Source organism: Nicotiana tabacum, chromosome 18 (assembly GCF_000715075.1).
Source record: "Nicotiana tabacum cultivar K326 chromosome 18, ASM71507v2, whole genome shotgun sequence".
Classification (NCBI taxonomy): domain Eukaryota; kingdom Viridiplantae; phylum Streptophyta; class Magnoliopsida; order Solanales; family Solanaceae; genus Nicotiana; species Nicotiana tabacum.
The window spans coordinates 105291626-105363714 of record NC_134097.1 but is presented as its reverse complement, the minus strand read 5'-3'; the positions used below and the strand labels follow the sequence as shown (position 1 = coordinate 105363714).

The 72089-nt window shown below is 37.3% G+C and overlaps 2 protein-coding genes across 7 annotated transcripts; one reads left to right on the top strand and one right to left on the bottom strand.

The window, feature by feature from the left end:
- Nucleotides 1-16867: 16867 nt before the first annotated feature.
- Nucleotides 16868-17895, bottom strand: LOC107788390 (ethylene-responsive transcription factor ERF025-like). Its single transcript, XM_016610070.2, has one exon. It carries the CDS (start codon nt 17770-17772, stop codon nt 17215-17217), a length of 558 nt encoding a protein of 185 aa, XP_016465556.1. The 5' UTR covers nt 17773-17895; the 3' UTR covers nt 16868-17214.
- A 17875-nt stretch (nt 17896-35770) lies between these two features.
- Nucleotides 35771-59295, top strand: LOC107788391 (uncharacterized). Of its 6 annotated transcripts, none has more exons than XR_001648607.2 (11): nt 35771-36055; nt 37160-37279; nt 39847-39941; nt 52430-52557; nt 54164-54316; nt 54430-54843; nt 54945-55021; nt 56812-57747; nt 58115-58206; nt 58804-58884; nt 58981-59295. XR_001648607.2 is itself a non-coding variant. In XM_016610071.2 (11 exons), the coding sequence occupies exons 3-11, from the start codon at nt 39847-39849 to the stop codon at nt 59059-59061; spliced, it is 2013 nt and encodes a 670-aa protein (XP_016465557.1). In that variant the 5' UTR covers nt 35772-36055; nt 37160-37279; the 3' UTR covers nt 59062-59295. The 6 variants fall into 6 exon arrangements, 5 of the variants coding, with proteins under 5 accessions (XP_016465557.1, XP_016465558.1, XP_016465560.1 ...); XM_016610071.2 differs by having other exon boundaries at nt 35772-36055; nt 58159-58206; XM_016610072.2 differs by having other exon boundaries at nt 35772-36745; nt 58159-58206.
- Nucleotides 59296-72089: the final 12794 nt, after the last annotated feature.

The following is a 72089-nucleotide window of genomic DNA, read 5'->3' as shown; positions in this document are numbered from 1 at the left end:
AACTAGCTTGAAGATAGTGCATGGTGCGACTCTGCTTACGACCGGGGCGAGGATGGAGAGGATAGTGGAAACCAGAGTGGTGATGTTCATTAGATATTTTGTCTTTGCTTTTGTTTAAATTTTTGTACTTTTCTCTACTTTTTGTTGGCGTCCTCATGCGCCTTTGTAAAGACTCTTTGTCTAAATATCAAAGTTGTCTTTTGTTTTACACACTCCTTTTTTATATTTGCATGCTTTGTTTATGTACTTCCTTCATTCGTTGTTATCCTCTGGTTTGCAATCGTTGTGGAGTCAAGTGGTCGTGGGTTGTGTATCTTTAGTTTGAATTAGTTGAATGTCCGTCTTTTAGTTGAGATATGGCTAAGGTCCAATAAGTATTGTTCGAGTTGGTCGAACATACCTTTTAGTTATATCGTGACTGAGGGTCGATAGGTGTTGTTCGAGCTGGTCGAATATACCTTTTAGTTGAGTCATGGCCAAGGGCCAATAGGTATTGTTCGAGCTGGGCGAACTTACCTTTTTGTTGAATAGTGAATAGTGGCGGACCCAGACTTTTGTGCAAGCGGGTTCAGACAAACATTAAAATTTATTTGACAGTAGAAGTAATATTACTAGACAAAAAATAAGTTTTACCCCCATTTGCTCTTTATGTTTTTTCATAACAAACCTGAACAAGTATTTTCCCGCTACTCTTTATTTTCTGTTGATATCATGCTCTAAAAATCTATATTTGTACCTTTTAAAATATAACCATTTATTAAACTTCAATTTTTAAAACTATTTTACTTCACTAAAATCAATTCAATCTATAACCAAAATACTAAATAATCTACTTATTTATGAAATTTAACAAATTAACATGCACTAAAATATTTATTGTAATAATCTAATCCATGATAACAATTAATAGAACTAAAAACTAACATAAAATTAAAGATTTTAATAGTATAAGAATTTAACAAATAATTAAACAAGAAATTGTGAGTAAGCAACAATTAGGAATAGATAAGGAAAACAGTACAAAATTTTTTTGAAACATTCAAATTAAAAGGTGTAAATTTAAGACAGAAGAATATTTGAAGAAACAATAAAAGATAATAACTATTGATAAATTGTACAATACCTTCAATTGGGAACTTTTAAAATAGTACTCCAGAAGATTGAACACAATAGTAGTAGTAAATCTAACCACTTTAAAATAACGTTAGACATGCAACTTAAGATGACCCCACTTGAGACATCATGCCAAGGCTTTGTATGCGTCGAGCGGGTTCAACTTGTTTATCTTATACCTAATTTATTTCTCAGCAATATAATTTTCACATAAAAATAATGATATTTTTTGACGAAGCGGGACTGAACCCGCTTGAACCAGCGTGGGTCTGCCCCTGGTCGTGACCAAGGGCCAATAGATATTGTTCAAGCTGGTCGAACGTACCTTTTTATTGAGTCGTGTCCAAGGGCCAATAGGTGTTGTTCGAGCTGGTCGAACATACATTTTAGTTAAGTCGTGGCCGAGGGCCAATAGGTATTTTTCGAGTTGGTCAAACATATCTTTTAGTTGGGGCGTGGCCAAGGGTCAATAAGTGTTGTTCGAGCTGGTTGAACTTACCTTTTTATTGATTTGTGTCCAAGGGCCAATAGGTGTTATTCGAGGTGGTCGAACATACCTTTTTCTTGAATCATGACCAATGGCCAATAGGTGTTGTTCGAGCTGGTCGAGCATACCTGTTAGTTGGGAGACTTAGGAGAACAGTTTCAATACCGGTATTTATTTCAACATCATTGTATCGATTACACCATTTTTCCCTGAGGTGTTTTTGGAGAAAATTACAAAGTTTTGGGTGTTGCCAGGCATTCCAATCCTAGTCCCAGTATATCTAGTCCCTTCATTGTTCGAGTTGGAGGTTTTTTTGGAGTCGGGTAATGAAATGTGTTTGTTCTCGTGTACTCCAACTTGAAGTGTCTCGTCCGTCACCTTGTTAAAAACCTCTTTAATAAAACCCTATTGGGAAAAAACTCTAGTGACAGAAAAAGAGTACGACTTACGGGGCAGTTCTTATTTTTTAGAAGTTGAAGTATTTGAGGTGGCTGATGTTTTAATTGTTTGGTAAGAGCTTCCCTTCTAACATTTCTAGTTGGAACATTTCTGAAGCGGTCCCACGATGTTCATTCCCCCACTTAATGAATGGCCATGGAGAGGTGACAGAATGGAGGTGTTTACCTGCTTGGTGGATTATTGGGGCATACTTCTGGAATTGTTCGCATTTTTTTACGAACTCCAAGGGATCTTTCTTCATGGTGGGTCAATAATACCCCGCCCGTATGAGGCACCTGACTAGTGCTCAATCACTGGAGCGATTTTCAAAGTGGCCTTTGTGGACTTCCTCGAGGACGCGTTGAGTTTGATTCGGGCCCAAGAATTTTGCTAAGGGGTCGTTGTATGTTCTCTTTCACACTTGTATTCTCAGCTTCCTGGATTCCATTTTATCATTTGGAAGGGTACCATCCTGCAAATAGTTTATATTACAATTGCGCCAGCCTGAGATTAGGTTTACAGATTTTACCTCGATATGGTCTAGTGCTGATCTAAGGAGATGCACCACGCTTCTGACCCAGGGGTTATGCTTTTTATTGCGGCGACCAATTTTGCGAGGTCGTCTGATTCAACGTTCTGAGTTCGTGGACTTTGGTCGAGCTGGCATTCATCAAATTTGGTCAATCATTTTCATATCTCAGTCTGGTACTTCTGCAGCCTTTGTTCTTTGATCTAGAAAGTCCCGATAACTTGGTTGACGACGAGCTGAGAGTCATAGCGTGGCCTTAGACATCTCGCCTCATATTCGAGTGCTAGTCTTAATCTTTCAATTACAACCTCATAATCGGCCTTATTATTAGTCATATCTAGATATCTTATAGATTGGCAAATGACTTTACCAGTGGGGACTTCAAGCACGAGTCCTAGTCTGGACCTGCCTGCGTTGGATGCGCCGTCAGTGTGCAAGATCCAGAGGTCGCGCCTCAGGTGAGAGCTTGAATGGATTCCTTTTCAGCCTAGGGCATCACCTTGGCACTGAAATCTGTGTCAAAGTCTACGAGCACTTGTGATTTTATTGATGTGCGAGGCTGGTAAGTGATGACGTGCTCACTTAACTCGATGGCCTACTTAGCAAGCCTCCCTAACTACTCGGTTTTGTGTAGTGCGCTCCTTAAAGGAAACATAGTGACGATCGAGATTGGATGGAACTAGAAGTATGGTCTGAGCTTCCTTGCAACTACGACAAGGGCCAAGGCTAGTTTCTCGAGGTGACGATACCTCGTCTCGGCGTCGATAAGTGTTTTACTGATATAAATTAGAGATTGCACACCTTTGTCTTCTTGAACCAGGACTGCACTTACTGTCGAGCCCCCTTTTTCCCCCTCTTATGCATCGGAAGATCGGGTTTATGACATTTTAAGACAACTCATTCCTTTTGGGAACTGGGTTTTGCATTTGAAGAGTCGCCACCTAATGATTTAAGGTGCATTAGGACACCTATAAGGGTTCACTTCTAAGTTCGTTTGATAACTAGAGATAGGGTAAGGGCTTGAAATTATCCTAAGGGGAAGGTGTTAGGCACCCCTCAGGATCCACTAGTGTGGTTCCCGGCCAGACAGTTTCTTGTGAATTTGTGCAATTTAGCAAATAGACAAGTATAGGCTCAAATAATAGGGGATTTAAATTTAAATACATAAGAGTTTGAAAGAAAAAGATGAATTTTGAAAAGGAGTTACAGTTCTACATATATCTGAGGATATATAAAAGAAGGGGGTCCTAGGTTTAAATATAATATAGATCACATCAATGCGATACCGGGTATGACACTCCTCAAAAAAGGGGATACACGTGGTATTAGTGCATCGGTCATCATGTCCATATCTACCCTCCTCACCCCATTAAGGTATTAAAGCGCGGATTGGTCTCGACCACTATTGCATGCTATTACCCGTCCCATTCCTATCAGTCTCGGAGGAACTTAGGACTACTATTCCTAAAGGGGAGGGATATTAGGCTAACTTTTGGGTTTCAAAAGGTGAAAAAGCTAAGGCGACATACAAAACACATAGGACTGCATATTAGGGGAAACATGTAAACAACCAAAAGGCTCATGTATGCCTCCTCAACAAAGCACATAAATAGCATGACGTAAACACAGTTAAGGTCTTTAAAATACTAAGGCAAGGAAAATTTTAATTGTTGAGGCAGACCAGTTTATTACATAACTCAGACAAGAAGTCCGAATCAGGTCTACCTACTGGTTGTAGCAGTAACTGTCTAACAAAAGTGGGTTCTGATTTTATTTATTATCACCTAAGGCTTGCCTAAGGGTTTGGGTGAGATCCTATGAACATGGTATCTACTACTGATCCAGAGCATGGAAAAGCAATAACAGTTTTAAACGAACGATTTGGATCCTATAGGCATGCTTTCTAACCACATTAAAGTAAAGAGTAAGGTTTGTTAAAACTGATTCAGGGTCAAACTGATTTTAATTGGTTTCAGATCCTATAGGCAGGATATCTAGTATTGCTCATTTTAATTCCTATAGACATGACATCTAGCTTGATTGAAAAAATGAAACAGGCAGTATTTACTTCTTATAGGCATGATTTCTACAAAAAAGGGGACTGATTCTTAACCTTATGGACATAATGTCTGATTTTAGCAGTTTAGATCCTAAGAACATGGTGTCTAAGCATGGCCATAACATGCAGAATTTTGAAACAAGTCCTATGGGCATGTTATCTAAATGCCGAATTAGACGTGCAAAATTTAACAAATCCTATAGAGAAGTTCTCTAGATGTAGAGTTAAACATGCAAAAAACAAGTCTTATAGGCATGGCATCTAAGAGTGGTAATAAACATGCAAAAATTTAAACAAGTCCTATAGGCATGTCTTCTACCCTTCTACAGCTAAACATGCATAATTACTCATCCCTTTTCACTAGTCAACCCCAATGCTCATTACAACTTATTACAGACCAAATAATGGATTGCGTCAGAAAAAGTGTAAAGAAGAAATTACAACCAGAGGAAGTCTGATTCTTGACTTCCTCTTTGAGTTATGGAATAAATCACCTCAAATACTATTGTTTCAAAGCCTTTCTCAGACTTGAGTGTGTCAAATCTCCCTAAGGGTCTCAAGGGGACCCCGAGCAGTGCTCACACCCAAGTTTGCATAACCAGATAGAGATGAGTGCAGTGTGGAAGGGTCAGCCCTTATGTGTCCAAGTTTAGAGGGAACTCATGGGTCCCAAGGTAAGGCTCACATAAGAGGGGCAGAACCTAAGTCTAAGAGTATAGTGGAAGTGCAGAAACAGAGATTTGTTTAAAACTGGGTTGAGAATAACAAGGGGTAAGGGTAATTTGGGAAACAGTAGTAGTATAGCTAAAATTATACAGCATCAGTAATTGCTCAAAGGGGGTAGGGGTTTGAGAATACATTGCAGGTAGCATATGACCCTAGGAGGGGTCAAATCTGGACATGCACAGCAATAAGTGATGCTGGCATGCCCATAAACTAGCCAGAGGACACAACACATAGAGAGGATACGAAGCATATGATCCAGAGAGGGTCAGGTTTGGGTCATGCACAGCAATGTCTAATGCTGACATGCCCTCAAACCAACCAAGGAATATAAACACATAGGGGATATGGGGGTTTGGGATTCATAAGTCATCATAGGTGACTGACAGAGTTCAAACATTAGAAAAATGTTAATTCAGAAGAGGAAGGGGCATATCACAGCATGTTTAATAATGGAACTCGATTAAATACAAGTAGGAAACAGGTAAGAGTGCAAGAAATAGTAAAGAAACATGTTGTTGTTGAGGCTGAAGATTAATTAGAACATACCAGTAAAGAAGCAAATGCAGAAGGAAAGTAAGAAAATTTCCCACAGCCTAGCCTTGGCTTTCAGCCGACTAGGTAAGGCAGCAACACAAGTAGTAACAGAGAAAAGAGAGAGAGTTTTGAGTGAGTGTGTGTTCTGAACTCAAGTGTTCGTTTTTTTTTTTGAAAGAAGAGAGGTGAAAGGTATTTATAGTTTTTGAAAACGAGTGAAGGAAAAGATACAAACATGGAAACAATCATAGGTCAGAATCAATTACACAAGTGATTCCCTTTAATTAAGGAATCACTGTTTAACGGTAGTGACAGATTCAAAATAAGGGAAGAAAAATAGTATGTAAGCAGACTGATTGTTGCCATAAAACAACAACAACAATAACCTAGTATAATCCCACTTAGTGGGGTCTGGGGAGGGTAGTGTGTATGCATACCTTACCCCTACCCTAGGGTAGAGAAGCTGTTTCCAAATAGACCCCCGACATCCTTACCTCCAAGAACTTCCCACCTTGCTCTTGGGGAGAGGAATAGTAAAACTATTAAGTAAGCAATCAAGTCTCAGTACAGAGATATGCTTATTTTGGGAAAGAAATCAGCAAGGTAAATATTATAGTAAAGGAAAAGAATCAATCAGCTTTGAACAAGCGAGTGAAATTAGGGTTCATAAAGGAAAAGGTTTAGAAATCAATCATAAGATGAAGATCAATCAAGGAAGAAACTCCAGCATATAAATAGAGTGAGCAAGACATAAGACATGTGAGGCCAAACCTATTGGCAAAAGAAATAACATACAATAGCAGCAGGAATAAGCATATGGTTTAGTAGATAGTCAGGGCTCACACATATAGCCAAAGAAAAGAAGAGCGTCAAAAGCGAGTAAAGGTCTCACAGTAACAAGTGAGGAAACCTTTTGAAAAAGTTAGGGTTTCAACAACAATTGAGTTTAAAGGATAGTAAAACTCAGAATCAAATAACCTCATAAATAAAAGATCCAAAAATAAAGAACTTTAATCGCATCACGTGCATGCTCAAACAAACAGTTCCAGGCCAAAAAGACCTAGGGTTTTCAGCAATAACCTAGTTTAAAAGATGGTAAACAGACAAGTCAAGCAAGAGTTTAAACAAACAAGCACACATTTAACAAACATCTTCAGGACTCGATTGAGACCTAAAAGAAATTAGGGTTTTCAACATGCTAACTCAGATAGAAGAACAACACGAGCAAAACATAGCAGAATCACAAATATGTTAAAATCAAAGAAGAGATTTTGAAATAACTTAAAAGAAAAACCCTAATCGAAAAAGATGAAGAGTCGTTTTGAAAGCAAAGTTAAAGAAACTTCAAGAAAATGTTTAAAAGTTCAAGGTAATCACATATCTAAAGCATATTAGAAATAAAGTTAAAAGATCTTAAAGATTAGGGTTTCGAAAAACCCAGAAAAGGTGAGAAAGGCCCTGAAAGTTATCGATCTAACCAGGAGAGTCAAGGTTCTGACTCGAACGACCATGGTTGGCCGGAGAAGAGACATGAACTGAAATCGACCAAGGACTGGACCAGGATCCTTCAAGGTCTGGCCGTGAAACCACAAGAACAAACACATAGAAGCCATGGAAGGCTGGTACAAGTCTCAAATGACCATGGAAGGCCATGGATTAGGCAGATATCAGGGTGGGGTGAGAGGGCGGCGGCTAGGGTTCATGAGAGTATCAGAGAGAGTTGAGAGAGGAGGGGATTCAAGGGCGGCGGTAGGTGAGAAATGAATTAGGTTTAGGGGTTGGTTTGGGTTAAAATGGTAAGGAGTAATGGGAGCTGTTGATCTAAACGATCAACTGCTGGGATTAAAGTGGTTAGGTGGGAAACCCGAGTTGGGTCATTTAAATGGGTAAAGGTTCGGTTTAATTTGAAATTGGGTCGGGGTAAATTGGGTTACAATTGGGGTTCAAATTAGGCTGAAATTGAAATGAAATCTGGTTAGATTTTAATTAACCATTTTCCCCATTTATTTTATAAATATAGCAAATTAAATTTTGGAATTAAATTGAAAGTACTAGAATGTTTTATAACATATAATTATCAATTTAAAAATACTAGACTTAATCTTTATAAATGTAAACGCAATTAAATCTTAAAAGAGGCTAATATTGTAATTATATGCAATTTGGCTTTAAAATATTAAATAAATTTGTAAAAATATGAAAAAATTATATTATCTATATTTTGGCATAAATATGAGAATCCAATAAATGAATCATCAAACTCTAATTTTGGGAAATATTATTGGATTTTTTATGAATAAAAATAGGGAAATAAATTAGTTTAAAAATCTTTAAAAATTAAGGAAAAATAATAAAGCGTTTAGACATACTTATATATGCACACATATGATATTTTGAAAGTATTTGCATATTTAAAAATATATAGGGAAAAATTGGGTATCAATACTTACTGCTACTTTCGAATAGCAAGGTAGACGATGAGATGTTCCTCGAGATCAAACTTTTAGAGTAAGGGTGGCGATGAAGGGTATTCTTTGAGTTCCTTTAGCACTTGTGTACATTCAGGCGTCCATTCAAGGTTATTGTTCATTCTGGATAGGAGGGCGATTTTACCAGTCTGTTTTTGGACTTATTTTTTGGTGGTTAAGTGTTATGATATCACGTCAATTGCCTTAATGTGATCTGGGTTGACCTCAATTCCGCGTTGTGATACTAGGAAACCCAAAAACTTACCCAAAGTTATGCCAAAAGTGCATTTCTTGGGTTAAGTTTCTTCCCATATTTCCTCAATATCTCAAATGCTACCTTCATATGGTTGATGTGGTCTTTGGCGCTCAAGGATTTAACCAATATGTCGTCGATGTATACTTCCATGATTTTGTCGAGCTAGTGTTTGAACATCTTCGTGACCAGCCTTTGATAGGTAGCCCCCATATTTTTAACCCAAATGGAATGACCTTGTAGCGGTACGTTCCCATGTGAGTGATGAATGCATTCTTCTCCTAGTCTTCCTCCTCCATAAGTATCTGGTTGTAACCCGAATAAGCGTCCAAGAAGCTTAGCAACTCGTGTCTTGATGTGGTGTATATAAGTTGATCGTTGCGTGGCAATGGGAACGAATTTTTTGGACAAGGTTTGTTTAGGTCAATGAATTCCACGCATATTCTCTACTGCTAGTTCTTCTTTTTTACCACTACCACGTTAGCAATCCACTTGGGTACTTCGACTCCTTAATAGAACCATTGGCCAAGAATTTTTCCACCTCCTCATGGATAGCCATTTTGATAGCAGATTTAAAATTTTGTCGAACCTTCCTTACCGAAGGGTAGTTGGGGTCGATATTTAACTTGTGCATGGCTATCTATTTGGGGATGCCTGGCATATCTGCATGGCTAAAGGCAAACAAACCCCTATTAGCTATTAAAAATTGACAAAATTTACCTGGGTAGTTGAGTTTACAGCCGATGTAGGCCTTTTTGTTGGGGTCGCTTTGATCTAGTTGGACGGGATCCAGGTCCTCTATGGTTGATCATGCCACTTTAGCCATTTCTGGATCTATAATGGCGTCCTTGGCTTCGACCTGTAGGGAACTCGACCCTACTGATTTCTATACTTCTTTTTCTTTTCTTTCTTTTTTTGGATTCTCATGCCATCTAGGGAGATCCGATAGCATTCCCGGGATGTGCGTTGTTTCCCTCGTATGTTGAATATTCCCTATGGGGTCGGGAACTTGATTACTTGGTACAGGCTAGAGAAGACCGACCTCATGGGGTGTATCTATGGTCGACCTACGATGGCATTGTACGTTGTGTCTTGATCCATGATATGGAACATGGTCTCTAACCTTACCCCATCGGCGAGGACGGGGAGTGTGATCTCGCCCGAAGTTTGTTCAACTTCATTTAAAATCGAATAGTGTAATACAGCGCGGCACTATCTTATACTTAAGTCGCATCTGTGCGAGGACTCGAGGATGGATGATGCACGCTTCACTTACGCCATCCACCATAATTCTCCTAACATCAGTATCAAGAATTCGTAAAGTAATGACATGTGCATCAATGTGAGGAAAAGTAAAACCGTCGGTATCTGACTCATCAAAGATATTACTCTCTTCGAGGCCATCATAGCATTCGTGGGTGATCAATCTCTTGAGTTTGTGAGTGGCGGTGAACTTGATGTCATTGATGGAGGCATCATCACTGCCACCAATAATCATGTTGATGGTGCAAGCAGATGAGTGCGGTTTTGGTGGGCCTGGGCATTCTCGACCATTTGCTAATGTGTTCATGTCCTTGTCGATGAGTAACTCCTTGAGGTGTCCTTGTTGCAGAAGGTTTGACATTTCTAGCCTTAGAGCGTGGTAGTCTTATGTCTACGATCTTGGTGGAACTCGCAAAAGGTATCCGACTTCCAGGTGCTTCAGTCAGACATTATCTTTGGTAGCCACTCCATATATTTTCGAGTTTCTCGAGTGCGTAGACCATTTTCGTAGATGACACACAAAGGTTATGAGCAGATAGTAAAGGAGCAATACCTCGATCGTTTATGTGTATGTCTGATCTCGTCCTAGAGGGCCCGTCTTCGTGTCGGAAATTGGGGATGGGTGCTCTGATATAAGGTTGATGTCGGTCTATGTTTGATTGCAACGTTGGGGGGGTCTCTTCTTACGTTGTCCCTACGTTCTCTCTTAGGTTCGGATTGCACTGTAGTGAGTTATTTGGTTGGCCCATTGAGGTCTTCGCCATCCGCCCTGATTTTGGCACAGTAGGCATTGTCGATCTCGTCCTAGATTGTCGGTGGGTACTTCATTAATCAGCTCCGTAGTTTTCTGGTCGCATTTGAGTCTTCTTTGTTTAGCTCGTTTTGGAAGGCTGCCATGGCCATTCCCTCAGATACATTTGGTAAGGTCATCCTTACCCGTTTGAATTGGGCTAAGAAGTCCCTCAGTCCTTCCCCTGGGAATTGTCTATTGGTAAAGATATTGTTCACCTCGTTTCGGCCTTCTTGGCCCTAGCATGCGTCGTCACGAACTTCTCTGCCATCTCTTCGAATGTTTCTATGGAATAGGTAAGTAACTGCAAGTACCATGTCAACGTCCCTCCTGTGAGGATTTGATCAAATTTTTTCAACAAGATGGAGGACATATATTCTTTAGTGAGGTCGTTTCCCTTCACGTCAGTGATATGTCGGTTACATGGTCCTCGAGATCAGTTGTTCCGTTTATGGTTGCTCCACGAACATGACGGTATCTCTTTTTGGTAACCATTTTGGGGGCACCTGGTATTTTGTCTACTCGTTCTTGTTGTTCCTTCATATGTTCCTTTAGCGCCCTATTCTCTCTCTCCATTTCCTTCATTCTTTTTAACACGGCGGTGAGGACATTGTCAGTAATTATATGGGTATTATCTAAAGTAAGAGGGTTTGGTTGGTCGTCTTATTCATTCCTGCGTTGTGTTGCCTGGATCCTTGGGGTTTCCTCGTCGTTCACGGGGCCTGCTTTACATTACGCTAACCAAAGTATCGGTTAGCCAAGCTTTGAGGAGATTTTTCATAACGGGTGGTGCTTTATCTTTCACGGACGTGGTGCATCTTTTCCATTCGGGTTGGTAGTGCTACAAAAGGGTGTCGGCGATTTCCCTAATATGGGGGATGCCATGGGAGTTACCTCTACATCTTGAGTTTCATACCCTTCATCGATGGCACTCATAAGGTTGAGCGGGACTTTGTCTGTTGCTCTTGTTCCCTTTCCTTGGTTACCTGACATGAAATCCTTATGTGCGAAGAGAAAAAGGATAGCTCTAAAGTATGCTAGGTTAACAAGTTACAGAAGATGTAGATCCGAATGAAAACTAATAGTTTGACTAAGATATCTCCACATACAGCGCCAAACTGTATAACGCAAAAATTAGATCTTGATTTTTATACAATTGGATTTATAGAAGATGAGGGTTAATCAAAATCAATATTAATATTCAATAACAGATCTAGTATTTTAATGGAGGATATTTAATGTGAGCTATTAGTCAAGAATATCGTAAGATAAGGATGTAGCAATAATGGCTTGAAAACATGGAAAATAACAATAAATGATAATAAATAGCTTTTAAGTAACAAAATGAGACAAAGTTCACCCAACAAGGGTGAAATTTTCCACTGAGCTTTCTGACAATGATAGATGATGATAAGTAGTTGAATATTCCGATTCTTCTTGGATCCGAAGAGAAAGGTAAAGGAGAAGAAGTGTAAAGCTAGGCTTTGTATGTATTTAATAAAGGGAGAATCTTTACAAAAAATTTCAATGATATTCTTTACAAAAAATGTCCCCCCCCCCTCCACGGCGTCTAGAACTACATCTTTTCCTAGGGTACATAGGCCACAAAACCCTAGATAGTTCAACAGAGAAGAATATTCACTAGAATATTCTCTAGGGAATCTAAATCTTGTTAATATAGTATAAAGTTATATGTCTTGTTAAACCCACTAATTAATCACTTGTTGTGAACCGGAGAGAGTATTGTATAAGTCAGAATAATTAATAAATTTAAAAAATTTAAAAATACTAAGAAAATTGTGATAAAAAAAATTCTTTACCTCGCGAGACAAAAATATATTAAAACAATAATATATTAGTAGTACGTATAACATAAAGTAAAACCTGTATAAAGTAGTTATATTTCATACGCTTTAAGCATTATTCAAAAAAATATGTAACTCAACACAATAACAAAATGTTTATCATACAAACAAAACGATCTAAAATAAAGGGAAATTGATGTTAGAAATAGAGAGGGGAGGATCCAATATTAGAACTCAAAAAGTTCAAAATTTGAACCCATAAGGCATTTTCTGAGTATAATAAGTGGCACGAACAGCCACTCAAACAATCGAGTCCAAACGAAATCTAATCTTAAATAGAACAAGCGACAAAATTACCTTTTGAAAATGAGGTCATCAGTTGGTGACCAATCACTGAGTTCCAGCACACAGGATTGACGGTTTAGCCAACTTCCACACTTTCAAACCCCAAAATTTCTAATATTATTATTGACAGCTGAAAGAAGCTAAGGGCCAATTTTCCTATGGTTTGCCCACGGAAACGTGTGCACCATGTGCTAGCTGCTGCTATTATTTTCAGGCCTCAGGTCCAACATCTTTTTTGGTCCCTCTGCTTCTCACTTTCCTATTTTTCTTCTAATGTCCATTTCATTGACTTATTAGCCGTACGGAATTTGGTAGAGTTCCTTTCATTATCTATAGTTTGTTGACTGGAGTATTATTTTTAAACATCATGTTATATCACTCAATAGTATATATTCATAGTACACATATAATAACGTGTTATACATATATCTTAAATCAAACACTTGAAACTCTTATAGATGAAATTTTACATAATATAGATAGTTTAAATGATCGCACTTAAAATAAGCGGATGTGTCCATAGTCCAAATTAAACTAAAATAAGTTTAAGTGAAATAAGCAAAGTTGCGAAAAAAAATGAAAATTTCTATGCTAAATACTTTAAGCTTTAAAAAGAAAAAGAACTAATTGATGCACTCATTTATAAGATGTAAACATTTTGTTAATAGTACTTGATATTTTTTTTTCAACAGGTTTTGATATATATTTTCGAGTAAATTATGGTCTTATTCATATGGGAAAGGATAGTGCCGTAAACAAGGATAAATGAAAGAAAAAGAAGCAAGTACTTTTTGAGAGTTTGAAGCGTACCAATAAAAGTTTTTAACTAGGCTACATTTCGATCGGTATATACATAGCTATGTCTCTTTCTCTTCTAGCTATGTCTTTAAGGCCGGTTTGGCCATAAAAAAGATTATTGTTTTCAAAATTAGTGTTTGGGCATGAAATTTTCCATTTTCACTTGGAGATGAATTTCAAAAAAATTTGAAAATTTGAAAAACTCCAAAAACCTATTTTTCCAAATTTTCACTTCAGATCACTCTCAAAAATTCAAAAATAGCCCAAATTAAAATTATATTCATGTCCAAACATAACTCTAATTTTCAAATACCATGTTTACTTTAATTTTTTTTTTACTTTTTCAGAAATTTTACAATTCTTATGTCCTAACGCCCACTAAGAGTTACTTCTACCAGAAGATGAAAGTAACAGAGATGAGGATGTTGAGGTGGATGTGCGGGCATACAAGGATGGATAAGATTAGGAATGAAGATATTCGAGAGAAGGTGGGTGTGGCCCCCATGGAGGACAAGATGCGGGAAGTAAGACTCAGATGGTTCGGGCACATTCAGAGGAGGAGCACTGATGCACCGGTGAGGAGGTGTGAGCGACTGGCAGTAGTGGGCACGCGGAGAGGTAGAGGAAGACCTAAGAAGTATTGGGGAGAGGTGATCAGACAGGACATGGCGCGACTTAGGATTACTGAGGACATGACCCTTGATAGGGAATTATGGAGGTCGAGCATTAAGGTTGAAGGTTAGGGGAGAGTGTGAATATTTCTACAGCACAATAGAGTGAGACTATCCAGTTAGGAGTTAGACTAGGAATGTCATTGGTCGTCTATTGATGCAGGGCTTTACCTTCTAGTTGTACTATACCAGCCATCTATTTCGTATTTCGTATTTCGTATTCTGTATTTCATATCTCTTATATATTGTTGTTATTTTTATTACGCATTTTTATGGTACTAATATATCATCTCCTATTGCTTTTTTGAGCCGATGGTCTCCTGGAAACAGTCTCTCTACCCTTCGAGGTAGAGGTAAGATCTGCGTACATATTACCCTCCCCAGACCCCACTTGTAGGATTATACTGGGTTGTTGTTGTTGTTGTAGTATTACATAAGAAATATATTACTCTCATAATATTTGTTCTGGACTATAGACATAATAACTGATAGGAAAAATAGATGTGGATTTATCAAAATTCCATTCCAAACTGTGTAAATTAAGTAGGCGTTTGGACATAAAAATTATAATTTTGGGAAAAAAGTAGTTTTTGAAGTTAAGTTGAAAAATGGTAATTGGAATTTGAAATTTTGTTTGGACAGACATTTCACTTAAAAATATTGCAGTTTGAAAAAGTGGTCTTTTGAAAAATTTATTTAAAAAAAAAAATTAAAAACTTATAAAATTTCATGGACAAACTCGTTTTTGAAAAAAAAGTTGGAAAAAAAAAATTCTATAGACAAACGGGTGGATGATTACAATTCTGTTCGATACTAAAGTGGATTCCTTGATGTATTTATCAAGACTTGTACTCTCTCGCTCTCTCAATCAATTAGCTACAAGAGTTATGCCCATATATCATAAAACTTCCAACTATCATACTTACTGTATTTAATTAAACCATTCTATACACTGTAGCAACACTCTGTAACAGCTACCAATAATATAATTGTCATGACCAAAGCTTAACTAGGCTCATCATTCAATAACTCAGTGGAGACTCAAGGTAATTAATCTAGTTGGTTGACTATTCGCTTGTTCGATAAATATAGCATAGACATTGGAGCACGTTGCGATTTCAGTTTTATAGACTTCGACCATTTGTCACTCTCCACTTGGAAGCAGTCTTGCACATAATGATAAAGCTGATAATTTGAAATCACTAATCTCGATAAATGGGACAGGCTAAGTATCTTTCTTAGATTTTGTATTAGAGGTAGGCCAAAGTATCTCTCGCCTATAACATAACTAGGAAATGGAAAGTTGATTATGTTGTCTTGTCTCAACCTATTACAGAAGAAAGAACAATGTTATGGTCCAATCCACCTCTTCATAATGATGGTTGCTTAGATACTATAACAGAATTTAATCAGAGATATGAACCACAATACTACTAGTCAAATATGTGTGTCATTTCTAATTCTAACGGATTTCTTTTTTAGTTTATAGTACAGTAATTAGTTTTCAATTGATCCAACATTTATCACGATGTGCATTGAACCCGAGACTTTGTCCCTACCAAATCGCTGCAACCATTCATCATGGGTGTACTTTAAGAAGAAATTAGCCTCGTTAAATTAGAAGCCCCGTGTCTTTCATTTGTCTTGTTTAGTACTCGCTTTGAAGCTTGATTAATCTGGATTCGTGACGGAAAGTCCTATTTAATAAGTAGTCTCACCCTATGACAGAATTTTATTTTCGAAATTTAAGTCCGAAATTTCTAATTAAGGATGACAGGGTATTACCTATTGCCCACTCTAACCTTTTTGTTAGGGTTTAATAAAATCGCAAAGAATGAAGTTGTTCAAGCTCTTAGCAAAAGGGAAAATAATCGAGTGCATCTAAAAACGAACACAAAAGAAAGAGACACACACTAAACACTATGACAACGTGCAACACATGATTGTCCTAGGAACTTTTCTGAGCAATTGGACAATTCCTAGGTATCAAATAGTAATACGTCTGATTATGTTGAAATTATTTTCCGTCTTGTCACCCAGGGATGAGGGTAGAAACCAAAGGGAGACAAAAAGCCTTTTAATTGAACCTCTAGATTTAGAACCATTATTCCTGATATATAATCTTGTTTCAGGTCTGTACTTTCTGGGTTCTATTCCTATTCCCAACTATTGTTCGTTGATTAGAATTAAAAAGTCAGTGTGATACACAACGTATGTAGGGTCCGAGGAAGGGCTGCTCTAAACCCCATGTAGACAGCTTACCCTAGTGCAAGCAGTAGTGTTGCTTCCACGGCTCGAACATGTGACCAGTAGGTCACACGGAGACAACTTTACCGTTGCTTCAAGCTCCCTTCTCCTTGATTAGAATTAAAAATGGTTAAATGGTGTACTACGAACAATAGCAATAAGTCTCAAACATGCACTTCATTATTATAGCTTAGGCACTTCATCATCATGCACTTCAAGAAGAGCCTTTACAGAGAGGTGTAAGCTTCGGCAATCTGACTGTGAATACTAATTAGTAGTAACACATAGGGCAGCCTTCATTCCTTCAACACAAGCCCTGGCCCCATATCTGGTTCTCATAATCAGGGTAAAAAAATAGGCTTGTTATAATATCCTAAATGGAAGAGAAAATATACAATAAAACCAGCTTCTGCATATGGTGAAAACAACAAGAAAAGACCAGACTCAACGGCAACTAGTTGCACTATTTCACTCCAACAGGCTCCATCCGAATAATATTAGGAATACAAGAAAATGAGAGTGAGACAAGTTCTGGTCTCACCTACAACTTGAGCCCATGACACAACCGCACCTATATAATTTTAGTGGTCACACTATTCAACTGATGTACATGGCACACCAAGAGAGTGCCTTGATTATTGATACCTTTTTTTAAGCTAATGCATGTTACATGTTTGATTATTGATAATTAAGGGTAACTCCAGAGAGTATATGATGCATCAGAATATTCAGGCAACTCATCGTAAGGAGTCGTCTTCATCCTAGGAAGGCTCACAAGCATTGCCTCCGCCATGTCAACTAACAATCTTGGCATACCAAACACTTCCTCTTCATCAAAAAACTCTTGTCCCATTGCTCCATCTCCAACTTCAGGTTGGCACTCTGCCTGATGCCGCGCTTCTTCGCGTTCCAGTTGTGGCGCTCTAACAGCAGCAGCATTTGCAGCTGCCGCGCGTATGTCTGCTGCTGTTAGCGAAGCTGGCATAGTATATGAACACATTGAGCCCGGGAAGTTCAACGGCGTATCATGACCTTTTAATGCCAAAGCTGCAACATCATATGCTGCAGCTGCCATCTCTGGTGTTGGATACGTGCCTAGCCATATTCTTGTAGTTTTCCGCGGTTCACGTATTTCTGATACCCATTTCCCGTTCCTCTTGCGAATTCCTCTATAAACAGAATGCCTCCCCTGTTCTGACCTGTTTGATATAGCAGCACTATTACTAGGACAATGATTGCTCCACATTTTGTGATGTGTTTGATGAAATTTGCACAAAGAGAAAGGGTTGGTTGTTAAGGTCAAAATTAGGACTAGCCATGCATTGAAAAATAGGTTGAGGGGGTCTTTGGGTATACTACTAGTTTGTGAATTGGGCTATAAAAAGAGGAGGAGTTCAATAGGCGAAGCGCGGGGAATTCGCGGACCCCTCCTATGGGCATACGTGGCTAGGGGCACTTATTAATGTAGTTTATTCTTGACATGTTTCTTTTGTGCCCACACGTAATTGGGGAAAGCTATAACCTAGCTGTTAAATGCTCAGTTTATAGTCCAATCAAAGTACTTGTGTGATAGCATCACTAAAGTGATAAATTTAATGTTTTTGGTTATCTTACTATTAGTATTGTTATGTCGAGGAAGAGGCAAACCTGAAAATAAAGAAAATAAAGAACACTAAATTTTAATATGGAAAACCCTTCAAATCGAAGGTAAAAATTACGGGATCACAAAGATCCAAAAAACTCCACTATAACAATAAGAGGGTTACAAAAGTTCTCCAAATTGGCTACACAACAAGTGCCAAACACGGAACAACAAGAGCAACAACAAATCAATTGAAGAAAGAGGAGAATCCATAAAAACGAAGTTGTTGTTCGAGGCTCTAAATCAGATGATGCGAGCCTACAAATCTGATCTTCACCGTTCAAATCCAAGACCAAGATGTTATGAACACTCAGTAAAAATTTCAGCCCGATCCAACGGTTAACGAATCAGAAAACGTAATTTGGATATTGGCTGGTCAGAATAAAAATCTGCAGCAAAACAAATATTTTTCTTCTCTCTTCTCTCTTGACGAAAGCTCTCTCAACAACTACTCTTATGTGTTTAAGTCTTTCAAAGACTTGTATCAATGAGCATAGAATAATTCTCCAAGGTTGTCCTATTTATAGATTATGAGTGGTGCTTTCTCTTAAAGCCAAAACCCACTCAAATTAGGAATAAACCGAATCCAATTCCAAATAGAAATGGACACCAAAAGAGAATAGGATTAGACCATTGGACCTTTGGCTGGACAACATGGATATGTGCCCAACAAACTCCCCCTCAGGCAAGGGGCCAAATGTGTCTTCAAATAGAGGAACTACGGACAGGCTTCAGGCCTGCCAATTTTCTACAAAATTCATGTTTATCTGCAACCACCGCCTTTGTCAGCATATCCGAAGGATTTTCATCAGCGTGTATCTTCTCAACTTCAAATAATTTCTCTTCCACGGCCATTCTTATCTAATGATACTTTCTATTTATATGTGTGGTCTTAGAATGAAAAGTGGAGTACTTGGCATGACAGATAACACTTTGATTATCACAAAATAAGATTTACCTTGGTTGCTCAAAGCCAAGATCATTAATAAACTCTTTCATCCATAATAGTTCTTTGGCACCTTCTATAACAACAATATATTCGGCTTCTGTGGTGGATAGAGCTATGCACTTCTGTAATCCAGATTGTCAAGAAATAGCTCCCCCTACAAAAGTGATCAAATAACTGGAAGTGGATCTTTAATTATCAAGATTGCCTCCTAAATCAGAGTCTGTGTAACAAACAAGTTCAGGCTTGCCATTGCCAAAGCACAGCTTCAAATCTACAGTACTTTTCAAATACCTTAATATCCATTTTACGGCATCCCAATCTTCTTTTCCAGGATTAGAAAGGAATCTACTAACAGTACCAACGGTATGTGCAATATCTGGTCTAGTGCATAGCATACATCAAGCTACCAACGGCAGAAGAGTAAGAAATAAGAGACATCTTCTTTTTTCTCTTCATCAGTAGATGGACTCTGACTAATACTCAATTTGAAGTGTTTAGCAAGAGGAGTACTAACCACTTTTGCATCTGTCATATTGAACCTCTTGAGTACCTTCTCAATGTATTGCTTTTGGGACAAAAATAACTTCATTCTATCTCTGTGTCGGTGGATTTGAATGCCCAAGATTTTCTTTGATGTCCCCAAGTCCTTCATCGCAAACGATTTGCTCAACTGCTTCTTAAGGACTGCAATTCTGGATTTATTCTTGCCAACAATAAGCATATCATCCACATAAAGCAATAAAATAATAAAATCATCACCAGAGAACTTCTGGAAGAATACACAGTGGTCTGAAGAAGTTTTCTTGTACCCTTGTTCTTCTATGACAGATTCAAACTTCAAATATCATTGCCTTGGAGCTTGTTTCAATCCATAGAGGCTCTTTTTCAATTTGCAGACATAATTTTCTTTTCCCTTAGTTACAAATCCCTCAGGTTGCTCCATATAAATCTCCTCATCTAAATCACCATGAAGAAAAGCAGTCTTGACATCCATCTGCTCAACCTCTAAATCTAGACTTGTGCCTAAGCCTAGAACCACACGAATAGAAGACATATTCACAACAGGGGAGAAAATTTCATCAAAGTCAACTTCTTTCTTCTGGACAAAACCTTTAACAACTAACCTCGCCTTGTATCTAGACGCAGAGGTAAGGTTATCTTGCTTTATTCTGAATATCCATTTGTTAGATAAAGCTCTCTTACCTTTCGGCAATTTCACTAACTCATATGTGTCATTCTCATAGAGAGACTTCATCTCATCTTCCATCGCTTCGATCCACTGATCTTTGTGAGTATCTTGCATGGCTTCATCATAATTCTCAGGTTCTCTCATGTCAGTCAAAAGTACATACTCTTTAGGAGCATAGCGCATGAATTTTTTCTTCTCCCTTGTAGATCTTCTAAGAGAGGTTTCAGGAGCATTCGAAGTAGTTACCTGTGTAGGAATTGGTTGTTGATCAACCACAATTTCATCAACTGGAGCATCCATTACATCTATACCATGATGATCATTTTGATCTTGATCACTATCTCCATCATTGTCTTGGGTTCCTTCATGTACAATAGGTGCATTAGCAATTGAAACTGGATCAATATCAACTAAGCTCTCATTACTTTGAGAATCTATCTTCTCAGCTTTGTCAATATCTTCAATAGTTTGGTCTTCAAAGAATATTGCATCGTGACTTCTAATAATTTTTTTGTCAATTGGATCATAAAAACGATACTCAAACTCATCTTGACCATAACCGATAAAGATGCACTACTTAGTTTTGACATCTAGTCTTGATCTCTCATCTTTAGGAACATGCACACAAGCTTTACACCCAGCAACTCTCAGGTGATCATAAGAAACATCTTTTGCAAACCAAACTTTGTCTGGGACATCACCATCCAAAGCAACTGTAGGAGACAAATTGATAACATAGGCAGCCGTGTTAAGTGCTTCCGCCCAAAATGTATTTGGAAGTTTAGCCTCTGAAAGTAAGCATCTAACTCTCTCAACTAGAGTTCTATTCATCCTCTGCCAAACCATTCAATTGAGGTGTCTTGGGCGGAGTTTTCCAATGACAAATTCCTTTTTCCTTGCAATTGTTATCAAATGGACCATAATATTCACCACCATTGTCAGTGTGAATACATTTTAATTTCTTCCCCATCTGTCTCTCAGCTAAGACCTGAAATTCCTTAAACACGCTAAGTGCTTGATCTTTAAATTTCAAAGGATACACCCAAAGCTTACGAGAATGACCATCAATGAAGGTCACAAAGTAAAGTGCACCACCTTTTGAATTTACTTTAAAAGGACCACACAAATCAGAGTGTACTTGCTCCAATAAATCGGGCTTTCTTGAGGGAGGATGACTATGAAAGGAAACTCTTTTCTGTTTGCCAGCTAAACAATGGATACACCTTTTCAGCTTTGCTTGTTTCACTCTAGAAAGCAAACTTTTCTTAGCCAAACACGCAATCCCCATCTCGCTCATATGGCTCAGTCTTCGGTGCCACAATTCTGATAAAGTATCACTTTCTACCAGATTTATGGAGTCATTAAGAATAGAGCCTTGTGTCATATATAATTTACTAGACTTGACTCCTCGAGCCACTACTAACGAGTCCTAATTAACTTGTTACTGGACCAAATGATAATTCTGCACCACAATCTAGCCATTGGGCTCCAGGATAAGCCCAACAAGGAGAAATTACATCCAGGTTTGTACCCCAGAATTGGCCAGTCGCAGACCTTGGCCCAGGTCCAAACGTGAAGGGAATTAAAACTAGACCTGGGCCCGCGTCAGAGGAGCTGAAGCTCAAACTGTCGGAAACAGGCCGTTGGGCCTTGATCTTTGTACCAAGCAAGCTTAATTCAATTAAAACGAATACTACTGAATTTGCTTCAAGCTATTCCATGTGCCCTCTATATTTTGTAACAAGTAAGAACAAGGTATACCTACTCAAATTAACAAGCACTGATCATTTTGATTCCAATTTTAAGCTTGGGTTATGCCTAACTAATGTATTACCACAATATTCCGAAGGCAATGGAGTGATTAACGACTGAGTTGAGCTATCAAGCACACTTCACCAATTTAAGTGCCTATTCCCTGATCTTAAGCTCAAATCACTGGTGTCAAAACTAAAGTGTTGCACTTACTAAATCAATTATTAGGTCCGATTTTAACATTATCATGATCTACATTCTGATTTCAAAGCCAATTTTAAGCTGTAATGAATAATTATGACATGAATTCAAGATACACTACACTAAAACTACTATGCAGAATGAACAAATTCTAATTCAAATTTAACGGTCCAATATCGTTCAAAGTCCAGGTTATTACACATCAAATCTGATTTGCCTCAAACAATATACACACTAACTAACATTTATCTAGCCATCAGTGTACGACACATAGAGAACATGAACATGCTGATCTCATTTCTATTTCAACAGCTACATCAAGGTAGTTTTGAGACGTGTACCTGGGATTTACAACAATGAAGAAGAAAGAGGAGGATCAGCAGAGCAGTAGCAAACAGCAAACAACAACAAACAGCAACACAGTGACAGAACAACCCAGTAACAGATTTAAAAGGAACCAGCAGAATTCCAGCAACACCCAATGAAACAGTAGCAAATAACCAATAACAAACTCAGAAAAACAGTTAAAATTCCTAGCAATACCAACAACAACACAAACACCCAGTAACTGACCCCAAAACAGCTTGATAGCAACCAAATATCAATCAAAACACAAGCAGAAACATCCCTGGAATTCAGTAATCAAGAAAAACTCGAAAATACAACTCCACAGTTAAAGCTGAAACTCTTTTTAGTTTCAATGGGATAGCACTAGTTGAACTAGACTAGCTCTTAAAATTCTCTTCTAGTTTTCAGAATGTTCAAACCCTTAAGATTTCCCGAATCTTTTCTCTTCTAAAGTCTGCCCAAAAGAACAGCTAGACCAGCCTCCAAAGGTCCCCCTTAATTCTGTCCAGACCCCTTTTTATACCAAAACCTCAGCCCATTTCCAGCTCTAAGGAGCACTTAGCTAATTAGGAAAGTATTTCTGCCCATGATATTCCCTGACAACCACTACTACATGTTTTTTCTCTTTTTTAATCCAAGGTTATGGGTGACTTAACTTATTTAATCAACTTCTCATGCCATTAAACCTTGTTCCCCACTATTACTAAACAATTCATTAGTTTATTGGTACTTTAATACCCTACTGTTAGAACATTCAACTTAAACCAATTTCAAACCTTTCAATCCCAAAATACCCTCCTAAAGTCCTTGAAATTACTGACATGCCTTAAACCTCTTAATCTGATGGTAGAACTCAATAAGTTATAACATTAACAACTGATTTCTAACTGATCACTAAAGTACTACCGCTATAACCAATTCACAACCAAATTCAAACAATGATTCAATCAGAATTGAAGCAGTATGAATCAAATTATTATCAGGTTATTCTAACATTCAAGCATGTAAAACGAATCGACGACACTTATCCAATCGACTACACGAATTACAACACATACAATCAGTAGCAAATCAGAATCGAACAGGCACACAGGTGATTCGAGTCGTATTGATAGAAACAGGGATTTATAATAAAACTTAACTAATCGACGAAACTCATTCAAATCGATTATATAGTTTATCACATACTTGACCATGACCAGAAAAAGTTTGACCAAATAAAAGGTCATTGAAGAAGGACAGAATTAATCGACAAAAAAGAATTGAAAAATCAATAAAACTAAACTAAACAAATAAACAGATATAAACAAATACAAAATGGAACAAACAGGAAAGGAAAAATACCTCAAGAACTCGGAAAACTGGACGACCCTGACATGGACTATGACTCGGACCTTTTTTGAGGTCGAACGAACCTTAATCGAGTGTTCTCAACTGAGAACACTTCGACTAAGGCCCACTGGACACCCAAATTCCTTTAATTCAGACAAAATCCAGCCTTTGGTTTCTAGGGTTCTTGGGGTTTGATTTGGGGTTCGAACGGTTTTAGCCTGATTCGAACCAAACCAAAGGTGGTTTGGTAACGAGGGAGGTCTGGGGGCGTCATGGTGTGAGTTTGGGGCTGGTTGGGGTAGTTTCAAGTTTTGCTCGAATCTTCGATTGAAGATTCGAGAAGCTATAGGCTGATTCGAGAAAAACGGATAAGGGATTCGTGTAGAGGGTGGTTAGGTGATCTAGGGGTGTTAGTTTCATGGCCAACGGCATCGTTGCCGCAGGCTTTCAGGCGAAGGGGTTTCAGGGCGGCTAGGGTTTTAAGGGGTCGTCTGAGAGAGACGACAGAACATGGGGGTATTTGGAAATGAAAGGGGGTAATGGGTCAGGGGTATTTTGGTATATTAGATTGAGGGGATTAATAGGATCAGTTAAATCAGTGAAGATCGACGGTCCAGATTAGGTTAGGGGTCAAACGAGGTCGTTTTGGTTAAGTACTGAGGCGGGTTTGGTTCGGGGTAGACGGGTCAGGTTCGGGAACGGGTAAGGGAGATTGAATCTCAATCGTTGGATCGATTTAATCCAACGGCCTTGATTAAGAGTGACCAAACGACGTCGTTTTAAGACGTCTCTGGCCAGGCCAACTGGACCTGGTACATGGGTGATTTGGGCCTGATTTTTGGTCCAAAAATAATGGCCTAATCCGATTTTCACTCTTTTCTTCTTTTTCTTTCATTTTCCTTTTAATTCCTAAATACCAAAATTCCTAAAATAAACTGTAAAAAAAACAAAATTAACTTAGAAAATACTAATTGACCTTTAACAATAAATATCTCACCAAAATAAAATATTAATTACAAACAAAATCGGGCACTTGGACATTAAATGCCAAAAATACAAAAAATATGTATTTTTTGTGATTTTCTTTATTTTAAAACCAAACTATGGTTAATTAATTCCTAATTGTAAAAATAAAAATCCTAAGTGCACATGCAACGTGTATTTTGGTATTTTTCAATTAATTAAAACAAGATAAACATTCACAGACAAAAATAATTATCCAAAATGTCACGCAAAATTCTCAAAATTGTACTCAAAGGCAATTTGTTTTATTTTTTGATTTCTTTTGGAGTAGTTTTCGTGAAGCAAAAATCACGTGCTCACAGCTTATTCCTAACATAAACTGTAAAAAACAAAATTAACTTAGAAAATACTAATTGACCTTTAACAATAAATATCGCACCAAAATAAAATATTAATTACAAACAAAATCGGGCACTTGGACATTAAATGCCAAAAATACAAAAAATATGTATTTTTGTGATTTTCTTTATTTTAAAATCAAACTATGGTTAATTAATTCCTAATTGTAAAAATAAAAATCCTAAGTGCACATGCAACGTGTATTTTGGTATTTTTCAATTAATTAAAACAAGATAAACATTCACAGACAAAAATAATTATCCAAAATGTCACGCAAAATTCTCAAAATTGTACCCAAAGGCAATTTGTTTTATTTTTCGATTTCTTTTGGAGTAGTTTTTGTGAAGCAAAAATCACGTGCTCACACTGATCATCAAAATTAACTCTCATTCTAGATAGCTGATCAAAAATGCCCTGAAAATCATTTATGTGATCAAGGATAGGGCTGTCTTCCTTGTATTTAAAGGTCATCAAATGCTTTAGCAGAAATAATTTGTTGTTCCCGATTTTTGAAGCATAAAGAGTCTCTAGCTTTTCCCACGATGATCTCGCATGTATCTTGTTCATAATATGGTTGCGAAAATTATCTTCAACCCATTGTCGTATATATCCACATACTTGTTGGTGCTCGAAATCCCAATCTTCATCGGATATACTCTCGAGTTTATGAGCTGAAAAAATGGGTAGATTCATCTTATTCACGAACAACAAGTCTTTCATCTTGCTTCTCCAAATATTATAATTTCTCCCATTTAAACATACCAACTTGCTCATATTCGCCTCCATTCTGTAGCAACCTGGATAAATAACCAAGGCTCGGATACCACTGTTATGTCGAGGAAGAGACAAACCCGAAAATAAAGAAGATAAAGAACACCAAATTTTAACGTGGAAACCCTTCAAATCGAAGGTAAAAACCACGGGATCACAAAGATCCAAAAAACTCCACTATAACAATAATAGGGTTACAAAAATTCTTCAAATTGGCTACACAACAAGTGTCAAACACGGAGCAACAATAGCAACAAGAGCAATAACAAATCAATTGAAGAAAGAGGAGAATCCACAAAAATGAAGATGTTATTCGAGGCTCAAAATTAGATGCTACGAGTCTTGAAATCCGATCTGCATCATTCAAATTTAAGACCAAGATGTTATGAACACTCAATAAAAATTTCAGCCCGATCCAACGATTAACGAATTCGAAAACATGATTTGAATGTTGGCTGGTCGGAATAAAAATTTGCAGCAAAACAAATATTTTTCTTCTCTCTTCTCTCTTGACGAAAGCTCTCTCAAAAACCACTCTTATGTGATTAAGTCTTTCAAAGACTTGTATCAATGAGCATAGAATAATTCTCCAAGGTTGTCTTATTTATAGATCATGAGTGGTACTTTCTCTTAAAGCCAAAACTCACTCAAAACAGGAATAAATCGAATTCAATTCTAAATAGAAATGGAAACCAAAAGAGAATAGGATTAGTCCATTGAGCCTTTGGCTGGATAACATGGGCATGTTCCCAACAACTATAGTTAGAAATTTACATAGGAAATTAACAAACACACATTTAGTAACTCTTTTTTTGATTTATGTCAGACCTTGATTTATCTGTAAACAATTGAATATTCGTCTCATTATTGAAATTGTCTTGGTTATAACAAAAAAAGTAGAGAATATTGGTAGCATTGTGTACGTGTAAAATCGGGGATAAAGTTAATTACCTCCGATTTCCCGATGAAGAAACGAGGAACAACGTGATTCAGCACTGACTCGAGTAAGGCCGAGGGTGCCTATAGATCGGAGCTCGGGGGTGGATGAATGATACGTTGGGAATCGAGCATGGCCAAAAAATGGGAAGAATCAAGCTCGAGCGAAATGAGGAATCGGGGTTAAAGGGAAGATGGTTAAAGAGGAAAAAAGAGGAACCGAAATATCCTCCATCATCTAGATATTATAGCATGAATCACGTCCGGTATTAATTGTGGATCGTATTTTCTTAAGAAAAAAGAAAGAAAAGATTTTCACCTTATTTATGTCAGACGTTGATGTATATGTAAACAATCGAATATTGGTCTCGTTATTGAAATTGTCTTGGTTTTAACAAAAAGAAAGTAGAGAAATTGTATGGGTCCAAATTTGAACAACCCCGACCGTTGATGAATACGACGAACGATGAGATCCTCGTAGCTCGACATCTTGCAGAGAACTACCTTAAGGCGAACAAGAAATTGTACGACCCTTGCAGCGGTGCAGGCCCATTAGGGGACATTAGGAATATCTTTCCGAATATTCCCTGTAACTTGTCTTTTAGAGCTTAGAAGGGTGTTTGGTCCTTATATATATATAGCGTAAAACAACCTTGTAAAGGCCAGAACACTTTTCCTAACACATAACATTTGTTGTAAACTTGCTTACAAAAGCGACTGAGAGGATTATCGTTAAAAGGGGTTTTTGGTCTTGATAAAGAATGCTCATTACTCATATTCTCCTTTTCTATCTTTTGTTCTAGAGATTATTATACTTAACTAAGATTTACCCCTTCATTTTCTATGATTGATTTATTTAAAAAGGTTCCGATATCTTTTGAGTGAAACAATTTGGCGTCGTATGTGGGGATTTCTATAGCTGAGATCTTAGTTTCGTCTAGATTCTTGAAAGAAACAATCACCTCTTCCTAGCCTCACAAAGGCCAACAATGGCATGAAAGGGAGAAGCAAGGCTAAAAGCAATAGTAGGTGTTACGAACAACCTCCTGAATTCCCTCAACGAAGCCGGTAGGAAAGACAACGAAAACGCAACACCAAGTGCTACACCTGAGGGAGAGATCTCACCCCCCACACGAGAGCTTAACTGTCTCGCGCAAGAGGGAAACCTCAACATCCGCAATAGAAGAAACACCACCGGTCATGAAAAGGCTATTAGACGAATGGTTGACAAACACTTTGAGAAATATACTCGAGAAACTCGTTCAGAGGGATATCGAAGGCACAATACCCGCAAAACCGCAGTTGTCGCCGATGAGCCAGAAACTCCACGACAGGTAACACCCATACTGTCATTGATACAGGCAAGGATGCACTTGCGACCATCTTAAAGAAAATGGAAGAGATGGAAAATGAGAACAAAACACTCCGCGACCAGATAAAAGAGCATCATGAAAGGGTTGATAAAATACCGGGCGCTCCGAAGTTGCTACCAAAACATGACGTAGGCCGATTCGTCGAACAACCAGACAGCGAAGGGGCAGCTCCCCACTCTATTCTGAAAACCTTCAAAATGCCGCCATATTTGAAAACATATGATGGCAGCACGGACTGGGAGGATCACTTAATCTATTATGTTACTGCAGTAAAAGGTAACGATCTATCAAAAGTACAGGTGTCGTCAGTGATGCTGAAAAAGTTTGGCGAAACTCTGACAGGGGGAGCGTTGACATGGTATTCCCAACTACCCGCACGATCGATATCAACGTTCGAATAAATGGTAGATAAGTTCGTTACTGCTCACGCGAGAGAGAAAAAGGCAGAGGCCAGGGTAAATGATATCTTCGCCGTCAGGCAGACGACAGGCGAGGGACTTTGAGATTTCCTAGCCCGATTCAATAGGGTAAGGATGAGCCTACCAAACGTGTCAGAAGGGATGAAAGTAGCAGCCTTCTAAAATGGATTAAACAGAAACGGGTCAAAAGCAACCAAAAAGCTGCTAAGTAGACTCATGAAGTACCACCACCACCACGTGGGAAGAGATCCATAATGCCTATTACGCCGAAGTGAGGGAAGATGAGGATGATCTGAATGGCCCGATCCAGCGACTAACATCGGTCCAAATCGAAACAAGGAGAGATCACCGCAACGATGGCCGAAGGGATCAACTACCCCGCTTCAATCAAGAAAGGCACCAACCCTATATCCGAACATCTAACCCACCTACTCCACGACATACAGATGTCGTGCCTCGACACAGCGCACCACCCCAAAATGAAAGAGGTATGCCTCCACTGTTATTTGCTCATAACTTTTGTGTTTCTCCTTCAAAAATAGTATACGCACTGGAAAAGCTTGGCATAAAGGTGCAGTGGCCGCAAAAGATGAAATCGGATCCGAGAACCAGGAGATCGAACGTTCTGTGTGAATTCCACCAGGAAAGGGGACACAAGACCGAGTACTGCATAGGTCTACAACAGGAAGTGGTAATAATGTTAAACCAGGGATACTTGAAAGAACTGCTGAGCGACCGAGGGCGAGTCAACTTCGCTTGTGGACGTGATCAACCTCAAGGACCTCCAAAACCACCATCATCAGCTCGTACCATACAAATGATCATTGGCGGCGGCGACGATACGATAATCAACCATGTGAAATTCACCACCACACATAAACTCAAACGGACAATTGCCCACGAACGGTATGACAACCTCGAAGATAGTATCATCTTCGATAAGTCGGATACCAACAGTTTGTCTTTCCCTCACTATAATGCTTTGGTTATAACTTTATGCATTGTGGATACTGACGTAAAGAGAATAATGGTGGATGACGGAACTGGCGCGTGTATTATTCACCCACGAATTCTCATGCAGATGAGGCTCGAGGATAAAATAGTACCGCATTGCATAACACTAACAGGTTTTAATAATGCAGTGGAACGAACCTCTGGAGAGGTAGTGCTACCCGTTTTGGCAGGAGGCGTCACCCTGGAAACGATGTTCCACGTCATGAACTAGGAAACAACCTACAACGCCATCATAGGGTGCTCATGGATACATGCCATGTGAACCGTCCCGTCAAGTTTCTATCAAGTAATCAAATTTCCTACCCCATGGGGGATATTTAACATCGAGGCGAGCAACGCACCGCCCAAGAATGTTACTGGATCGCCCAAGATTACACGCACACCAAATAACTAAAAGGGGCAAGTGCGGAAGCATAACAATCAGCCATATCGTGAACCAAACCCGACGTACAAATAAAGGCTATCAAAGACCCTGATGTCATAGAAACTTGCAAGGCAACTGTAAAGTCGACATGTATTTCCTATGGGATCATGATCAAACCTCAAATGTAACATCCCAATAGCCAAGGCCATCGACAAAGATATGAGTTCGACCTCATTCAAACTACGACGGGATACTACTTCGACGATAGTTCGAAGCAACATCCCAATGGACAAGGCCATCGACAAAAATATGAGTTCGACCTCGTTCGAACTACGACGAGATCCTACTTCGACGATAGTTCGAAGCAACATCCCAATAGCCAAGGCCATCGACGAAAATATGAGTTGGACCTCGTTCGAATTACGACGGGATCCTACTACGACGATAGTTAGAAGCAACATCCCAATGGCCAAGGCCATCGACGAAGATATGAGTTCGACTTCATTCAAACTACGACGGGATCCTACTTCGACGATAGTTCGACGCAACATCCCAATGGCCAAGGCCATCGATGAAAATATGAGTTCGACCTCGTTCTAACTACGATGGGATCCTACTTCGATGATAGTTCAAAGCAACATCCCAATGGCCAAAACCATTGATGAAAATATGAGCTCGACCTCATTCGAACTACAACGAGATCCTACTTCGATGATAGTTCGAAGTAACATCCCAATTTCCAAGTCCATCGACGAAGATATGAGTTTGACCTCATTTGAACTACGACGGGATACTACTTTGACGATAGTTCAAAGCAACATCCCACTGGCTAGGGCCATCGATGAGAATACGAGTTCGACTTCACTCGAACCACGATGGGGTCCCGCTTCGACGATCGTTCGAAAGTAGCACCTTAAAGGCTAAAGCCACTGCCAAAAGAAAAAGGAATCGACCTCACCCGAAAGCTAAATAGGCCTGACAGTTCAACAGGTACCCCGTATACCATAGATATTGCAAAGATCATCACTGAATCGACAAAACAAATCATACATTACATCAAAATTATACCTATCTTTACAAACGGGCTCAAGCATGCTCCTTACAAAAGTCCCAAAATAAAAAGTAAGTACAAATAAAAAGTTACACGTCATTCCCGATTGGGCACGCATCTTCGTACCAAGAGTCAGAAGCAAGATAATTCGTATTATCAGAGTTGATGTCACCCCCGTCAGGTGTAAGAGGGTCGTACCCGCATGCCTTTCGAGCTACACAAGTTTTGGCATGCACGACCTGAACTTCTGCGTCAGTTGCCCTCTCTTCGGCATGAAAAGCCTTGTACACATCAAGTTGGGCCTCAGCATGGACCCACAACTCATATAAGTGATGAGGCACGACCGGATCGGCCGAGGTGCGAGTCTTAGAAGGTTGTGAGCGTTGACTTGCATCCTCCGCTCTCAGCGAGGCCACTTGTCCATTCAACACAGATAGCTCTGCCTCTAACTCCTTAACACGCCCCTCAAGCCCCGCGACCTTAAGCTTAGAGGCCTCCTTCTCCATGGTTAGCTCCAACCTACAAACACAGAGGGTATTCTCCAAGGCCGCCGTTCTAGAAATAGTCGTCGCCAGCTTATCAACACCAACGCCCAGTTCGACCTTAAGCCCCTCAACCCCCACCGCCTTCATACCTAATTCAGCGGTCAAACTGGCTACCTTTGCTTGTAAATCAGCATTCTCGGCCATCACCCCCTGCTTAACTCAAGCTCATCCTCCTTCACCTTAAGGGAGGCCTCAAGTTCGCTATTGCGAGCGACAACCTTCATAAGCTCCTCATCTCGCTCCCTTAGCTCCTCGACCTTGCGCGCTAGTTGGTCCTCCCTCTATTTGAGTCCTTCGTAGAACAACTAAAAATCAGGGTCCTAATTATATATATCGGTCATTGCACGATGCTTAGTGCGATATTGTTGATATTTGGAATACATCTTCCCATAAATGGCTGTCCTCTCCTTTTCCCGATGCTCGTGCTCGGTCTCCATGATAAGGGCCTAACAAAAAAAGAGCAAGTTAAAGACAAAAACACAGGTCGATAATCACGACGTAAGCCCAAGGGACGAAAAGGGAAATAAAAGCACCTACCCGTAAGGCCATACCGGCCGTTCTGAGACAACTCCATGTCGCTCATCGCCCTAAGCACCTCACTCTTAGGGGAAACACATAGAGGCGCTAAAAAAATGCCACTTGATCGCAGCTCGGCAACAAGTTGTAGTCCCCCGAGATAACTATGTGATGATCAGATCCTTCCACTCTGACCTCTATGTGAGTTTGGTGACATACAAACTCGCAAACGTCCTCCGGGTCGACATCTGAACCTGAGCCTTCGTCTTTGACACGTCGGCCATAAATGTGGGAATAGGTGCCATCTGCGACGTCCTAATTCTATCAGCGTCCACGGCCACATCCTTCCCAAGTTCCATTCTCCCCCTTTTTCTAGACAACAACTCGTCCCCGTTAGAGGATTCATCCAAGAGATACGGGGTCGGTACTGAAGAAGCCTCCTCCCTCACGACCATGTCCTGAGAGGAACCTTCTACTTGAATCGGTTAAGGATGACCACCTCGAACAGACTCATACAAAGTAAACTACATTCCTCCGGCAGTGACGACCTGTCGGAATGCAGGGACTAGCGCCCTCCGCCTGGAAGCTCCTCGACCTGTCATCATTAAGAATCGTATCAATAGACGACGACATATAACCGACAAAGCAATAATGGGGGAAACATTTACCGGATGGAATGCTCGGGCCATAATGTTTTATGAAGGCGGGCCAATCTCGAGTTTTCACTGTATGGAGCAACAGACGGGCTACCCAATCCCTTATGCCAGCAATAGGGCGGGGCGGACGTCCCATAGCTGCAAACAAGAAATAAACAAACACTATAATGAATATAGATGAAGGAAGAGTAAAATGAGTGGTGACACTTACGAGTCTCGTTCCACTGCTCCGGGAACCTGGCGGAGTCAGAAATAATGTGTTCAGTTTTGACATAGAAATACTTATGCCAAAACTTGCGACTTGCTTGGTCATTGGTCCAATCACCAGTCCTTTTGTGCCACGGTGCCTCAAATGCACCATAGTACCCCTGTGGAAGCTGGGCGAGAACAGGTGCAAGAGGTGATGGATAGAAACATCGCATTCTGCCAACTCCGCATACTTGGTCAACAACAGAAGTATCTTGAGCGTATATGGTGAAAGTTGTGCCGGGCAAACTTGGTAGAACCTACAGAACTCTTCCGCTAATGGGAGCAGGGGAAAAGAATAGCCAATCACGAAAGGATACTCGTAGAAAGCGCAATACCTAGGTCTGTGGACCTCTAAGAAATCCCTTCCCGCTGGAACCATGTCAACATGAGCGGGAATGCCATACTTTGCACGAAGAGCGTCAGTGTGAACTTGTTCCGTTTCAGAAAGTACGGGGGTAGGAGTAGAAGGAGGATCTTTGAGGAAGTCGCTTCGAGACATGGGGTGTCTCGGCAGTAACTCCTCCACCGTAGGAAGACTATCCCCTTCTTCTACCACCATATCCTCACCGCCTGAGAGGGGCGCCATGGACAACGGGGTGCCCTCAGAAACCCCTTCACGAGATCGATGTGATCTTGGCATGTTTCGAAGAAAGATATGTTAACGCAGCAAAAAAGAAGAAGTTATGAACAAAGAATAAGAGGAGAAGAAGCAGAAGGCTGTTAAGACAAACTCGGAGGAATGAGGAGGGGTAATCAGAAATGAAATGGCCAAATTTTTTTTGAAAAAAACAAACCCTCCACCTATTTATAGGATTGGGTGGCGCCAGAATCGAAGCGGAAGGTCGTAGAATGGCACCGAAATCGAAGCAACAACCATCAATCCCTCTCTCGGAAACACGCATAATGATGCGTACGTGAAGATAACGTCATTTTCCGGTAAAGTGCATTACCTGGTGTCTTGCTAAGCACGCTGACCACCCACCATTGGCCAGGCCGTAACGCCTCGTACGGTCAAATTTCTCCATAAGAACGCATGATGTCCGCTCATCGAGGACGCACCAAGTTGCAACCTGGACAAGCGGAGGGACTAACTGTATGGGTCCAAATTTGAACAACCCCGACCGTTGATAAATACGACGAACGACGCGATCCTCATAGCTCCACATCTTGCAGAGGACGACCTTAAGGCGAACAAGAAATTGTACGACCCTTGCAACGGTGCAGGCCCATTAGGAATATCCTTCCGAATATTCCCTATAACTTGTCTTTTAGAGCTTAGAAGGGTTTTTGCTCCTTATATATATAACTTGTCTTTTAGAGCTTAGAAGGGTGTTTGGTCCTTATATATATATAGCGTAAAACAACCTTGTAAAGGCCAGAACACTTTTCCTAACACATAACATTTGTTGTAAACTTGCTTACAAAAGCGACTGAGAGGATTATCGTTAAAATGGGTTTTTGGTCTCGATAAAGAATGTTCATTACCCGTATTCTCCTTATCTATCTTTTGTTCTAGGGATTATTATACCTAGCTAAGATTTACCCCTTTATTTTCTTTGATTGATTTATTCAAAATGAGTCAAACTGAAATAGTGGTAGTATCTCTTAGCTTAGTACATTTATAATTTTATAAGTTTCGCCTTTTTGTAATGGGAGCCAAATCATATGACTATAAAATTGGAATGGATCTTTTTCCGTTACTATATAATAATACCAGAAAGTCCCCATGTAAAATGCGTGCTTTTGAAACAATCAATTAACCTCCAAAGACACAAACACTGCACATAAATTCTAAGTGAAAAAATCCACATTAATTACACTAAGCATATGTAACGTGACTTAATTGTATATACATTGTTATGTATTTTTAAATCAAATAGTTACCCTCCTATACTATAAAAATTCTACAAAATATTAGTTTGGATAATATCTTAATTGAATTAAGTGTTTAGGTTCGAAATATTAGATAGATCCATAACTAAGTATCACGAAATGTAATGTACAAATTAAATTACATGTAAAAAGTTTCAATTAGTTTATGAAATTTAAGAGGACAAACAATTTTTTTGAAAAGTTATTACTCACGCCTTTAATTAAAAAAGAAAATAGATACTTTCTTAAATAGGAAATGACAATGGAACAAAAGTAAAAATAAATAGGAAATGACAACATATTACTTAGTACGTGATGAGTACCATTTATTAATATAATTTTCTTGCAGTTAAACATTTAAGCTGCTTGTATTTTTTAAAATCAAAATATTTTATTATATAAACATTTCTCATTCCTTAGTTTAGTTGGCTTATTCATTGTTCTGCTTGAAATTTTCTTAAATTTAGTTAGTTAAATGAACTTCCTTTCTGGAAACTTTTCATTATATTATGGGTTTAATTTTATTTTATTTTTAAAAATTAAAGGATGACGTCATCATATTTGCATAAGATTTTCATAATATGGGACTATCAACAACAACAACAACAACAACCCAGTGTAATCCCACAAGTGGGGTTACACTGGGACTATAAGTGATTGATTTCAAAATATAAAAGGTGTATTTGCATTGTGTAGTCGTATTATGTGGGTGTTTAGTGTAAATAAAATAAAAAGACTAGCTCATTTGCTCTTCAACGTACCCGCTCCAAATCTGCTGAGGCCCAAAACGGCAAATCAGTTTAAACTTTCAAGTTTCAACAGATTTTCCACCATACGACTGAATTAGCAATACGAAAATTCAAACGCAATTGCTGGATTTGGCTTGGGCAATAATAATGGAACCTCCGTTCTCATCGAGAAGAGTTGATACAGAAGATCACCGCGAACTGAATTTTGGAATTAGAATCCCTTGGTTTGATTGTAATCAGTAAGTTATTATTGTTCATCAGCCGAGTTTCTGTTTTGACTGCTTAATTTGTGGATTTGATTCCCTTTGAAAGTGATAGGGAGGAGATATTGCTAGTAAACTTGTCTCCATATCAGTTATGTAGATGTTCTTACCGGGGTTTATAATGTCACCCATTGCAATAAGATTTTGGGTTTGATGCTCACGGTATCACATTCTTATTTTGATTAATTTCATTTTCATAACCAGTCTTCTCTTTACCTATTCTATTGTTTTGCCCCACTCTCCCAATTCTGTCCATTGTGCTACTAACTCTGCCCCACTCTTCAACCTGTTGAGTTATTTCACTCCTTTAAAAAAAAAAAAAAATCCATTCTTTACGTATTGTAATGTTTTGGGTCCCTCTCTGCATCAAGTCAGTCCACCGAGCAACTAACTCTGATTAACACACACTTCTTAGCCTGTTATGCCTACTTTCTTTACTCCAACTATATTCTTCTACCTGTTGAGTCATTTCAGTTTTTAAGAAAAAAAAAGGAGTTAAGATATGCGTGTGGAAGAAGTCATGAACTGCAATGCTGAGATTCTATCATTTATGTAAACTATAAATCTTATTTCTTGGAAACGATCACATCCGCCAGACTGCCTCTTCGTTTGGCAGCATGTTAATCATTTTGCTGGCACTATAATCAGTGGCGGAGCCACATACAGGTAAAAATAATTTTTATATATCTTTACTATGTATTGAATATCTCTTTTCGTCTCCTTGAGCCGAGGGTCTTTTGGAAAAACCCTCTCTACTCCACCGGGTAGGGGTAAGGTCTGCTTACATAGTTAAAATCCTAGCCACTTTGGCGCCCTTAGTTAAATTTTGGCGCCCTTAGTTATAATCCTAGCTCCGCTACTGCCTACCATTTTCTCTTGATGTAAAGAGATTATTGTATTGACCCCGCCGGCCATGTAATCCTAACCATTTTTTTTAGCATTTTTCATTGTTTCTTCCAGTTGCTCCTTATTATGTCTGTTTGCTTCATGTTGTCCCACTCTTTCATGTAAATCTTCCCAAAACAGATGATGATTCTAAACACGTTAACTCTGTCTAGTCTGTTGTTTCCATTGTGGCAGAGTTTAAGGCTGGCATGAGGCACACATCTCATGATGATGATCTCAAGCATCCCTTATAAAGACATGTTCTCTTTGCGGGGAATGGGTTCGTTGGTGCTGTTGATCGCAGCATAAACTTGGGTAAGTACTAACCATCTATAGGTGTGTATATATGAACAATGATAATCATGAATTCTCTTTTATATGAGATGGATAGACCTTCTCTTATATTTGAAGGAAGAAAAGTTAATTTGATGATTTTGTATTCACTGTCTACATTATAGAGCGGATGGACCTTTGGTCTGACACGTTAATCAGGAAAATTGATCCTTTATTTACTTTTTAATTTTAGCATTCTCATCCTTTTATTTTGATTGTCGTACCTTTTCTTTGTGGACTGGATTTACTTATGATTGGTCTTTGGTCGCTAGATGGTCTTGGGATTAGTTTCACAACCACCTTATCTATGTTCTTTTCTTGGTTCTTTCCTCGAGCCTTCTGTATTTTATTTTCAACCTGAACAGCACAACTGGTTTTATTTCTTTTGCGATTTTCTCTTCTTTATCTTATTGTTTGTTGATTTTGTTCGAACTCAATCTTCTTCTGTTTCAGCAAAATCTTACGTTCATCTAACTTATGTCCCTGACGAAGATAGTGTTAATCAAAGTCTGGAACTCCCCCATACTGCACCTCTTGCCAGAATCCCTCTTCTTTGGATTATCTGTCATTTCGATTCCACCCAAGTATTATTTTGTCGCCTTTGCCAAGTTGATCCCGATTCATTCCTTAGCCGCATTAGCTTGTGTCTTATATTGTGTAGCTACATTAGGGGCCAAAGAAACTCCAGTTACATAGAGTCAATAACTAAGAGTCTAAGACAGAGCATCTCATCTGTAAAGATGTCAGGGAAGATTGTATAATAATACTCATACTGGAGCCACAGAGGTCTCAACTTCCGGAACATAATCAGATAGCCACTTCAAGTTACATTTCAAAGCAAAAATGGAGCCAAAATTTCACTAAGGAGATTTATAATATAAAAAAATAAACACACGAAGAAGCCAAGGGGATTCAACATATAGTATATATACATAAAAAGATTTGTTTGCCAATCTACACTATGTTATTTTCCAACGAAGGGGTGTCAATTCGCTGCTGCATCAAAGCATTCAATCTTTGCAATCTCATGAAACACAAGGAATAATCGATGTCATTATCCAAGTATGACAAAGACATACTCGCATCAAAATAATTATCTCAATATTAACTTTAATTAGGATAAAAAGAAAAACATTAAGTAGGATCTGACTAACACCACTATTTCTAATTGCACCAAAATTAAGGTTTCCTTTGTTAGAACTTCACCATTAGAGTGAATCTACAATTCTACACCAAGTTCTCATAGTAATCTTTAGTTGTAAATTTGAATGCAAGATAGCTCATACATTTTTATTTGGTTACTGGAGAGATCTGAATTCTAAGATTTCCTGCTCCAGTTGGGTTCTTACAAGGAGCAAATGTGAAGTTTGATTAGATGTTGGGCTGTGTCAGATTGTGATTGAGTTGATTGTACGCTTGATAGTTGACCTGTGTGACCCTTAGCGATGGGCTGATAGTCCTTCCCACCCACCTTTGGCTGAGTAGTATCATTGCAGGTCAAGCAAAGCTAATCATATGATTATGTATGCCCTGAGCGTTCCCTCTTACAGGAACTAGCTGATTTCTAACGGTGTTTTCAACTGACCGAGAAGCTGTCAAGACATTGGAGATACATTGACTAGAAGTCGTTGAACAGTTAAAATTTTTAATTTTTTAATATTCAGTTTCTCAACTTAGAGGTCATTGCAATCCATCAAAGATAGTTCACGCAATTTTGTGGGAAGTAGTTTTCAAAGACAGTTCCTTCTCTTTTGGAAGGAATACTTCTGTTGAAAATTCTCAACAAACGAGGGTTTTTATAGGGCTTCCATTGGTCGAATTACTTCGATATCTCAAAGAACTGGCTGTAGAATGGCTATTTTCAGAATATAATAATTTTTACGAAGCAGGGTGATCAAAAGCTCGACTTCTAATAGAGGAAAATGCGTTTTCTGATTAGTGATTTTCGCTAGAGTTTTCGATGGATGGCCGTCGGATATTTAAAATATCACCTGATCAGTCACCATTTTCTCCATTTAGTAAAGAAAATCTAAAGACTGTTTCCCTCTTGTCCCCATAAACATTGCCACTCACCACTCGTCTCTCGTGATCGGCAACTAGCTAGTAACTCTTCATTCCTCTGACTGTTGATTCAAATCTATTTTCCATTTTCTTGTTTCTTGATTAGACATTTAAGAGAATAATGTTGATAACATGTTTGATATACTGATGCTTTGTCAATATTATGTAAATTGCTCAATATTATGATTGGAGCATTCTTGTTCTAGTTTCAGTATTCTATAAGATTCAACAAGATGAGCTTTCTTTTAATGGCCATATATATCAGATTGGCTATCAACTTTTGAGTATAGAAAAGTTTAATGTTTATCTCAGTAGAGTTGCATGGCTGAGGTGGGCTGATGAAATACAAATTCAAGGTGGACTTGCCCATGAAATTCAAAGATATAACACTGCAGTGATGTAATCTGATTCATTATAGCAGTAGAAAGATGAAAAACTATAGTGATGAAAATTAGTTAATGTCTTTATTTGTCAATATTGCTTCTCAGATGGAGGGATTACTGGCTTTAGCTTGGAAGTTTGGTTTGCAATGTCTTTTGCACATCCAGAAGTCCAGGGGGAGCTCTGGGCGGAGACGACATACGTAAGTTTACAATTCAGTCAGAAATTTCATTTTCTAATCATATATGATTTAGATGTGTTGTTCGATGTGTTGTCAGGTTGTTTGATGCGTTATATAACTCTACCGAAATTTTGCAGCGAACCTCGTTATTTTGATATGTTATTTTATAATAAGGAAAACTAATGCACATTATAGGATGAAGTTACGCCCAATTATTGGATAACCTTTGCCGAAATTCCCAAAAGATATCTTACTCGTCTTCTAAGTTCTAACTTATTCCGAATATTTCGTTAGACGATGAATCTAAATGGAGTTTGGAGCAGCTTAGGATAGGTTGCTAATGTACATTAGATAGATTGTATTCAGTAGACATATATTTGATGTTTAATACATTATTTCAGCATTCCTTAATAGCAAATTACCTATATTTTTGTGTTTCTAAGAGGCATTGAGCTTGCAGTATGTCCATTAATTTTAAAAATGCCCAATGAGGTAGTAAATTTCTCAGTTTATCAATGGTATACCATTATTTTCGAGGGGAAAACAGTAAAAAAGGGACTAAAACTGCCAAAAACCCATATTTTTGTACGGCGAAACCATTGAAACATTAATCGTGGAGAATGTCACAGTTTTTGACTGTTAAGCCGTTGAAAAGTTTCTTATTTGCAATCATCAGTATATTCCGATGGGAAACTCGCTGAAAGTTGAGCAAAAGTTTCCCGTCCACAATTGTTGGTGGCCTGTATGTTGAAAATATTACTCCCTCCATTTAATTTTATATGAACTTGTTTGACTAGACACGGAAAGACTTTTGAAATTTGTGATCTTACACATGCCACGACATTTGTATGGTTATAAAATTTTTGGAACTTGTGGTGTTAAACATGTTATGACAGTTATGTGGCCGTAAGATCATGCCTTTAAGGGTAAATTTAGAAGTTTAAAGTTAACTTATTTTCAAATATAGAAAGAGGTCATTCTTTTTGGAATAGACTAAAAAGGAAAAGTGTCATGTAAGGTAGAATAGAGGGAGTAAATGTTTTCATGGTTCTTTGTTTTGTCTGGCAAGTTGTCGAAAACTTACCAAATTGGCAGATCCTCTATGATTATTCTATGTTTTTGACCGTCAATCCACTGAAAAATGATTGTTTTCTCATGACACAATATATTCGATACATTTATATTTGTATTCAATTTTTAATAAAAAAATCCATTAGAAAATGATATCAATTTTTATGTTTTCCGGCAGGTGCACTGTCAAAGACTATTGCCAAACATCACATCCTTTTAACCTTACTTTCGTCGGGCAATTTCTCCTTTTACATTGCAAAAGCCTTTGATAATTTTCAACCCTTGATCAAAAAATCTTTTAGATAAGCATTATTTTGAAGGAAGCTTTTTCTAGGAATAAACGTCGTAAAATTTTAGTTTTCCGAGGATTTTCCGGCGGTTTGGGTTGTTGAAAAATTGACCAGTTTCTTGTAGTGTGAGCCTTTAGAGTGTCCCTTTCTACACAATTGAGGATTGAATGATTGACACAAAATATTACTCCATCCCATTTTATGTGAATGTGTTTAACGAGACTCATTTGCTCACAATATAAGAAATTAAATAAGACTTGACTTCTAAGCCATACACAAAGTACCAGACTTATCCTTTTAAGTAAATGGTGGTGAGAGTTTCACTCTGTTCATTTTCTCTCTCCTTATAAAAAATAAACTTTTATATTAGATGGGTCATAACAAGTCATGTCATTAAGATAAATAGAGATGCTAACATTATATAGGTTCCAAAAGAAGAAGTGTGTCATTCTTTTGGACTGGCTGAAAAGGAAAGTGTGTAATAAAATGAAACTGAGGGAGTAGCTACAATATCAAGGCTGTTTGCGTTTCAGTTGACCACATTATTTAGATCCTTCCCTTCATCTGCCGACTCTTGGAAAGAAAGAAGGGTAGAGTTTCGCTTATTTTGTTTCCTCTCCTCTCTTCTTCTACTTCATGCTTTTCAACAGTTAGCAGACGCACCCCCGCACCAAAAACTTTAAAAAAAATATATAAATGAGATAATATAGTTAAGTATTAAAATTCTTATTGACAAATGTTAAATTTACTTCAATTTTTTACTTGCAAAATTTTTGTAATCAGGTGTTATCTATTATGTAGCGACTAATGATGACTATCTAATTCTTTATACAATAGTAAATTGTGTAAAAAGGATTTAATAATATTACCTTTTTAACCTTAATTATCAAAAGAATGTGTAAAAATGATATAGTTAGTGGTGTTCTAATGGATAAGTGTAAAATATAATACTCCTAATTGAAAAGTTATATGTCTTACACATTAATTAAATTTTCTCAAAGTTATTTTACTTAAACTAATTTCTATCTACAGTCATTTACTTACACGAGGCGTGACTCTTTTTCTTGGGTCAAGCATGTGAAAATTCTGATTTCTGACTACAGTCATTTGCTTACATGAGGCTTGACTCTATTTCGTGGGCCAAACACATGAAAATTTGTTTGATGATAAATGATAGTGAGATTTGAACTCTGGACCTTTGCTTGATCTAATACTATGTTTAAGAGTGTTACCATCTCATTTAAATGCTTAAATTTTTAGAGAGAGCACAACTCTAATTACTGTATTATAGAGGAATGTTGTGAAAGAAAAAATGCACTAATGAAATTCAGATAAGGTCACATACTGTACTTTGAGGACAGTTTACTTAAAATTAAAACCATTATCAACTTGCCAACCATCAAATTAAAGCCTTATCAAACAAGTGAATAAATTGGAAACTGTTAGTTAGTTTAGAATTATATATATAAGTCTAGTCCCACATTGGAATAAGAATAATATGTACTTTGTAGTAGAGCTATAAATAAGACTTCTTCTATTATATTGAAAGACGAATATATCAATAATAAGATTTTTCTCCCGTGCATTCTCACATGGTATCAGAGCAATCGTGAGAAATTTATCGCTGTGCATAAATTCCAGCGACTCCGGAGAGAAAATAGTCAACCGGAAGCCCTTTTTCCGGCAAAAACAGGTTTGTCCGCAAGAACCATACTATCGGTCAGTGTTGTGCAAAAACCAACACCATCATGAAGTAGATCAGAGTTTGGCGACCAATCCTCAGAAAAATCTCCGGCAGAAAAGCACCCACGCACAACTAGAAGAAGTTTTCCAGCGAAGTTCCGACGTCCACGCGCCGGCGCGTGAGACTGTTTCCGGCCATATAATGGGGAAATTTCTTCTGAACAGTCTCTTCTCCTCGCAAATCTGAGCCTACCCATCCAATTAAAATCAAATTCCGATCATTTTTATATTTTTCTAGCGTGAATCGTGAGTTTTTCGACGAGAACAATAATTCCAGAAAGAAAAAAAAGAATTCTGCTTTTTCGGCGCAATATTATAATGGCATTCATATCAGAAGCCTTTAACTCACAATCCGTTGGGTCCAATGCATTGAATCCAATCCAGATGGTTTCTTTATCAGATTATATGGAGTTCCTTCAGTACAAAGCATGTAAACAGACATCTTCAGGGATAACTTCCATTGTTCAAACATATAGTAGCATGACTTGTGTCTCCGAATCTTCAACCTCTGAGTCTTGGGTCATTGATTCAGGTGCATATGATCATATTTCTGGTAACTAATCTCTTTTCACTACTATTTCATATTCTCAATCTCTCCCAACAGTCACAATGGCCAACGGGGTCTCAAACCATGGCAACTAGAATAGGTCAAGCAAGTCCACTTCCTTCCTTACCTTTAGATTCAGTTCTTTATATCTCTGGTAGTCCTTTTAATCTCATAGCCATTAGTCACTTAGCCAAAATCACTTAAATGCTTTGTTTTATTTTTTGATGACCTTGTTTTTGTACAGGAACGCAGTACAGGGCGGATCATTGGTATCGGGCGTGAATCAGATAGACTTTATTACTTTATCCTTGCAAAATCACATGGACTCACATCTTGTCTTCCTTCAGCAACTTGTCCTGTTACCGATTCACCAGATTTATTATATAAACGGTTGGGACATTCAAATTTGTCAAAACTTCAGAAAATGGTACCTCGTTTATCTCACTTGTCCACTCTAAAGTGAGTCATGTCAGCTCGGTAAACATACCCGCTCCCATTTCCCTCGGCGTCTTGATAATCGAGCAAAGTCACCTTTTACTTTTATCCATTCAGATGTTTGGGGTCCTAGTCGGGTCAGTTCTACCTTGGGATTTTATTACTTTGTCAGTTTCATTGATGACTATTCCAGGTGCACTTGGATATTTTTGATGAAAAATCGATCCGAGTTGTTTTCTATTTTTCAGACCTTTCACGCTGAAATTCAAAATCAATTTGGGTTTTTTATCCGCACATTTCGTAGTGATAATGCCCTAGAGTATTTGTCTTCCCTATTTCAGCAATTTATGAACTCTCATGGAATTATTCATCAAACATCTTGTCCGTACACATCTCAACAAAATGGGGTAGCTGAAAGAAAGAATAGACATCTTATTAAAACTGTTCGTACCTTACTCATACAATCTCATGTCCCGTTGCATTTTTGGGGGATGCAGTTCTTACATCTTGCTATCTTATTAATCGTATGCCATCTTTAGCTGTCCAGAATCAAGTTTCATTCTCTATTCTATTTTCCTACTTACCGTTGTTCTCTTCCACCCTGTATCTTTGGAAGCACGTGTTTTGTTCAAAACCTTGCTCCAGGAAAAGATAAGTTAGTTCATCGTGCTCTTAAGTGTGTATTTCTAGGTTACTCGAGAACGCAAAAAGGGCATCGATGCTATTCTCCTGACCTCTAACGGTACCCTATGTCCGTTGATGTTACCTTCTTTGAAACCCAATCATACTTCACAGGTCCAGGTAATCACTTAAATATTTCTGAGGTGCTACCAGTTTCATCTTTTGGAGATTCAGTCACCATCTCCCATTCATTTTCCTCTGCAACTCCAGCTCCACCACTTACAGCTCTAGTTGCAGCTCCACCACCTATAGCTCCAGCTCCACTACCTACAACTCCAGTTGCAGCTCCACTACCTATAGCTCCAGCTCCACCACCTATAGCTCCAGTTCCACTACCTAGTCCAGTTCAACCTCCTGCAGCTCCACCACTCTTGACTTATCATCGTCGTCCACGTCCAGCATCATGCCCAGGTGATTCACGTCCTGCATCAGATTTTGCACCTACTACGGACTTGTCTCCTCTTAGTCAACCAATTGCACTCCGCAAAGGTGTACGACCCACACTTAATCCTAATCCCCATTATGTCGGTTTAAGTTATCATCGTCTGTCATCACCTCATTATGCTTTTATATCATCTTTGTCCACTATTTCTATCCCTAAGTCTATAGGTGAGGCACTATCTCATCCAGGATGACGACAGGCTATGATTGACGAGATGTCTGCTTTACATGCGAGTGGCACTTGGGAGCTTGTTCATCTTCCTTCAGGTAAGTCTACTGTTGGTTGTCGTTGGGTTTATGCAGTCAAAGTCGGCCCGGATGACCTGGTGGATCGGCTTAAGGCTCGTCTTGTTGCAAAAGGATACACTCATATTTTTGGACTTGATTATAGTGATACTTTCTCTCTCGTGGCTGAAGTAGCATATGTTCGTCTCTTTTTGTCCATGGCTGATGTACGTCATTGGCCTCTTTAACAGTTAGACATTAAGAATGCTTTTCTCCACGGTGACCTTGAGGAAGAAGTTTATATGGAGCAACCACCTGGTTTTGTTGCTCGGGGGGTCAAGTGGTCTTGTATGCTGATTGCGCAGGTCACTATATGGTTTGAAACAGTCTCCTCGAGCTTGGTTTGGTAAGTTCAACACAATTATTTCAGGAGTTCGACATGACTTGTAGTGAAGCTGATCACTCTGTGTTTTATCGGCATTCTGCTCCTAATCTGTGTATTTATCTGGTAGTTTATGTTGGCGATATTGTTATTACTAGCAATGATCAGGATGGTATTACTAATCTGAAGCATCATCTCTTTCAGCACTTCCAGACTAAGGATCTGGGCAGATTAAAGTATTTTCTAGGTATTGAGGTTGCTCAATCTAGCTTAGGTATTGTTATTTCACAGCGGAAGTATGCATTAGACATTCTTGAGGAGACTGGAATGATGGGCTCCAACTTGAGGGGGAGTGTTGACATACAAGTTGTCTAGCACATGTATACACATGTACTACATCATAGCTAGCACATGTATATGAGTTGTATAGTAGGTGTAATACAAGTTGTGTAGCACATGTATACACATGTACTACATCATAGCTAGCACATGTATATGAGTTGTATAGTAGGTGTAATTAGGTGTATGACAACTAATAGATTAGGTGAATTAGTATTATAAATAGGCCTTGTAATCTTCTCTTCTAGATATGAAATATAGAACTTCTTTGGTTTCTAACATGGTATCAGAGCATTGAAGTTTTTTCATCAGTTTGTTGTTGGGAATTTTTTTTCCCCGTTCGAATTATTTTTGTTCAGAACAATCTTTCGCTGCTTTGATTCTATTTCACTATTTCCGGCCATTTTTTGCCCCGGCCGCTTCTTTACAGATTTTTCTTTGATTCTATTTCACTATTTCCGGCCATTTTTTCCTGACAACTTTCATTTTCCAAGATCACTGTTCACTGCACTGTTCACTGTTCAAATATTACTATTCACTGTCCACTGTACTGTTCAAATATCACTGTTCACTGCACTGTTCTTGACTATTTGATTCTGCTATTATTCGGGTGCAAGATGACTGAAACGAAACCTACCGTTGATGTCATTCCGGTTATGTCCAAAATTACGGAGAATAAGTTCATGGGTTCCAATTACATGGATTGGAGTAAGACGATCCGTCTCTATTTGCGGAGCATCGACAAAGAGAACCACTTGGTTGATGATCCACCCAAGGATGAGACTAAATCAGTCTGGTTAAAGGAGGATGCAAAATTGTTTCTCTAAATCAAGAATTCGATGCACAGTGAGGTAAATGATCTAGTTTCGCATTGTGATTATGTGAAGGATCTAATGGATTATTTAGATTTTTTGTACTCTGGCAAAGGAAACTTGTCTCGCATGTATGATGTGTGCCAGGCATTTTACCATCCATCCATGCAAGATCGCTCTCTCACCACTTACTTCTCAGAGTTTAAGAAGGTGTATGATGAGCTTAATGTTATATTGCCGTTTAGTCCAGATGTGAAGGTACAACAGGCTCAGCGTGAACAACTGGCGGTCATGAGTTTCCTTTCTGGTCTTTCTCCCGAATTTGAAGGGGCCAAATCGCAGATTTTATCTGGGACTGCTATCTCTTCCTTGAAAGAGGCCTTTACAAGAGTGTTGTGTACTGAAAAGTCTCATCCAGGTCCGACAACATCGATAGTGGTGCTCTGCTTAGCCGCGTCCAAAAGAATAGGAGTCATAGTAATCGCAATCGGAGTAGCGATAGTCGAGACCTAAAGCAAGGGGAAGTTGAATGTTTTTATTGTCATGAGCTCGGTCACACCATACGTTATTGTGTGAAGCTTCAGAATAAGAACAAAAGATCTCAGTATGCCAACATCGCCACTTCCGAGACTATTTCACCATCTCAGTCATCATCTCCTCCTATCAATACTATCCCCGAGTCAGGTAAAACCACTAAGTGTCTCCTCTCTTCGTCATCCAAATGGGTCATTGATTCTGGTGCCACAGATCATATGACAGGTAACTCTAAACTCTTTTCCACTTTTCAGTCACATACCCAGTGTTCCACAGTTACTTTAGCCGATGGGTCTACCTCATATGTTTTAGGGTCTGGCACTGTTAACCCAACATCTTCTCTTTCCCTTAGTTCCGTCTTAAATTTGCCTGATTTTTCTTTCAATCTAATATCTGTCAGTAAACTTACTCGTACTCTAAATTGTTGTGTCTCATTTTTTCCCAATTATTGTCTTTTTCAGGATCTTACGACGAAGCAGATTATTGGTAAAGGTTCTGAGTCTGGGGGTCTCTATGTTCTTGAATCACAGGTGCCGAAATCCATTTCTTGTTCAACTGTGTTGTCTCCCTTTGATGTACACTGTCGATTGGGTCATCCATCCTTGTCTAGTTTGAAGAAGTTATATCCTCAGTTTCAGAGTATTTCCTCTTTAGATTGTGAGTCATGTCAGTTTGCTAAACACCATCGCCTTCCTAAAGTTTCTAGAGTCAATAAACGGGTCGACATACCTTTTGAGTTAGTTCACACCGATGTTTGGGGTCCATGTCCTATTATCTCTAAAACTGATTTTAGATATTTTGTTACCTTTGTGGATGATCATTCTCGTGTTACTTGGTTATATTTAATGAAAAATCGTTCAGAGTTGTTTTCAATTTTTTGTGCTTTTTGTGCTGAAATAAAAACTCATTTTAATGTTTCCGTTCGTAATTTAAGGAGTGACAATGCAAAAGAATATTTTTCGGATTTGTTTAAAGATTATATGACTACAAATGGTATTCTACATCAATCTTCTTGTGTTGACACCCCTTCTCAAAATGGGGTTGCGGAACGAAAAAATAGACATCTTCTTGAAGTAGGCCGAGCACTCCTCTTTCAAATGAAAGTGCCAAAATGTTTTTGGGCTGATGCCGTCTCTACAACTTGTTTTTTAATAAATCGTATGCCATCTTTTGTACTTCATGGTAATATTCCTTACAATATTCTTTTTTCCTCTAAGCCATTATTTCCTATTGAACCCAAAATATTTGGTTGTACTTGTTTTGTTCGTGATGTTCGTCCACAGGTAACTAAATTAGATCCAAAGGCCCTTAAGTGTGTGTTCTTAGGGTACTCACGTCTTCAGAAAGGTTATCGGTGTTATTCTCCAGATCTCAAAAAGTACTTAGTGTCTGCCGATGTCACATTCCATGAAAATTATCCGTTCTTTTCTTTATATGTTTATAAGAGGAAGAAGATGATACTTTGGTCTACACTGTCACACATCCAGTTAGTTCTCCAACACCTCTTCCTCAGTCACCCGTTTCCCTCGATCGACCATCCGAGCAACCACCTGTTCTTCGTGTGTATACCAGGTGACAACAAACCTCAGAACCCGATCCTTTTCCTACTTCTGCTTCGTCGGTAGATCCAACCTCCTGTGTTTCAGATCCTAGTTTGGATCTTCCTATTGCCATTCGCAAAGGTTCACGACAATGTACTTATCCTATTTCTTGTTTTGTGTCTTATGACCATTTGTCTACTTCTTCTAGCTCGTTTATTGCATCATTAGATTCTACTAGGATACCTAAAACTGTTCGTGAAGCATTGTCCCACCCAGGTTGGCATGATGCAATGATAGAAGAGATGATGGCTTTAGATGAGAATGGTACTTGGGAGTTGGCCGATCTGCCCACTAACAAAAAGGCTATTGGGTGCAAGTGGGTATTTGCTGTTAAGTTTAACTCCGATGGGACAGTAGCTCGCCTTAAGGCACGCCTTGTTGCAAAAGGGTATGCACAGACCTATGGAGTTGACTATTTAGATACTTTTTCCCCGGTCGCCAAGTTAGCTTCTGTTCGATTATTCATTTCCATGGCAGCTACTTATGATTGGCCTCTGCATCAGCTTGATATAAAGAATGTTTTTCTACATGGAGATCTTTAGGAAGAAGTATATATGGAGCAACCACCTGGGTTTGTTGCTCACGGGGAGTGTGGAAAGGTATGTCGTCTTCGAAAATCTCTTTATGGGCTGAAACAGAGTCCCCGTGCTTGGTTTGGCAGATTTAGTGAGGCTGTTCTAGAATATGGGATGAAGAAAAGCAATTGCGATCATACGGTGTTTTATAAAAAGTCTGATGATGGTATTCTTTTATTGGTAGTATATGTTGATGACATCGTTATTACTGGAAGTGATATTACAGGAATTTCAACTCTAAAGTCTTTCCTTCACACTCAATTTCAGACGAAAGATTTAGGGCAACTAAAGTATTTTTTGGGAGTTGAAGTTACACGGAGCAAGAAAGGCATCTTCTTGTCCCAAAGGAAATATACTCTTGACTTGTTAGCTGAAACTGGAAAGTTGGGATCTAAACCATGCAGCATGCCAATGGTTCCTAACACACAACTCGTGAAAGAAGACGGTGAGTTATTCGAAGATCCAGAGAAATATAGGAGATTGGTTGGGAAACTGAACTATCTTACAGTAACTCGTCCCGATATCGCATACTCTGTCAGCATTGTGAGTCAGTTTATGTCTTCCCCAACAGTCAGACATTGGGCGGCTTTGGAGCAGATTCTTTGTTATCTAAAGGGATCTCCAGGACGGGGTCTAGTATATAAGAATAATGAACACACTAACATTGAGTGTTTCACAGATGCAGATTGGGCAGGGTCAAAAGCCGATAGGAGATCCACGACAGGATATTGCGTTTTTGTTGGTGGAAACTTGATTTCGTGGAAGAGTAAGAAACAAAATGTCGTATCTCGATCTAGTGCGGAAGCAGAATACAGAGCTATGGCACAATCTGTGTGTGAGGTTGTATGGGTACATCAACTATTAAGTGAAGTTGGCTTCCAAACTACATTGCCAGCAAAGTTGTGGTGTGATAATCAAGCTGCTCTTCATATCTCCTCTAATCCTGTATTTCACGAAAGGACTAAGCACATTGAAATAGATTGTCACTTTGTTCGTGAAAAGATTCAACAAAAGCTCATCTCTACAGGTCATGTTAGAACTGGAGATCAATTGGGAGACATTTTCACAAAAGCTTTGAATGGAGCTCGAGTTGAATATATCTGTAACAAGTTGGGCATGATCAATATATATGCTCCAACTTGAGGGGGAGTGTTGACATACAAGTTGTCTAGCACATGTATACACATGTACTACATCATAGCTAGCACATGTATATGAGTTGTATAGTAGGTGTAATACAAGTTGTGTAGCACATGTATACACATGTACTACATCATAGCTAGCACATGTATATGAGTTGTATAGTAGGTGTAATTAGGTGTATGGCAACTAATAGATTAGGTGAATTAGTATTATAAATAGGCCTTGTAATCTTCTCTTCTAGATATGAAATATAGAACTTCTTTGGTTTCTAACATGGTATCAGAGCATTAAAGTTTTTTCATTAGTTTGTTGTTGGAAATCCTACGAGATATAGGAGGTTGGTTGGCAAATTGAATTACCTCACATTGAATAGACCTGATATTTCTTTTCCGATGAGTGTTGTAAGTCAGTTTATGGATTCTCCCTGTCATAGTCATTGGGATGCAGTTGTTCGCATTCTTCGGTATATAAAGTCAGCTCCAGGCAAAGGGTTACTATTCGAGGATCGAGGCCACGAGCAGATTGTTGGGTACACAGATGCTGATTGGACAGAATCACCTTCTGATAGACGTTCTACGTCTGGATATTGTATTCTAGTTGGAGGTAATTTGGTCTCTTGGAAGAGCAAGAAACAGAATCTAGTTGCTCGATCTAGCGCCGAAGCCGAATATCAGGTCATGGCTATGGGAATGCGTGAGCTAGTTTGGGTCAGTTGCTCAAGGAGTTGAAGTTCGGAGAAATTAGCAAGATGGAACTGGTGTGTGATAATCAAGTTGTTCTTTATATTGTGTCAAATCCGGTGTTTCATGAGAGGACTAAACACATTGAGATTGACTGTCACTTTGTCAGAGAAAAGATACTCTCAGGAGAGATTCTACAAAGTTTGTGAAGTCGAATTATCAGCTTGCAGATATTCTCACCAAGTCTCTCACTGGTCCTCGTATTGGTTATATATGTAACAAGCTCGGTACATATGATTTGTATGCAGCGGCTAGAGGGGGAGTGTTAGTTTACAGTTATGTATATAAGTCTAGTCCCACATTGGAATAGGACTAATATGTACTTTGTAGAGTATAGCTATAAATAGGGCTTCTTGTATTATATTGAAAGACTAATATATCAATAATAAGATTTTTCTCCCGTGCATTTTCACAGAAACCATTATGAACTAGCGAATCATCAATTTAAAGCCTTATCAAGAAAGTGGGTATAAATTTGAATACCTAGCCAGCCCAGTCTTTCATGGTGAAGTTATAGCTTTTACAAGCCTGTTAACGAAAGCAGATTTAAAAAAACAAATTCTGAAAGAGAAAGAAGATGAATGCGTGTAAATTATAATAGGTAGTGGAGTAGCGGCTGGTGAAAAGTATAGTAACAGAATTACTAAAAAGAATCTTAATATGCTAATGTAATGAGTGCTCTATTCTAATATGCCAAGAAAAATTTAGATATCTAACGGAACTTTTAATAAATATATATTTATGCCAATTTTTCGTGCTAATGTGTTCACACTTGATTGTACAAGTGGGAAAGGGGAACAATTTTTTTCTCTTTTTGGTCCGAGGACGAATATCTCTAAATCTGCCCCCTTTTCACTCTAAATAAACCATCTACAACACCGGTGGCGGTTGTCATTATTCAATTTGACCAAATACTTCATTTACTTTAGTTAGTACAATCTTCGTCACAGAGTCAACCTTTGCCAATCAATGGAAGTTGAGACACTCATAAACAAGTCAATCAGCATTTTGGTTGTGGATGATGATGTTGTTTGTCTTTCCATTGTTGCTATGATACTCAAGAAATGTAAATACCAAGGTATGCGCCAAATCTTTTTTGCTATGTCGTCGTCTTTTTTTTCTTCCCCTAATTTGGGATAGTGTCTTGCATGCATGAATTGCTTTTCTTTATGTTAGATAGCCTTAACGGAGATCGATGTATCCTAGATTTGAAAGTGGTAAGCATTAGATCTTTAAGTAACATGACATGTGAATTCAAGTTACTTACCGGATGTACCAAAGTTATTCATACTTCCTATTTAGGAACAGAAATGGAACGATTAATTTAAGGTGCCACTTCATTAGCTCTTCTTTGGATTCGATGTGAGTATGACTTGCTGAAGAATGAAAGGGAATCCCAGCCAGTGCTTTAAGAGGCGTTTTTGGGGTGAATCCCGGGGCGAGCCCCGGGGAGGCATAGTAAAAACGCAGATGCATAAGCCTCATTGTTCTGGGCGTATGCTTTAGGCGTTGGGTGAGTTTTTATTTTGGGGCATAAGCCCAAAAAATCTTTTAAATTAGAATTAAAATTACAATTCCTTAATTTAATACCAATAAACACAAAAATCAACTTGTTATTGCATTCTAAAAAGTTTAAAAACTTTAAAGTCAAAAGTTTTTTTATTGTTAGCCCTAATTTTTATCTTTCTCTTTGTCCTCTACCGGGTAAAGGAAAAAAATGATCAAGTTGCAAACTTAAAAACGAAAATGCATCATCCTCCATGATTTGTGGTTCAACACTTCTAATTGTAGGTTCCTTCTTTGCTTTTCTTTCTTTTCAAGTTATTTTACTCTTACAAGTTAGTTTATAAATTTCTACTCAACTTCTTTGCCAAAGTTTGATTAGTTTTTTGATGAAGCAGTTTTGATTAGTTTTTTAGTCAATTGCTGATTCAAATTAGCATTTTAAGATGAAGTAGTTCTATATACATTTCATTTATTTTATATTTTCTTGAAATTTCTATGTAATTTTACCTTATTGTAATATTTATTTCTATTATATTAATTTATAAAAAATTAAAAATTAAAGATCCATGGGGCTTACGCCTAGCGTCTCGAGGCTTATGCCTCGCCCTAATACGTAAAACGCCTTTCCTTGCGCCTCGAGGCTTTCAGTCTTTTCTATTATAAGGCAAACACAAAGAGGAGTCTCTCAATAGATTGGTTGAGATGTTCTTTACCAAGCATCCAATGCTAATGACAGTATCAGCAAACTAACATTCTTTTGTATTTTTCAAGCTCCACATATTCTTGTATAGTCAAAGGGCCAAATGATCAGATCATCAACACAGGCCTTCTCACCCTTCTCCACAATCTCTTTTTTTCTTTCCAGTTATAGTAAGAAATTTTAATTAGATTCACAAGAAAAAGAAAAAAGGAATCTAATGAATCTGATAACGATATTTAAGCACATCTGTATTTATGGAATTGTCTTTATTTACGATAACCACATTAATAGATCTAACATCAGCATATGTATGGAAAATGTAGTTCCTTTGCTCTGGCTATTAATCTTGATGTCAGAACTTATAGGCGACTTAGCGTAGGATATTGTTATTTGGATTTTAAAATGTTTCTATATGGAGCAGTTGTCATTTCTCCTTCATAATGCATCTAATCAATAAACTATTTTGGTTTTACTCCAGTTATGACTGTCAAACATCCAATGGATGCTTTGTCTATACTTCGGATCAAAGGCGGCTCTTTTGATCTCGTTGTCGTCGATGTGCACATGCCTGATATGAATGGCTTTGAACTTCAACAAGTGATAACCGACGAATTTGAGCTACCTGTTGTTTGTAAGTCTGGTTCTTCTTTTTCCAATTTTATTTTGCATGAAATGTTTAGTATTGTGTTCCCTGATCGTCAAAAAAAAAAGGCTTATGATCTAAGCTTACATATTGAATGTCAGTGATGTCAGCTGATGACAAAGAAGGTACGATCCTGAAAGGACTAGACGGTGGGGCTGCATTTTTCCTTAAGCCTATATCAGTAGATGATCTAAGAGATCTATGGCAGTACACACTGTTGCAGAAGAAGAAAGGTAAAAGAGTTGTTCTTGAGGAAATCGATTGTTTGGAGAAAAGTTCCAATTGCAATAAGAAAAGCCTTCATGAAGTCGGAGAATCTGCATCATCTATCAATGAAAATTACTATCAACATATCAAGAAGGAAAAATCTAAGAGGAAACCTGCAAGAACACAGAGGAATGCTGATAAAGATAACAGTGGTAATTCTGCTGCACTATTTAAAAAGGCTAAGGTTGTGTGGACAAGTTCACTACACAACAAGTTCTTGGAAGCCATCAGAGACATTGGATTTGACAGTAAGTTGCATATTCACATTATTAAAAAGAGTTCTTCGGAGGTGTCAAACTTAAAAGAACATTAAATTGTTATTATTTTGCTACCTGAATTTTTCATGCAGAAGCTGTGCCAAAAAAGATTCTTGATCAAATGAAAGTCCCTGGATTAACTAGAGAAAATGTTGCCAGCCATTTGCAGGTTTACTTCTGAATACATATGTTTAACTATAATTGGTATCATGGCTTTCACATATTAAATAAGTGAAGTTATGTTTGATTTCTGTATTACTTGATTTGAACTAGTCCATATAGGTGAAGTAATGTCTGACTTCTATATTACTTGGTCTGAACTAGTGCATAATTTCATAAAATAGGAGAACACAGATTTCTAAGAAATCACCGGTATGGAAGAAACTTCAGAAAGTTCCTTTTATATGAGTTCAATAAGTATAACAACAACAACAAAAAACCCAGTATAATCCCACATAGTGGGATCTGGAGAGGGTAGTGTTTACGCAGCCTTACCCCTACCTTGTGGAGATAAAGAGGTTGTTTCCAATAGACCCTCGGCTCAGAGAAGCATAAGCACCACATTGAAGAAGAGAAAAACAAGAAGCGCAACAGTGAGAAGCCATGTAAAAGCAACTCAAATAACAACCAAATAAGCAGGTGACCGCAATGAAAGAAATGACAAGTAGTCATAGAAATCTAATGCCAACAGAATACAAAAGTACGTGCTAATACTACCGGTATGACAGGGAGAACACTAAACTAACTACCCTACTACCCTAATCTTCGACCTCCACACCTTTCTATCAAGGGTCATGTCCTTGGTCAGCTCAAGTTGCGCCATGTCTTGCCTAATTACCTCACCCCAATTCTTCTTTGGCCTACCTATACCTCTCCTTAGGCCTTCTAATGTCAACCTCTCACATCTCCTGACCGAAGCGTCTGTGCTCACATGTCCAAACCATCTTAGCCTCGCTTCCCGCATCTTGTCCTCAATTGGGGCCACACCCATCTTGTCTCGAATAACTTCATTCCTAATCCTATCTAACATTGTGTGCCCGCACATCCATCTCAACATCCTCATCTCTGCTACCTTCATCTTCCAGACATGTGAGCTCTTGACTGGCCAACACTCAGCCCCACACAACATAGTCAGCCTGATTACCGCTCTGTAGAACTTACCTTTAAGTTTTGCTGGCACCTTCTTATCACACAAGACACCGGAAGCAAGTTTCTATTTCATCCATCCTGCTCAATATGATGTGTGACATCTCGTCGATCTCCCCATCCCCTCTATAACAGAGCCAAGGTACTTAAAATTTCCTCTCCTAGGGATGACTTGTGAATCCAGCCTCGCCTCCCCTTCCACTTCCTAAGTCGCCCCATTGAACTTACACTCCAGGTAAGTTAAAATCAAAATCATTAGAAATTAAATAAGGATATAAAATTAAAATCATTAGAAATTATGCTAAGCATGTAAAAGATTTCTACAGAATCAATAATGTAAATCGAATCTAAAGATATGAATTCAAGTTTTATATACTAATGACCTTAGCAAAAAAAGCTATATATACTAATGATGCGATCTTACATTAATGGTTACTTTCTGTTGCTATTGGTCTACTTTTTGCATGGGGTTGTAGCGCGTTACATATTTTCTTTTACTGGTCACTTGGTCACCTTTTTTTATATATAGTACCTCTAGTTGACTTTAAATAACCTTTTATCTAAAGTCTTTTATACGATATATCAGTGTACTTAACATATCATGTTGCAGTGGATTTAATCTATCTACTAAGTTAGCATACTATGGGAAAAAAGTAATTTTAATAATTAGCTTACTTTAGGAACTTGGTTTGCTGATGACAGAATTGGTGACTTTAAATTAACATTCCTAAAACTTAGGTAGCCTTTTTAATTTGTTCCATCCTAATTATCAATTCTTCTATTCATTCCAAGCAAGTTATGCTAATTTTGCAGAAATATCGTATTTTCTTGGAACGAGTCTCTGATGCATGCTGTAGAATACAAGCTGCTGACACAAACTTAGCCATTAAGGCTGTTCAATCAACTTTTGCATCAGGAATGCTCAGTCAGGAAAAAATTGGACTGCAGAAACAGTTCTCTGAAAACACCACTAACCCCCGGTCATTGATTCACACTGCAAACAACGGCAGTTCGTCTTTCAGAACCCAGCAAACAAGACAAGCTATACCGTTAGGATATGAACAAGCACAGTTGTTTCTCAATGAAGGTATTTTGGGTAATATAACACATAGCAATGAGATTCCACTGTATAAGGCGAATCAGTTGACTAGCACAATGAAAGCAAACAACTATCAAACGGGAACATCGGCTTATGAAGATATTTCATCTCAGCTCATGAATGGTACTACTTCAACTCAAGTTCGTAGAATGCTTTCTAGAGTTCCTGCCAATAGGTTATCTGATAGGAACTTACTAGCATTAGGGACCAATGGTATCACAAAGCACGCTACCCTTAACGGGAATTTGAACTTTCTTCATGATGGCTTTGCTGATGACCAGTGTGGTACCAATTTCACCCAAAATAACGATGCTGATGAGGCATCTACTCTTTTTGCTGGTCTCATGAACTTCATTGGTAAAAGCCAACATGACTCTGAACAATGTTTGGCTCAAGAGGCATCTTCTTCGGTTGGATTTGATGGAGAAAAGCAATGCTCTGCCATATTGTCTGATCATATTGATGAAGACACTTCTATGCAACTACCATCATTTGTTAACGATGTTTGCAGGGGGCAAGAAGTCGATGCTACGCTCAATCCAGTATGTAACTTTTCTGAGTTTCACAACATTAATGCTACACAGCAATCACGAGGCATTGGTGATCTTAGTGTTCCTTTCGTGAATCAAGGGAACGTTCAACCTCATCAGGTATAAATTTCTTGAGCTTTTTTCTTTATTCCTCGCCAATATGCAATCGAAACAAATTAAACATTATACTCTTCCATATTCTCTAATAATTCATGTTTTTCAGGGTTGGACTTGATCTTTTCTCGATCTGAAAATAATTATGGAACGATTAAAAGATAATATTTTGGATATGTAGATATTATGTTATAAAGTTAATACAAGTTGAGCCTTTCAGAGTTTAATATACTTGACTCTCGAGGAATGAATAAAGGTGACAGAAAATTTAGAGCAAAGAAAGAAAAGAAAAGAAGTTTAATTACCTATAAATGATCAAAATAGATGAAACTTGCCAATAAATGAAAAAGAAACTTGCCTTGAATGTATGTAGCAAATTAATGAAGATGTGATGATTTTCAACTTCAATGATGGTAGCAATCAGGGGAGGACTATTTGCAATGGTTTGGCCAAATACCATTCAAGGCAAGTTTCTTTTTCATCACCTATAAATGCAAATGAGCACTGGAATGTATTGGTTGTTCATCCAAAGTTCTCTCTTGCACATACATTACCAAGTAATATCATATTTTGTTGTTCATTGAAACTCACTAAAGTGTGAAATCAATTTGTTCTTTTAAAGAGAGCGATAAATTGTGCCGAACCAAATTATAATAAAAAAATAATTTAAGATTGTTATGCATTTTCCATCTATCAAAATGTCCTTAAATTATTTCTAATCCCATCCTTTGTACCATCCAACTTAATGTATTTAACATCCTAATAATTTTTTTAACATCGACTTTAGTCCGTCTAGGTAGAGAGTTTAACCATCTCTATCTGTGTTTGCTTCCTCGAATTAATGGATGGAGATATAATTGAAGGTTTTGATAAGTGGGTTGCAGAAGCCTTTGGGAATTGGAGAAGATTAAATTTCAGCTTTATTTGGTTGCATGTATTCTTTAGAGAATTGGATAAAAAGTTGATTGTCTTGAAAAATAATGCAAGAGTAAAAGTTAAGGTTATTTAGGGAACATATACTCGTTACTCTCTCTTATATTCTTTTTCTTGAAATGGTTGTAGCAACAAGAGCACATAGGTCATAGTGAACCTGCGGAGGATGGCATGTCTCAGCTCCATAATGTCTTCTCATATCCTACTGAGGTGTGAATTTTTCGGTTTTAGTTAAATTCGTTTGAACGTTGAATTATTGGATGTTGAAAGTACACTAACAGGTACTTTGTCGTTACATTTTTCCAGCAATGTAAAAATGAACAGTTTTTGGAGCTGGTGCTTGCTTCAAGCCCTTATGAAGGTGATCAAAACCCAGACGGACTTTAAAGCCATTGCTGATGTAGATACTGCTAGTATGTCATAAACACTTTTACTGAATAGTCAATACTAGCTGTATGAGCAAAAAAAAATATTTAGTCCGAGAATATATTTAGAAGAACAGTTTTACAGCAACAAAAACTGTCGGTGCTAGTCTGCTAGAGACACTTTTAATTTATTGCAGCGGTCGGATTATTTTGTTACAACATGTTGCAGGAAAATCATGGCATATGTTAATTTTAATATTTGCAAACAGACAGAAGATTCGTAGCAATAGTGTATTCTAATTTATTGGAATACACCATATTCGTCACAAACGTGAATTTGAGCAACATACTTTTTGTTGCTAATTAGTATTTATGTATGTCGTGAAATTGCATTTTGTATCAATAGAGTCGAACTTGATTTCCATAAAAAAATTCATTTGCATTAACACTGGTTAGTTTTGTCCGATAAGTCGGGGTTTGTTGCTACAAATTATTGTCTATAAAAAAAAGGATAATCTTTAGCAACTGCTGGTACGCGAAATACTTTCGTGTTGTTAACCAGGAGTGTCCATATGAATGATGAGGTTGAGACTCAACATCAGTTGTAGAAGCGCTTTGTATTTAGGTTGAACCTTAAACTTGAGAAAGTAGTTCGCCGGCACTGATTGTCGTCTTAAAATGATCTGGTCGTTTTGATTTTTGAATTTCTCAACGCCCTAATCTTAGTAAACAAAATCTTACCTCACAATGATAGCTCCTAGCAAAATTTCTGCTATGTTTAAACCTGACTTTTGCCTAGTTATGTATTAAATAAATGAGATTATATGTGGATGAGTGTATAATATACAATGTTGAAATAGTGGATATGAGTGTTGGATATGGTTTGGGGTTGAGCTGGAAGTGGTATAGTATTGTAGTATAAGAGGGGCTAGATAGGCCGGACCCTATTCGCATTGTGAGGGTAACGCATGTGGCATGATTTTGGCCAAGGTTTCCAAGAGACAGGCAGGACAATTGGACCAAAGCGCAAGGTTATAGTGTGAACCTAGTCTAAAGGCATGTTTTGGCCAGACCGCCAGGTCGCGTCATAGCGCTATCGTGTGAAGACGAAATTTTCTTCCTTAGTATTCACGCTAAGGCGAGAGTGGTCCGCGGCCTCAGGCCTACAGATAGTATAATATCGAGATTTTGAGGTAAAAATAGCACGGTATAGCCAGTTTTCGGATTGGTCATTCAAAAATAGTCAGCGTTTACGAAGTCAATGAAAAATAGCCACTATTTTGCTGCAACAAAGACCGGTCCAGCATAATATACTGGAGTTCGGTGCACCTGTGTATGAACTCCAGCATATTATGCTGGACTAATATACTTTGTTGACTCCAGTATAATATACTGGAGACTGGAGCACCGGTGCTCCAAACTCCAGTATATTATACTGGACAATTATACTTGTTGGAACTCCAGTATATTATACTGGAGTTCTAGTGTACTTATGCTGGAACTCCATCATATTATGCTGGAGTTCCAGCATACTTATCCTGGAACTCCAGTATAATATGCTGGAGTTCAAACATACTTATGCTGGAACTCCAGTATAATATACTGGCGTATTTTTCCGGTTTTGAACAGTGTTTTCGCTCAAATTTATCTTTACATGAAAAGTGGCTACATTTCGATTACTTTTGAAACTGAGCAGCTATTTTTGAACGACTAGTTGTAAACTATTTTTGAGTTTCTCCCGATTTTGAGTCCAAAAAACGAAAGAGATAGCTAAGGCACGATTTGAGAGCTCCATTTGGATCTACTACCCAACCCAACTACCAAGTAAGTATATTTATGAAGATTTAATGTATTTATAACCTACTAATGCTAATTTACGGCCAAATATCTGTGGATGCATGTCTAGATTCCTAAATCTCTTAAAAATAAAAATAAAAATAGTTTGGCTACAAAGAGGTTATTTTGCCACTTGAACTTCATTTATCTGGTATAAATGAGAGTGGATAGAGTATTCAGAGTTGTACTTATGACTAGGGTTCTACAAAAGAAACCAACAGACCGTATCAAACCGATAATTCGAGTTAAATCATGAAAAAAATCCGATTATGGTTTGGTTTGATTTGATTTGGTTTGGTGTTGGAGAAAAAAAACTCGACTATAATTGATTTAATCTGGTTTTAACAAAAAAAAAAATTCAAACCGAAACCAAACCAACATTATGTATACAAGTTATAAAAATAGTTATCATAATGTAGTTTATGAATATTTCTTAAACTTTTTCATAGTTCACTCTTTTAACGTATTACTTTAAGATTGAACTTAGAAATTTTGAATGGTCTAGTATGTTATATAGTCCATAAGTGTTAGTAACTCAAATAAAGTTCAAAGCAAAATCAAATTAATATTAATGCTAATAAAAGAATTTCAACTCAATGCTAGGAATGACTAATTAATAGAGTATTGGATATCTATTTTTTTTAGTTTTGCATTAGTTTATTTAGTGAAAATGCATAACTTATTTTTTTTTATTGTTTAGTCATGTAAGTAATATTTAGTACTTATTACTTGTACTTATTATAGCATGACTTAGTACTTTTAGATTATGTTCATTTGCATTATGACTTATTAATTAGTAATATTTATTTTATGGGATATCAGTATCTTTCTTGTTGAATATTTTAGTATAATGTCATGACTCATCTCACATTATTTTGTATTATTTTTTTGGGTAATACCTTATATAGTTGTATTCTACTAGGACCAAAGAAATATTTCGAGCACAAGTTATATATTTGTGCTATGAAGATTTTATTGGGAAGAAATCCGAAAAACCGCGAAAACGCAAAAAATTGAGAAAAATCGAAATTGAAAATCCAACTTTTGTTAGTTTGGTTTGATTTATATATTTAAAAATTTGACACAATTGGTTTGGTTTGATAAATGAAAAATTTGAACCAAACCGACGTATGTACATCCTTGCTTATGACTAGGGTTGTGCAAATAAAACTGAAAAGTTGAACCAAATCGATTAGAAAAACTGAATATATTAAGTTTGGTTCAGTAAGAAAAATCCGACCTAAACTAACATATAGATATATTTATTTTTTATATATTAAAAACTTCATATTGGATTTTCCTTTAAAATTATATCTAGAAATATTTTTGATCCTTTCATGAAATCTAATATTTAATGGATCTATTATACTACATTCATTTCTTTTACTTTTAAATAATGTTTGGTCTTAACATGTACGATCACTTTCTTATCAAGTTTGTTGAAATGTTTCAATCTTTAATCTTCCATATTCACAAGTCGCAATCTAGTAAACTCCTACATCCTCGATTTTGACATGATGTTTTATCGTTTTTTTAGAAAAAAAAATTAAACGAGATCATTATCATTATTTAGATTTCATATTGATTGTTAAATACATGCTTTCTCAACTAGTAATCTTGGTCTGCCTAGATGGATCTTTATCCTAAGACTAGCTGCACATGGAAGGCTAAACACTAAGGATAGACTAGTCAATTGGGGGTGACTACTCAAGAATGCCCTCTATGTTGAAGATGAGAGCTTGTCACACTTATTTTTGACCTACGAAGTAACTGCAGAAGTTTAGAAAAAACTGCTATTATAGCTAGGCATATATAATGAGTAGTCCAATGAAATTGAAGAATGAGTTGCAACGAGCGACAAAAGCATGGCAATGGGAGAAGCCCCCAATATAGGACGGTATTAGCAGTTGCAATCTAGCTACTAAGCTACTACTTGTGGATGGAGAGGAATCAATGAGTTTTTCAGGTAAGGCAACATAGCAATGAAGCTACAATCAGGAGAGCAATTCAGGATGTTCATCAAAGAGGTTCCAGAATACTGCTACATGCATGGCTGGAGAAGTTCAACTATTATCCATAATAGTTAGAATTGGTTTGGATGGTTCTGTTTCTTTGTTTCTGTTGCGTTTGAGGTCAGGCTGACAGTTAGGGTAATTGTTTATATATACACTCCAAGTTTCGTAACAAATGGTTTTATTAATTACTATAACAAGAATTATTTGAAACGTGGATGTATACTTGTGAAGCTGCGAGTGTGCATCACACCATGTTTTGCAAACTATGTGCATGTATTAGTCATCTTATTAAATATAGGCAAAATACATAAGATAAGATGCACCTTGTAGCTGTATGGAAAAGTCAGTTTCATATTTAACTTTTAGGGGTGTTCTAGTACCTCCTTACACTTTGTCCAAAGTGAATTTAATACTACCCTAAAAGCTGTTGTGACAAAAAATTAAAGTGGAGGCACGTATTATCAAATTTAAAGCAAAAAATGACTTTTTGGCCAAAAAGCAGAGAAGTGTTGTGAAATATTATAATTATATTAGTGGATGTTTATAACTCCTAAAGAAGTTACTCTCAATACTCTTCTCCATTATCTCCATAACTCCCACTACTCCAATACTTATGGTTGTAACTCTCATGCTTTCATAACCTCCCCTATGATCTTTCTCCATGATCTCAAATGTTTAATGCCATGTTTATGGCATTCTTTTGTATACCTCTATGTAATCCTATAAATAGAGGGTTTTGGCACCACATTATACACACTTGGAATACATAGAAGAAATAAGAAAGTTCCCTCTTCCTCTTTACATCTTTTGTCTATTTTATTGTTTCATATTATTACTTTGAACTTAGTTTCTTAACACGTTATCAGCACGAGCCTCTACCTTGTGGAGATATCTATTTTAAACGGGTATTATCTCCTTCTTAAAAGAGTAGGTCAATGTCTTTCTAATCTAGATATGAACGGGTTCTCTTTTGCATGAATAATGAGATGAGTTGCTGGATATTGTTAATTATTTTTAGTTCTGTTCAAAATTACAAGTCAGATGCATGTGTTATCTGGTTCCTATCGCATTTTATTTGCACGAAACACTATGTGTTAGATTATAATAGTCTTTAATGTTTTTCGTATGTATGAGCCGATAATTTAAAAATTATTTACTTAATATACTACTAGGTGCAGTGTGCATTAACTAATACGCAAAGTATTATCATCGAGCTTTATGTCTAGTTGGTATATTGGGACATTTTTTGTGTAAATACAGAATATGTTGGTAATAATGATTAAGCTTGCTTGCTACTGGAATAGAATATATCTCATTACAACTTTGGATAATATTTGGGAAAATGCATAAGTACCTCCTGACCTATACCCAAATTCTCAACTATATACTTTTTTTTTTGCGGGAATCTTATTACCTCCCTAAACTTATTTTAAATGTAATTATTTGCACTCTTAATGCTAACAACCAAACTCTTGACAAGTGGTGAGCTACACGCGCCCCACATGTATTTTTAGTACTTTTTAAATTCTTTCTTCTTTTTCTTATCCTTTTTTCTTATTTCTTATTATTCTCATTTTTATTTTGTTATTTCATTCACTTTCTTTTTGTTTTGGTCACCGGCGACATAAAATGGTGGTCGTCGGAATTTCACAAACACCATTTTTTCCGGCGAATTTTTTTTTCCGGCGACAGATTTTTATCCCGATCTAAGTGTGTTTTGTTTTATGGGAGGAAGAGCAAAAGAAATAAAAACGAATGTAAGCTGAGAAAACTTTTTCCAGCTAAAATTTCAATACATCGTTTTTTTTTTCCGGCGTGGAAAGGTTTTCCGATGATGAACTTTTCCCCCAAATCCAAGTGTATTTTGCTTTGCTTATGAATAGATCTTTTTGAGAGTTTAATTTTTGTGTGAAAAGAAAAAATGGAAGAAAAAACGGTTAGACAAAGTCGCCGGTGAATGAATATCCGCCGGAATTAGAGAAGAAACGAAAAAAAAGTAAAAGAAAAAAGACAAAGAAAAAGGAAAAGGAAAAGGAAAAAAAAAAAGTAAGAAAAAATGGTAAAAAGAATAAAAAATAATCTGAAAAATCATTTTTTCCTTCTTCAAGGAGAGTGAAATACACACTCTGTCACGTCAGCGTTAAAGGTGCAAATAATTCCATTTAAAATAAGTTTAGGGCAGGTAATAGGATTCCCGCAAAGAAAAAGTGTGTAGTTGGGATTTCGGGTATAGGTCAGGGGGGGTACTTATGCATTTTCCCATAATATTTCTTAGCATTTTTAATTCACTTATTTTCTATGATAGTGTTTACTATGTGGAATTTACCAAAGTTGAATTTGTGGCTATGTAAAATTATATTTCATTTCCTGAAGTGAATGAGGATAAAATGGTTGGTTCAAGTCCCAATGCACCATGAGGGTAAGATATCAGGTTTTGAGTCCTGATGTACCATAATGATAAAAGTTGTGTTCAAGTCCCAACTAATTGTAGCATAACACATGCTTTTATATGAGTAAGGCATTGGGTTTGAGTCCCAATGCATCATATTGATGATATAATGATGACTAAAGAAAAATAATATATTTTTCATGAAAAAGCATGAAGCTTGTCCCATTTAATATGCTCCATTCTTGAAGCGAGAACAAGTATAATAGTCATCATTATGGTAATTATAAAAATGAGAACAATTAGGGTTCTCAAAATAGTCCTTCAAAATGTGAAGGCAATGTTTACCATCAAATTGGTATGGAAAAATAATAAAGCACGTCGTTGATTATGATTCATTTCTTAAAGAGAATGTGACTTGTGATAAGCATTGAGATTTCTAAAGGTGAATGTGATAAAAGTAATGAATAAAGACGTGCAATACATGATTGGATCAATACCACACAATTCACCTCTACGGGAGGTTTGAGTGAAATAAAAAGAATGAACATTATTGTGGTTATATGAATATGTCATTGGTTGTGTACATGTGGTACGCCAAAACTATATTGTCGTGCTTTATAAAAAGTTGTTAAAGACAAACTAAAGCAAGAAATGATTTTGCTTATGATGATTTTGACCATGACAAATATTATGATATGATTTTCTCTGTGAAGGAGACATTCACCATATGGATGGTGAAAAAAAGGTCTTGTAGTACAAAATCAATTAAGAGCTCCAGAAGAGCTAATTTGTTACTACACGGATAAATGAAATTATTCATGACATTGATATAGTAGTAAGTCTCAAAAGAAACTTTTTGAGTTTCAAATATAATAGCCAAAGTGGTTGGTATTTGAGACTATACATGAAAGAAAGATTAAATATCTTCATATTACTATAATAACACCGGGTAAATATAAAAGGTTACCCGACTTTTCTTCTATGTGTACTACACATGTACAAGCATGATGATAAAATCACATGCCATAGTAAATTAGATGTTTACTGAAATAAGTATCAGTTGGCATGACCGGTCGGCCACCCCGGTTCAATTATGATGGGAAAAATTGATTGAGAATTCACATGAAATATATTGAAGAAATAGAAGGTTCTTCAAGAATTCTCTTGTACTGCTTATTCTCATGATATACCAGTTAAGGTTGGGATTGAATCCTTTGATTTCTGGAATGAATAGAAGGTGATATATATATATGTGCCCAGTCACCTGCCATGTGGACCGTTTACTATTATATGATTTCAATAGATGCATCTATTGTATGGTCACATGTGCGTTTGTTATCAACTTGCAGTTTGGATTTTGCAAGATTGATTGCTCAAATTATTAGTGCAGAGTCCAGAATATAAATTTATCTTGATAATGCTGGTTTAAATCCAAGTTGGTTTAGCAGAGACTGTATGCCTCCAATTATAGCTAAACCATTGGTTATGAGAACAAAATTACCAAAAAATTTGGTATGAGATGTATTATTTAATATAGAGCAGCACTTGCACGCATCTAGCCAAGTTATGATAAATTCTTCGCGTTACAATTGGTTCAGAGTCAGGAACCAAATAATTTCCATCTTGAAATATGGATGTGCTATATGATTTAATTGTGACATCACAATGCACAAAGATGGGTTCTCAAAGAAGGTTTAAAATGTGTTGGTGATCCTAATATTAGGGGGAGAAAATGGGCAGCTGAAACAGTGATACGTAGATGAATTATTATGAATACATCTAGATCCTCGTACAAGAAAATGTGAACTTATGTGAACTTGATGTTCAAGTGATAATTCATTTTCAAGATATTTCCAGGAGCATTTGTTGCCCAAAGCTAAATGTCATATTTCAGCTGTTAATGCTCCAAATAGAATAAAGTCCATGATGGATAGAGTTTATGACACGCATGAAGTATAATAGACTAATCGGTTCCAAAGATAAAACTGCTTGAAGAAGGATTAGAGCAAATGTTCAAGATGGTCACAATAAGGAGGCAAGTACTTTATAAGAGCACCATGACATAATATTTTATAAGACCTCATGAGAGAGGCTCAAGTACCTGAAAATAATGAGATAAAGAGATCTCAATAAGTTATGTCTCTAGTGGTAACGATGGAACCGATGTAAAATGATCGTCGACGATATTGTTGATATAATGTAACGCTCAATATTATTAATATTGACGAGGATCTTGAGCTTAAATCTGTCATGGAATTTGGACAGATAAATAATTGGCCAAATGAAAAAATACACAATAAAATTTGATTTCACCTGAAAAATGTGAAGTTGGACAGATAGTCTCAATACCTGAAAGTGAAATATAAAATCATGTCGATAGACATAAAGACGAATTGTGGCACACGATTTTTCATAAATATCCTCGCATTAGTTATATGGAGACAGGTTCTCCTGTGGTGGATGAAATTGTGTTCAGGTTTTAATATGGCAATACATGAAAAACTTGATATGCGTATAATGAAAATCCTTGAAGGATTTAAACTGTTCTGAAGCATATAGAAGTTCCCAAAAATTTTGTTAAATAAAGCTTCAACAAATCCTTATGTGGATTAGGGAAAGCATGGCGTGCATGATTTATTTTTGTGTCTGTTGCAATTGGTGCACTATGTATCTTGCTAGAACCATGAGTATAACAATATGCTAGCGAGATCCAATTTTATTCCTATATGAAGATATAAGAATACTATTAATACTATATTGCAAAAGGAATCCTTGATATAGATTTGTTTATTCTAACAAATATTGTCAAGGTTTTGTTGGTTATGCAAATGCAAGCATTTTTTGAAGTCCGTTCTTCAAATAATCTATTTGTATGCGAAGGAATTGCCATATTATCATTTCACAAGGTTGTCAATTGTTGATAATTATTCAAGTCATGTCAATATACTAGCAACTGATGAGCAAGTGACTCTGCACACTACAGATGTGTGACTTTTCTTTGAAGAGAAGATTCCAATAATAGTGAAGACGTTGATATTTGCTTATTTCAATTGAAAGAAGGATAAATTGAAGGAGATAGAATAAATCCTATATTTCATCAAAGTTCTTTGTCAGACATAATCTTCAACAGAATGATGAAATAGATATTCAAGAAATTCATTCAAGTGATAATTTGGCGGAATAATTCATCAAGGCATTGCCGGTCTCAAGATTAGAGAAATTGTTATACAAGCTTGGAATTTTTCATCTCCGAGAAGTTGTTGTTACAATATATGTGTACTCTTTTTCCTTCACTAGAATTTTTTTCCATTAGTTTTTTTCCTTGTAAGGTTTTAATGAGGCACATTATCTATAGACATCCAAGGGGGAGTGTTGTGAAATATTATAATTATATTAGTGGATGTTTATAACCCCTAAAGAAATTACTCCCTCTACTCTTCTCCATTATCTCCATAACTCCCACTACTCCAATACTTATGGTTGTAACTCCCATGCTTCCATAACCTCCCCCATGATCTTCCTCCATGATCTCAATTTTTTTTTGAGCAAACAGGAAATATATATATTAATAATTAAGGAGCATTTAGTACATTGTATGCATACTTGGTGTCTCGAAGGACACTTTCGTTACCTAGGCTTGCCAGAGTATTACAAGCATCATAAGAAAGCAGTTTAACAAAAATACATTGTTCTAGTAGTTCTTTTTCCACAAAATATTTTACATAGGGTGGAGCTTCAACAAAAGTCTTCATGCCTTCCCGTTGTTCCTTAGCTTTTTTTGCCATGTGATGGGCAACATTATTCTTTTGCCTGAATGTGTGATGGAGGATTATCTTCTTATGCTGGTGCATTAACCACTTGCATTCATTAACAATATCATCATAAAGTCTATTTCCCTGAAGGATGGATTGGATAGCCTCCACAGGATCTGATTCTATTTCAAGCGGGTATAATCTCCATTTCTTAGCCATTTTGAGCCCTTCTAGTAGAGCTTTTAACTCCGCTTCTAGTGATCCACTTGCATATGATGGTTTACCAAATCCTACAATCCAGTGTCCTTTGGTATCCCTGTAAATACCTCATAATCCATGTTTTTGTGTAACATTGTCATAACTAGCATCTATATTAAGCTTAGTCCACCCTTTTGGTGGTTTGTGCCATGCAATATTTATAGGAATTTTTGGATAAGTGAAGATGCTTTTTTCAGTGAGGAGTTTATATTCAATAGCCTTTTTAATAATAAAATCATCATTTATATTAAGCTTAGTCCACCCTTTTGGTGGTTTGTGCCATGCAATATTTATATGAATTTTTGGAGGAGTGAAGATGCTTTTTTCAGTGAGGAGTTTATATTCAATAGCCTTTTTAATAATAAAATCACCATTGATTGGGGAAGTGGTGTTTTTATGATTGTTATTGTTTCTATTTATCCAAGTATACCAAATAATGAAAGGGAAGAAAAGGTCCCAATTTATGAGATTGTTCGTAATTGGGTAGTTAAAAGACTTCAGCTGGTTTAGCCAATGGTCACCTGATGCTTTGTAATAATGATTCCACCTAACCTTATCCCAAAAAGGTTTGATTGCCTTGCAGCTAAAGAAAATGTGGAGTATAGATTCTTCCTCGTTATTTCTGCATACCGGACACATTGGATCTAGGTTTAAACCAATTCTTGCCAGATGTTGTCTACAGGGAATCCTATTATGGAGACATTGCCACAAATTATTTTTTATTTTATTGGGACAATTGAGTTTCCAAATCTATTGGAAATCCAGAAGGTTGTTCTTTGAAGATTCTAGTAAATTAAAGCAAGATTTGGTTGTGAAAAAGCCTTTGGTAGTTAGTGGCCATATAGGAATGTCACTTCTTGGACTTTTCCCTGAATTCTAACCTTATTAATAATATCCTTAATGTTGTTCGGGATAATAAGGGAAAGTTTATCAAAATCCCAATTTTCCCCTTTGAGTAAGTCCTTTAATTTTATGGATTGTTCTCTTTATTGGAGTGGTCCTTCCACAGTCGCTCTAAGATTTCCTACACTTGGGATCCAATTGGTTTCCCAAATATTCATGTTAGAGAGGATGTGGGGGGACCAAGTAATTCCTTTAGATTCCTCTAGAGCATAACTCCCAACCCTTTTTAATGCTCTTCCAAATAAAAGAATTTTTTAAATGGCATTACTACAAGCATAGGAAGAGATTATTAGAGTAGCCCAAGGAGAGGTAGGATTGGTATTTTCCAAACTATACTAGCTAATGTGCATAAATTCTTTGAAATAGCACTATGAATACCTAGACCACCATTTAATTTTGATTGACAAATGGTAGACCAACTAATAAGGTAAATTTTTTTCTTCTCATTTGTAGACCCCCAGATGAAATCCCTTTGCACCTTGTCAATTTTATTGAGGATCTTTTTTGGTAGTAAGGTGTATTACATATAGTGGTTTGGTATCGAATTTAAACAAGAATGTGAGAGCGTTGTTCTACCAGCTATATTAATGAAATTCATTTTCCAAGCAGCTTGATTGGATCTCATTTTATCAACAATGAATTGGTAGTCCCTTGGCCTAGGGGAATTATTTAATATTGGGAATCCAAGGTAGGTGCCAAATGATTCACTTTTTTCTAAAACCTAATATGTGGGTAATATCTTTTATGATGGATTCAGGACAATTTTTTGAAAACAAAATTTTTGCTTTGGCCAGAAATAGTACTAAAATAGTCTAGACCTTCCTTGATGGAGTTACAAATTTTTTGGCTTTGGCCATCAAAGTGAGATCATCTGCAAAGAACAAGTGGGAAAAATTTGGACACTTCCTTCCCGTGGTTATTGGATCACATTTCCTTATATCTACTTGATAGTGAATATATCTTGCAAGCATTTCCAAACAAAGGATGAAGATATAGGGATAAATGGGGTCCCCTTGTCTAATTCCCCTAGTTAGCTCAAAAGAGTTTGTAATGGAGTCATTTACTAGGACTTATATCGAACTAGTTGTAATACAATTTAATAGAAGTTTTGAGAACTTGGGAGGAAATTTGAAGTACTAAAGGGTATGATGTATAAAGGACCATTCAATACGATCAAAAGCCTTTTCCAAATCAATTTTAAGGATCATTTGTCCTTGCTTTCCTTTTAATCTTTTTAGGTTTGAAACTAGGTCTTGGATAATGACTGCATTATCAGAAGCTCTTCTGTTTTTCATGAAGCTAGCTTGGAAGGGACTAATTAGGTGATTTAGGAATGGTTTTAGCCTATTGGCCAGGACCTTTGTGATTATTTTGTATATGGTGTTACAAAGTCCAATTGGCTTAAAATTTCTAATGTTATTTGCATTAGGAATTTTGGATATTAGACAAGATAGGTACTATTAATAATAGGAGGGATTGCTTGGCTGCTAAAAATGTCCTTATAAAGTTTCACAACTGAAGGGCCTATGATACTCCAATATTTTTGGTAAAAAAAAAGGGTGGAGTCCATCTGGTCCCGAAGCTTTAAAGGCTTGAAAGAAAAAATAGCCCTCTTAATCTCAATTTCTTGCAAGGGTCTATCCAATGCACCAAGGTCAACCTGGCCAATATTTGAACTATGGTTTAGAAGGTTTCTCCTACTAGTCATGTCATGAGAAGTAGTGAAAGTATTTTCAAAATAATTTTTGACATAAGACATAATTAAAAGGGGATCATTGATCCAATTACCAACATCATCCTTGAAATTTTTTATTTTATTACGTTTCTTCCTATTTGAGGCACAAATATGGAAGAATTTTGTGTTAGAGTCACCTTCATTTAACTACATGATCCTAGA

Coding starts and splice junctions, on each gene's coding strand:
- LOC107788390 (XM_016610070.2), bottom strand. CDS start 17,772: ATGTGGAGCAATCATTGTCCTAGTAATAGTGCTGCTATATCAAACAGG.
- LOC107788391 (XM_016610071.2), top strand. CDS start 39,847: ATGGAGGGATTACTGGCTTTAGCTTGGAAGTTTGGTTTGCAATGTCTT. Junction 58,207..58,803: donor TTGGCCAAATACCATTCAAG/GCAAGTTTCTTT, acceptor AAATGGTTGTAG/CAACAAGAGCACATAGGTCA. Junction 58,885..58,980: donor TCTTCTCATATCCTACTGAG/GTGTGAATTTTT, acceptor ACATTTTTCCAG/CAATGTAAAAATGAACAGTT.